This window comes from Vigna umbellata, chromosome 9 (assembly GCF_029865625.1).
Source record: "Vigna umbellata cultivar VRB3 chromosome 9, Vumbellata_1.0, whole genome shotgun sequence".
Lineage (NCBI taxonomy): Eukaryota > Viridiplantae > Streptophyta > Magnoliopsida > Fabales > Fabaceae > Vigna > Vigna umbellata.
In genome coordinates, this window is record NC_142173.1 from 6,795,706 (window position 1) to 6,867,794 (window position 72,089).

General features: G+C 34.6%; 2 protein-coding genes and 2 pseudogenes across 2 annotated transcripts; 1 reads left to right on the forward strand and 3 right to left on the reverse strand.

Moving 5' to 3' along the window:
• The first annotated feature begins 21,713 nt into the window (after positions 1-21,713).
• LOC124827226 (putative pectinesterase/pectinesterase inhibitor 25) lies at positions 21,714-25,758 on the forward strand. Its single transcript, XM_047300238.2, has 3 exons — positions 21,714-22,609; positions 24,446-24,803; positions 24,895-25,758. The coding sequence occupies exons 1-3, from the start codon at positions 21,755-21,757 to the stop codon at positions 25,581-25,583; spliced, it is 1,902 nt and encodes a 633-aa protein (XP_047156194.2). The 5' UTR covers positions 21,714-21,754; the 3' UTR covers positions 25,584-25,758.
• A 208-nt stretch (positions 25,759-25,966) lies between these two features.
• Positions 25,967-30,542, reverse strand: LOC124827227 (putative pectinesterase/pectinesterase inhibitor 24). Its single transcript, XM_047300241.2, has 3 exons — positions 29,945-30,542; positions 28,593-29,096; positions 25,967-26,921 (listed from the first exon to the last, which is right to left on the reverse strand). The coding sequence occupies exons 1-3, from the start codon at positions 30,486-30,488 to the stop codon at positions 26,245-26,247; spliced, it is 1,725 nt and encodes a 574-aa protein (XP_047156197.2). The 5' UTR covers positions 30,489-30,542; the 3' UTR covers positions 25,967-26,244.
• Positions 30,543-43,789: 13,247 nt separating this feature from the next.
• LOC124827223 (cytosolic sulfotransferase 15 pseudogene) lies at positions 43,790-44,740 on the reverse strand (annotated as a pseudogene).
• Positions 44,741-47,210: 2,470 nt separating this feature from the next.
• Positions 47,211-49,064, reverse strand: LOC124827229 (glyoxylase I 4 pseudogene; annotated as a pseudogene).
• Positions 49,065-72,089: the final 23,025 nt, after the last annotated feature.

Consider the following 72,089-nt stretch of genomic DNA (forward strand, 5'->3'; position numbering starts at 1 on the left):
AGATTATAAAAAAGAGAAAGAAAAGAATTATCCTAGGTTTCATAAGATGTAATGCATCAGAGCTGGTATAACAAGTTATGTGAACCAGTTGTAGATCGAGAAACTTAACGCATAATGTAGTTAGTATACAAGCTGTATAAACCAAGAATACTTGACGTGTGTTAGAGGTTTATCAATCACAATCCATCTCCACAATCCTTATTGCTATTACTGTTTTGCGCTTACTAGGCCATGCGCGTGCCTTGTAAATCATATATCACCAGTAAGGGATTTGAAGATCATTAAAAGCTTTGTTTAAATTGAAATTCGTTCATCGCATGAAATTTTAATTAAAATTTTTAACCTCACAATAATGAAGTCACTAGCACTTTCACACACACACACCCCATACGGATGAACATGTTTGATTTAAAATCAAATTGGTGTTATCAGAACTATTAAGCAATTTGTTTTTACCTATATGAACCTTATTCATGGGATCTCCAATTACAAAGGTTGGGTTACCATCACTTGTTTGTTTGTAAGTGGCTTAAGTATCACTCCCCTTGATGTTTCTAAGATCATATTTCCTCGTCAGGGTTTTGTTAGAGGATCTATTAAATTTTGTTCTCACTTCACATAATCAATGGAAATAGTTTCACTCTTTTGGTTCAAGATATCAGATTATATGAGCTTAGAGTAAAGCACTTGAATTCTATTGGCTCTCTACTTTTTCTCTCTTCTATTCTTCGAGCATTTGCGTTAGACACTATGGGCACAGAGAAAAACTTCAGTGTAGATTTTCAATTAGGAGTTCTTCTTTTCTCTTTTCTTCTTTCTCTTCCTTTCAATTCGGAAGCATTAGACATTGTAGACTTGAAGATATAGTAGAAGACTTGATGTGATGATAACTTTTTCTTCACATTTTATCTTGCTTAAGCTTGCTTTCATGATATCTATTGGGTTGAAGAGTATCATACGATGTAAGGTTTGAGGTGAGGTAGAGATGATAAATGATGATCTTTCTAAAGCATACTTTCTCTCTCTTTTTCCTCTCTTATTTTCTTCTTATATTTTTCACCTCTTATATTTTTCTGCTTCAATCAACTAACTTTTTCTTTAGTTGATATTTTATAGACTCTTTTGAAAGATGACCGTTGGACGATGAATTAATTTTAGGAGAACGGGTAGCCTTTAGGTGGGAGGTCAGACTTTAATCTTTTCTACAAAGGTATGATACTTTGTCAGAGTTTAGATAGAAGAGTAGCTTGTATGGTTTGCTAGAGTTGGAGTCTTCAAGTGAATTATTCTCATAATGATCTTCACTTCTCTCAACGTCTTTATCCAACGTGTGCAAATGTTTTGATCAATCATTTGTGTATTCCTCTCTTGCACAAATAACATGGATAACGTATATAAGCAAGATAACACTTTACAATACATGCATTGAATGACATTAAAAATATTTTTGAATGTTTATAGACGTTAATTTATATTGTTTTTTAAAATATCTTGTCATAGTTCTCATCAGTAATTAATGCATTATTGAAGTATAATGTTAAAAAAATATTAGACGATGTATAACATATTGACAGTAGACGATGTAAAGCATTAAACTCTTATGAAAAGCTATTTTAGATTTAGATTTTAGCGCACTTTTCATTAGATGATATTCTTCTCAAGACGCTTTCACTTATAACACTACTTTTATATTTCTCAAGAATAGATGTTTTAATCAAAGAGCTTGATAGAACACATTTTAATGTCTTGCACACATCCCTTAAACAATAGCTTGGTAAACTATTTTTCTATTCAACACTTCATTAATAGAAATCCTTAAGCATATTGACACAAAGGGTTCATATAGCATTTTTTTATTGATCAAACGCTGCTTATAAACAACATGTTGAACGATATAAAAATTCAGTGAAACACTGTTTTGTATGTTCTTATTTTGGAAAGACTTGGACAATTTGTGTAGTTTTTCATATAAAACCTTAAGTTTTCATTTTGATTTAGCAAACACTTAGATGCTTCAAGTTAAGTAGGCACTCCTCTTTCTGAAAAGATATTTCGTTTAGTGCTTATTGTTAAACTCCAAAACTCTAGTTGCTAGAGAGTCTAGTCTCTCTAGATAATCTTGTTTCAATACTATCGACATCTGAGTGATGGTCAAGTATTTTTACTTTCTGCTAGGACTAGTGAGACTAGTTTATGAAAAATGTTTAGCAGAACATTTTCAGTTATTAGAACTATCATATGGATAGAAGTTGGTGTTGTAACTTATAATAGACTAAAAATACATGTCAGCTTTAGGTGTTTGTTAAAGGATTATTAATGTGATAATGTTTGGAATAGATTACTAAATTCTTCATTATAATAGGTGGTGTGTTTGAATAAATTATCCAATTGAGAATCATGATAGCAATTGAACATGTAAACTCAACAAATCTTAACATGCTTGAGCTTGGAAATGAAAGGATAATAAAAAATGAATATATTGTTCACTTTAGTTTATGGGCCTTTCCAAGGTAGTACTATAATTATTTTGTCTTCAAATACATTGATTTATGATAAAACATGTAAAGGCCTTCTTTTATTTCCCAATGTGAAGTTTTATTATACGCTCCTCTTCTTCTTAGCCTTCTTCTTGGTAAATTATAACTAGTTATGAGCTATGTTTCCATTGTCCAGGTCTCAAGTGTAGCTATAAGATGGGAACTTTTATTGTGTTTTGTATTTTTCAAATTCAAGGATTATGATTCATCAACCGCTTGGTGGTGCTCAAGGAGGCCAAACTGACATAGATATTCAGGTACAAACCTCATTTTCCTCCTTTTAATTGGTATTGAAAAAATGTCACATTTACTTCTAATAGTTTTTATACATTTTCTATCATTGAAAACAAAAATATTAGGATATACTAGACTTAGTGCATCTTCAATTAAGTATAAAAGCTCGCCAGGTATCTACTTTACCATTAGTCTAGTTTTATACAATATGTTTTTATAAGTCCAAGTAAAAATAATCCATGTGAAAGAATTTGGTGTAAATTAGCAGTAATATTTTTTGTCTATAATAGTTCCTGAATTACAATATTTTAGAACATGCAATGTTAATCTCATAGACAAATAAAAAGTTGGGTACTTATAAACAAAGTAAGTGAATTTTAATAGACCATACTAGAGCTAGTTTAGTTCATTCACTACGGCATCTACAATTTATATATTTGCTTGATTGCTATTGTACTCTTATATAAAAACCAAAGATTAAAACTCTTACATTTTTTTACAGTTGATTAAATCAATCATGACCATGACTCCTAAGAATAATTATAGGTATAATACCTATTTTGGTCCCAATTTTGGTTGGAAATGTTCGAAATGGTCCCAATTTTTTGTTGTTGTTTAATGTAGTCCTAAAGAATGTAATTTGTATTCAATTTGGTCCTTTTTATAAACGTCGTTTAAATCGTTAACGGTCAGATATCCAGATGTGCAATTATAAAGTGAAATGTCATGTATTGGCTTATGTGAAGTCCTTTGTGGCGTTGTGAGTTGGATTTATTGTTTTTTTAAATTGTATTTCTTTTATTAGGGTTATTCTTTTGAAAAATAAATTAAAGGTATTTAGTTGTAAAGTTTTGGTCATGGTTTGCAAGGGAAATATGTGATTTTGGGAAGAACAGGTTTGGGAGAGAACACCAATGACGTGTTGTTCGAATTGGAAGCATTCATCCTTGGGAAAATCAGGTTTGCGTTCGTAATATTTGCTTTGTGGCATTCGTATCTATCATTTTTTTCAACACTGTAAAAGCTGGAAAATTTTTGGTTTGAGTGTTAGATTTTGGAAAAGTTAGAATGTTTTTAACATTTGTGTAAATTGTTTAGGGCATTGCTGTGTGTAACGTATTATAATTGGTTGTGTGAAGGTCATTGTCGCTTTTTTGTTTTTGGTTTTGGTTTCCCATACCTATTAGCAGTTACTTTTAGCATTTATATAGTGGTCCCATGCCCATAAAATTCATTTTGTGGGCTTGCGTTTGGGATGTCTGAGGAGAGGTTTAATGTTGTGGTCCACCATAGTGGGACCCTAGTAAATGATTTTCCTTTCGAATATGTTGGTGGGGAAATGACATATTGGAGTGTGGACCCTAACAAATGGAGTTAGTTCGAAGTGGTAGATGCTATTAAGGAATTGTGGTATATTAACGTGACTGACATATTTTATTGCGTAGAAAATATTCTGCATAAGTTGGTTGATGATAGAGGTGCAATGAACATGGTAAAAGTTGCTAAGTATTTTGGGGAAGTTCACTTATTTATGGTTCACGGTGTGGATGATGAGCCAGAGGTGGTTGAAAATGAAGTAAGTGAACAAGTTCTTTTGCTCGATCATGGAAGTTTAGACAGTAGAGAAGATAGCCATGTAGGTGGGGATGGGGATGAAGTTGAGGTGCAGGGTTTGAATGAAGTGGAGGTGCAGGGTTTGGATGAAGTAAAGGGTGTCAATGAAGTAGAGGTGTAGGGTTTGGATGATGAAGTGCAAGGGGAAGAGGAGGAAGTGGAGGTGGAGGATGAACAACAGGTGTAGAGGAAGGAAGAAATAGAGGCGGAGGACATGGATGAACAACACGTGCATGCGGAGGAAGAAGTACACGTTGAAGATTTTCCTTCAAGTGTGTCTGATGATGCAGGGGAGGTGCATGGTGATGAAGGACAAGGGTATGAAGGACAATAGGATGTTGATGAAGGAGAAGAGGATGAAGGACTAGTAGATGTTGATGTAAATGTTGATGAAGTACTTTTGAACAATAAGTTAATGAAAATGAAGAAAGTGGAAGTGAGGATGCAGATGATATTACACATAGCCAGCAAAACCCATATGACAGGGGGTTGTTTGATGATGAGTGGGACTCATATTTTTTGGCCACTCCAGAAGAAAGTGGAAGTGAGGATACAGGTGATGAAAGACAAAGTTGTGGTCCATTTGGGACATTTGTTATGCAAAAGAGTATGTTTGAATACAAGTGGGAAGCGAAAACAAAGTTTAGGGATAAAAATTAGTTTATGGATGTTGTTAGAAGTTATGCAATCCATGGTGGGAGGAATTTGAAGTTTATTAAGAATGATAACAAAAGGGTACGAGTGAGATATTTGGGTGCCCAAAAAAGTTGTCCATGGATGGCTTATTGTGGGTATTCGGAAGGATGTAGGACACGATAATTGAGAAAAATTTTGGATAATCATACTTGTAGTAGGCAATTCAACATTAAAATGATGAATTCTAAGTGGTTGAGTCAGACATTAGATAATTCACTACATGAAAATCTGAATTTGAAGATAAATGAAATACGCTCAAAAGCTTTGAGGAAATGGAATACTAATGTCACAATTTCTAAAGCTCGTAGGGCAAAGATAATTGCATCTTGCAAAGTTGAAGGTAGTTATAAAAATCAGTTCACAAGAATATATGACTATGCACATGAATTATTGATATGTAACCCTGGATCAACAGTAAAAGTTAAAGTGGATACTGACAATGGTGAGACAACATTTCAGAGGTTCTACGTTTGTTTGAAAGCTTGCAAGGTTAGCTTCCTCTCTTGTAGGCCATTTATTGGTTTGGACGAATGTTTTTTGAAAGGAAAGTATAAGGGGGAGTTATTAACAGTTATTGGTAGTGATCCTAATGACCAGATGTTACCTCTAGCATATGCAATTGTGGAAGTAGAGAACAAAGATAGTTGGACATGGTTTTTCGAGTTGTTGATAGAAGACCTTAGGGGTGCTGAAGTATGCAATTCATGCACTTTTATGTCTGATCAACAAAAGGTAAATGTATTTCTTATATATTTCTTTTATGGTTTTTGGTCCCCGTTTTTGTTTAAATTGTTCAATTTGGTCTCTTTTTTACAGGGTTTACTGCCAGCTATGTCTGAACTTTTACCTAGGGCAGAGCACAGATTTTGCATGTGACACTTATATGCAAATTTCAGGAAAAATTTTTCTGGAAAAAACTTGAAGAATCTAATGTGGAAGGTTGCTGCAAGTACATACCCCCAAGTTTGGGAAAGAGAAATGTTAAATATAAAGGAAGTGAATGAAGAGGCTTACAAATACCTAATTGCTATCTCGCGAAGGTATTCTTTATTCCTTAACAATACATTGATGACATGTAGAGTGGATATAAACATCATATTTATTCCTTGTAACAGGTATTGGTCAATATCTAGATTTACAGGTCGAGCATTTTGTGATACACTAAACAATAACATGAGTAAGGTTTTAATAGTGTGATTGTTGATGCACGAGGAAAGCCCATTATAACCATGCTTGAAGAAATTAGAGTTTACCTCATGAAAAGATGGGCAACAAACAGAATTAAGATGTGTAATATGGACTTTGATATCTGCCCCAAGATTAGAAAGAGACTTACAAAAGAGTCAAATTTATCCAAAAATTGGATCTCTAGGTATGCATTTTCTTTCTCACTATTAGTTGATGGCACTTGGTCTGTGATTAAAATGGCGGTATTGATATCTTAATTTTTAACTTTTATTCATCTATTACTTCATGGTAGTTGGTCTGCAGAAAAACTCTATGAAGTTAGGCATTTTGCACAGATGACAAACAAGTTTGTAGTTAACCTGGACAGTCAAGATTGTTCGTGCAGGAAATGGCTTATTACTGGGATCCCTTGCTGCCATGCAATAGCAACCATGAAGTTCTTAAATTTAGATTCAGAAGATTATGTACCCATTTCCTTCAAACGGTCCACGTATGATGAAACATATGCCTCCATCATATTTCGAGTCAATGGCCACCTGTTATGGGAAAGAACATCCTACCCAGACGTCCTGCCACCATTAAGGAGAGAATTACATGACAGACTAAAGAAAAAAAGAAGGTTGGAGCAATGGGAGCTAAGGAGAGAAGAGACCCACATGACCAAAGGTGGCCACTGCAAAAAATGTAGTATTTGTCGTCAACTTGGACATAACAGAAATAATTGCCCATTACGTCCTCAACATGAAGCAGACTTACCAGAGGCATCTCAACCACCATCCCAACCACCAATTGAGGAAATGACACAACAATATGAAGAACCTCCACAACCAACACAAGAATCCAGAGAAGAACAAACTCAGAAAAGAAGAAGGGACAAGTTACCAATTAGAAGACCATGTGCTTTATAGTGTTATAATGTTGTTGTACTTTTGTTTTGTTTGAATTGGTCACTTGTGTGCTAAACATTAAATGGCACTGCATTTGTTTTGATGTACTTTACAATTTAAATCCTTACATGTAACCATGACCTTTGTTTATTTTATGCAAAGATATCATTTTTATTGTTTATACAATTGCAAAGATATTGTTTTATGGACACATTAGTCATCATCATAGGGACCATATTCGAAAATAATTAACGAAAATGGGGACTACATTGAACAATTAATTACTAACACAAATTTCATTCCTTCATTCATTACAAAAGACATAGGCACAACCTTAACATCACAACAGTTCAACTCCATTGACCTAAAAACACTACATTCAACCAGATTGGGACCACCTAAAACACATCATCAGTTGAACCAAAATACACATTGAATATAATTATGTTCACTATACTAACAACACCAGCCACTACTACTAATAATTGGATCCTTTTCTTCAAAGCTTTGATTGTGTTTTCCAAATCATAAATCTTCCTCCTTTGCCTCCCAATAATAACATCCCTTTCATCAACATTTTCTTCATTGCACCACTTGAAATAGTTGCAACACATTGCATTACTAGCTCCACTCTGTTATTCATCAACAATAAAAACTTCAAACACAATGTTAATTACTATCACATAAACAACATAGGGGTTATTCAGATTACCTTGTAGTTACGACAACCCCAAAAATATCTTCTCGCATTCTTTGAAGTTCTAACCATTTTTACTACTGCCATCTCACCATAATTGCAAATGGGGATTATCCCTAGCCCCATTGAACCACCACCATGTGAACAATGACAACTTCGATGCCCCAAGCTATTGTAAGAAGAAGAAGAAGATTGGGAAGCAAACATGGCTCATTAACCACCAAGATTGGGAAGAAGATTGGTTAACATCCAACGTCACTTTGGCTTTCAAAGAACAAAAGTAAAAACCCTAATTTGAGAATCCACCCTCATTGCACCTCTATAAAGGGTTTCATAAAATAGAATTTAACAAATAATAAATCCAACTCACAACGCCACAAAGGACTCCACGTAAGCCAATACATGACATTTCACTCTATAATTGCACATCTGGACATCTAGCCGTTAACGATTTAAACGGCGTTTGCAAAAAGGACCAAATTGAACACAAATTATATTCTTTAGGACTACATTAAACAACAACAAAAAATTAGGACCATTTCGAACATTCCCAACCAAAATTAGGACCAAAATAGGTATTATACCAATAAATATATATGAATCCAACTTCTCAAATTATAATGAAGGACCACTCTAAAAAGAATCTTTCATATGGTGGAGGAATATATATATATATATATATATATATATATATATATATATATATATATATATATATATATATATATATATATATATATATAGGTTTAAACTCTCGAATGGTTCTCATATTTGTTGAGGAATACTGAGTGGGTCCTTTTGTTGAAAACAGTGTCAATTGGGTCCTAAATTTTGTAAAATCGTAACAATTAAGCAATTTCCATTAAGTGATCAGAAACGACGTCAAGAGTTGCTGAGCTGTAATTTTGTTTGGAAGATGTGTCATTTTTTATTAATTTCAGTTACTGATGTGTTTTATAATGATAATTTATACTCCATAATGTTTGCATACATATCAATCAAAGAGTGCCAACACGAGCAGATTTATCAAACTTCTTCCTTTGGGCAAACTTGTGAATCCAACCCCCCAAATCCAAAGCACCCAAATTAGCCAACGGGAAGAACACACAGAATAGTTAGATAATTTGGCTTCACCAACACCATCTGCAACCACTCTTCACGGCTCATTCTGCAATGGATGAGAAACCCAAAAATCAACCCCGAAAACGAAATGTGAACTCCAAATCACTACAAGAATGAGGACAGCGTGCTTCCATCACCACTCCTGCGGAGAAACAATCAAACAGAAACTACCCAATCAAAATCAGAAAAGGAGGAGAGAAGGAAGCTTCCTCCTTCGCTGCAAATTAGAACGAAGAGAAGAACAACAACAAGAACGACCACCGCGCCCTTGTGCCCCCGTCTCGTCTCCCCCGCGTTTCCATCGCGCCTTCGCTGCACCGTTAATGATCCCTTCACATTGGTTGTCCGCGTGCAAAGTGAGAGGAAAGAAGCTTGAAGCTTCTGGGTTTCCTCGAGATAAAAGGAAAAGGTAAAAGAAGAAAGGTGCTCTCCCAATCACCTCTCACGCGATGAAGAAAACCATAGGCTGGTTTGGATGCACGAACCTGAAGCAAAGACGAGGAAGAAGAATAGTTCCCTTGTGTGACGACGAAGGACCCTCTGATGTTGTGGTTTGTCTCCGAAGAAGAGGAAACCAAATTTGGATTTGATTATGGTTATTAGGTGAATTAGTTTTTCTGAAAGCTAATTGGGATAATTAGGGTTAAGAGGATTTAATTGCATTACTTAATTAGAATCACGAGACATAATTTAAAATTGTCATTACAAGTCATAATTTAAATTTTTCACGTAATAAAATAATTCAGATCAGCATCACCACATCAACATACTTTGACGTCCTTTCTGACCACTTAACGGAAAAAGCTTAACTGTTACGATTTTACAAAATTTAGGACCAATTGAAATCGTTTTCAACAAGAGGACTCACTTGTTATTCTTCAACAAATATGAGAATCATCCAAAAGTTTAAATATATATATATATATATATATATATATATATATATATATATATATATATATATATATATAATTAGGAACTAGAGATTGAAAGCAATGGAAGTAGGGGTGCTACAACCATATTGACTTGTTTGGCATATAATTGGAATCAAATTATAGGATATCTAAAAAAGAGTAGTGATGGAGGAATGAGTTTAAGGGAAGTAGTTGCATAAGTGAAGCTATTTTACTTGCAACGGAAGGAAGCAAATGCAAAACTACTAGTTTGATGTTAAACTTTCGTCAACACTAGCACATATAACTTTCATCAACACTAGCACATATGTTTTCAATTCGCCTGGTAGTTTACTATCTATGTTGCATTTTTTAATCAATCTTATAATGTTTCTTAAACATTATGCATTTTTTTATATTTACATTGTAAATGTAAATAATTATATCTTAAATCACCAATAAAATTAATTTGTTTAATTTTTGTGTACTTTACAATTTTATATACTTTATATTATAAAAACATATTTCATGAAATTAGAAAATTATAAATGTAAAAGGATAATTATAGATAAAGGAGGTTTAAAACCTCCACAAAACCCTTCACAAAAAAAAATTCTGCAATATAAATATGATACTAGGGGATGCACAGATAGCTTGTGATGACTCTGACGATAGAGATGTTTAAAAAATTTCAACAAATTAATTTGCAGAAAATAAAGACCTCCACAAATAAAATAAAAAAGAAACTTCCACTAAATAACAATTTTTTTTTAAAAGACGTCATAGAGAATAGAAAAAAAAATTGAATTCAATCTTAACTCTTAAATGATAATTATTGAGTGTAGTAAAAACAAACAATAATCTTGATTTTACTCAAGATCAATTTTGAAGATAATTTTGCGAAGGAATGATGGAGCCGAGGCCATGCCCTGCAACCTCCGCCACTTCATTTGCATTATACTATTGACACAAGCAATTTCATAAGCAACTGAAAGTTGGAAAACATGCTATGATTAAAATTTTGGTGAGCTTGCAGCCATGGAACTTAATTATATTAATATGCATGTGTGGTACGAACTACATGCACATGGGTTTACACGCTAAGCTTCTTCCCAGTTTACTAGGTCATCAATTTAACCATGAAAAATACGTTTAGCATATGATTTATAGTTGGCATACGCGTTGAGTGGATTGGAATTTGTGCGATACAAAGTCGTACTATAATCACAAATACTTAAGACTTTGACATCGGAAAAATCCAAAGTCAAATGTTACAGTATGAACCATCTTTTGTAATTTATACATTTGGAATATTATAGTAATGGTCAATTGTTCCCAATCACTTCACTAATGACCACTGGCCTACATATAATTTCAACTACATACTCGTACATTTATTATCTATGTTTAATATTATAATACCAGGTATTTTCATGATTCTAATTATGTGTGTGATAAAATCTTATCAATGATAACACAGTTTTGTGGATGGGGAACTGAGTTCTTCTTCTTCACTTGCATGTTTGGTTCAAGCACCGAAATAGAAATAATATAGTTTTTAAACTTGAGGTTTCTAAGATTAGATCGGGTGAGTATATTAATAAGACGACTTTTTCTTTTTTCATTCTTTACACCTAATGATTATCTAAATTTTCATTTATTCCTTCTTAACTGCTTACACTAGTTGAAAATACATTTTTTTATAGCAATTTTTTATACGGGTTAAAATCCACCATATATAAAAAGTGACACACTGATAATTTTGTAAATATGAGAAACTTTTATACACTGATTATAATGAAAATAGGAATAAAAAGTGATGTGGTGATAATATTGTAATAAAATACAAATAGCTTTATACCAGTTGCATTGAGATAGGTATAAATTTTTTTTATACCTATTAACCTTAGAATATGTATAAATTATTGATGATCTATGAATATCTGATGTATTAATGCTTTTGGAAGATGTCACATCTTATGAGTTTTTGTAATAAGTAAAATAAATTTTTTTGTGCCATATAATCATCAAGTAAGCTTGATCTTTGCTATTAAAAAAATTAAGCTTATTATTTCTTAACCTCATACAAATAGGAAATAATTGATACAAAATGAAGAGTAAGCAACACATCAAAATCCCAATAAGGATAGTTGTTGTGTCTTGATGTAGCTAACTGTATGTTGTTTTTTCCTTCTTTCCCCCTCCCCTAACAAGAAATAAATAAACTATCACTAGTACAATAAACGGAAATGGCATCGGTTAGTTTCGTTTATACGCACCGGTTTTACAACCGGTGCATATGGAGGCGAGGTAAAAAGGATACGTTTAATGCCTCGGTTCTAAACCGGGTCAAAAAAGGATCGATTTTGGCATCGGTTATCTTTTGAACCGAGTCAGTATCATAAAAAATTCAATAAAAATATGTTTTTAGTCCCTAAACTATTGGTCGTTTCTGGTTTTCGTCCCTGTTTCAAAATAAGGTACAATTTGGTCCTCATTCTTTTCGAAACGTTCGTTTTAGTCCTCAAAAACTAAACACTGTTTAAAAATTTGGTCCTCATTTAGCAACAAATGAGGACTAAAACCAAAATTCCGATGACTAAAACGAACGTTTCGAAAAGAATGAGGACCAAATTGTACCTTACTTTGAAAGAGGGACGAAAACTAGAAACGACCAATAGTTTAGGGACTAAAAACATATTTAACCCTAAAAAAAATTTCAGAAAACTGCCAAAGTATCTGGGTCTTTTCCTCAATCCTTTAACACAGCAGCCTTATATGCCAGTGCATTTTCAGAAAACTCAAACTCAAACTCAAACTCCAAAATCGGGTATACAGGGTCTCAAACTCAAACTCAAGCATTTTCAGTTATAATTCCAAAACACAAACTAACTCCAAAATTCAGAATAAGATACATCATAGAGTCCAAAACACAAACCAACTCCAAAATTCAGAATAAGATACATCACAGAGCAGATAAAACCAAAAATCATCGTGAATAAATTGTTCATACTCTTCAAATCACTCATCCTCTACAGAAACTCATTTACATCTTCAACTTTGTGTTAGAAAGAACCCCCTACTCTTCAAACTAGCAACTTTCATCCTCTACAGAAACTCATTTTCATAGATTGAGCCATAGCCGCCAAGCCACCAGGCGGTGTGACATTGTTTCCCGTTGCCCTCACCTCCGCCGCCTGAATCGCGGAAGCGTCACTCTGATCCACCGCTTTGTGGCACTAGGCGGTCCACGAACAACACTAGATCTGAGATCGCGTCCGCTGGTGGAGTGAGATCGCGTCCGGTTGGGTGGCGATTGGTGGTGGGGTTGGGGTTGCGGGGTGGGAGGCGTGATGGGTTGGGGTTGCGAGGTGGGAGGCGTGACGGGTTGGGGTTGCGGGGTGGGAGGCGTGACGGGTTGGGGTTGCGGGGTGGGAGGCGTGACGGGTTGGGGTTGCGGGGTGGGAGGCAGCCATGGCTTTCGGAGGCGTTGAAGGAGATGTGGCGACGGCGGAGCAACGGAGTGGTGGCGACGGAGAGGCGGAGCGGCGGAGTGGTGGCAAAGCAACAGAGAGAAGAAGAAGAGGAACTGTGAGAAGGAGATTTGAGCGAGAGAGAAGAAGAGGAAGAGTGAGAAGGGTACCGTGAAAGGAGATCTGAGCGGCGGAGCGGCAGAGTGGTGGCTTTGAGATTTGAGCGTGAGTGAGAGAGAAGAAGAGGAAGAGTGAAGGAGATCGCGTGAGCGAGAGAGAAGAGGAAGACTGATGGAGATCTGAGCGTGAGCGAGAGAGAAGAAGAGGAAGAGTGAGGGTGATATGTACGAGTATACTGCCTCGGTTAATATTTACCTGAGGTAAGAGAGGCATACTGACTCGGTTTTAACATAACCGGTGCCTAAAGTTTCGAAAAATAATTAAAATTTAAAAATATATACGGGTTATATGCCTCGGTTGGCGCGTAACAGATGTTGAAAATCGTTTTGGCTTCGGTTCTACTGATACCCGAGGCATATAAGTTGTCTAAAACTACAAAAATGCCACCGCGCTTTTGTACGCTTCGGTTTCAGTAAAACCGAGGCATATAGAGTGCGTTAAAAAGCTTCTTTTTTACTAGTGTATTTTGTTAAACTAACAAAATACCAAATAACCAATGTTGTGTCTTAGTGCAATGCGCAATTCACTACTTTTTTAGATGTATTTTTTCCTATGAACTCACTAGTGCAGAAAGGGCTTTAGACGTCTGTTCTTTTGGCTTTTTGACGTCCGACCTGTACCCGACGTCTATGTAGACGTCCAAGGGATACAACCGACGTTTGTGTAGACATCGGATGAAGCCACCCCCCGACGTCCATATGCCTGAAACGGTTTGTTTAGGGGTTAGGGGTTGGACGTCGGTTTGTGCACTGCTAAACGTCTACAGATGTTCGTTAGTGCACTAACTGACGTCTACTGGGTGTTTTTTTAAAAAAAAAATTTGTTTTTGCAATAAAACCACACCTGAAAAGCAGAAAATTGTCCCAGAATAATAATATATATATGTATATATATATATATATATATATATATATATATATATATATATATATATATATGCATTTCATATAAAGAAAGTTCTACTTAATGTCAAAAATAATCCAATACCAAAACTATCAAGATATAAAATTAAATTAAACCTAAGCAATGTTCAACAACAAATAAAAGTGTTCCTAGCTCCATCTTTGCAGAAGATAAGTTGTCCACTCTTGCCTTATCTGCCTAATTGTGTCCTCTGGTATAGGAGATGTACTCTTGAAGCACTACAAAATTGAAGAAAGATTCATTATGGTTTCATATATGTTTAAAGATGAATTTGATTTGTAATGTATTCAAGGTATGCATCATTACCTCATTCTAGTCATCTGTAATGACAGCTCGAATGATGGTCTTAATCCAACACATGACATAGAAGCCACATTCCCATGAATCTAGCTGCTGGTTACACTAAAATGACAAAGTAAATAGTCAAGAATTTAGATCATTCAATAACATAGAAAATGAATTAGAACTATAAATGACTTACAACCTTTGGATACAACATTTGAACTAGTTGACTTCGAGATTTACCAATAACTCTGTATAAATTGAAAACACAAAGTAAAATTAATATAACTATATTTATCATAAACGTTTAAGGTGAACATCAAATTCAAAGTCATTTTTGGAGAAACACTTACCCTTGAAGCATGGTTCTCAAGTCATTTTTCATCTTCTTTGTGCAACGAACAAAACCATATAATTTTACATTGTTTGGGAATGATGACCATCAGCTGCTAGTGCGACCTATCACGAAGGACAAATAGTTATTTAACTAATTAAGGAAACTTTAATAATGAACTTTTACATATAACAACACGTACCCATCAATGTATGACACAAGGTATACGTCTCTTTTTGACTCATCCATCCATGTTTGCAAATAATGTTGTCTGTTTTCAAGTGTGTTACCAGAAGGTTAAATGGTCTGAGGTTCAACAAATTCGTACATGGAAGACCGACCTTGGTCTACAATGACTGTGTCCATGTACCTAAAAAAACAAAGTTAAGTTGTTAGAAACTAGGAATCTAAATAAAAGTAATATGGAAGACAAAATTAACTATCTTACATGCACCACAGTTGAATGATGGAAATATTCAACATCCTGTCTCCCCTCCAATCACCTCCAATGCATCAGGCAATGTGATATATACTGGCACATGGGGGGGGGGGGGGGGGAGACCAAATACTCTCAAATCCCAGTATAGTTCTAATGGTGATTTGTTCAACCTTGGTAATCTTGTCATTAGCTTTGATAGAGGATCATCTTCCGCTTCAGCCATGTCATCATCTTCATGTATGACTGTATCATGAATCGGCTGCTTCTGAGGACGTGTGAACTGAAGATAAGAATTTCATCAAAGAGTTATCAACAAATATTTTTAAACTTAACATAGAAATACTAATAACAAAGACATTATACCTGTGGAGTAGCGATGTGTGACATGATCAATGCTCTAGGCCAGGCTATAAATGATCCTATGGCCTCCCCCACAAAATAAATTTCTAGAGTGGGTACAAGCACCTAGGGATCCCGAACCTCGTCAATCGTCACACGCACGTGGTGGGGTAATATGGGAACACCATGAATAGTCTGCCCTCCCTCAAGCACTCGTCCGACAGCCACAATGCGTGGGGGATCCCCATCAACCAACAACTCATATTGATCGCTATACTGAGTAGGTTCTACAGCAGAGCATGATCCTCTAGTGCTGACACGAGGTGGTGTGGGAGTTTCAGCGGGCCCCATGTTGCCCTACGTCATGGAATGCAGCTTCTCTTCAAGCGCTCTTTGTATTTCTTTTTGTTCTTGTAGCTGCTCCATGAATCATTGCTTCATTGATCTCATGCTTTGGTTGAGTCTTTCCTCCCACTGAAGATCCATCTGCCTCAGTGTCTCCTGACTCATTGATTGAGTGGTTTTCTATGTAGGGCCAAAGTAGTCACGAAGACCAATCGCCCTAGGAACTCCACGTACACGTCCTGGGTGCTCGGGCTTTTCAATGGTCGTTGTTAGAATGTCGTCCCTACCTTGGCCAACAAATGTTTGTTAAGTGGAGAGTGATTAATAATGATCGAATGTATTTTTATTTTGGTTGCCTTCTAAATTGTATTCCATTTAACCTAGTCCTTCAAGTTTCACAATTTAGTTTTGAAAATCAAATTCATTTTTAAAAATTATTAGCAATAACTTTTTTTATAAAGTTAATAAGGAAAAATTATAAACAAATATTTTTTACCCTTAAACATAATGTATGTTGGGAACTGAAAATCAAGCTGACTTTTGACCCACTTTGCTGAATTGTTGTGATGGAATCCAGACTATTAAAACATAGTTTAACTCTTAGCATCTGCTTCACGTTATCAACTGTTACAACTTGTAATATATAATATAATCTTGTGGTACGAAGTTTCTGAGTATTAGAAAATCAACTTCTTACAATTTGTCAAATTGCTTAGAAAACTGATTATAAAAGGTAAAGTAGACTACCAAATAACTACATGCATGTTAAAAAAATGTAAAAAGATAAAGACTCTCGTGAACATAATGTTATATATGTTGCAATGTCAACTTCTTATCTTATTTTTAAATTATAAAAGTAAAATTTAAACATTCTTTGACTTTTTTTTTTCTTACTTATTTTATAATTTTATCTTGTGACAGATGTTATTAATAAACTTTAAGATTTAAGTTTTTCCTCATTGGATCACTTCTAAACTCTTTTTTTAATCTTTTCTTTAACAATATAATCTTTCACCTTCTAACATCCCAGCACTATCTTTCTCGAACTCAATTTAATTATTCTAAAATGCAAAGGTAATTCTGGCTAAGTAGTTTCTTTCTGTTCACTCTATCAGATGAATCTTTGTTGGTGGTTAGTGTTGTATACAGAAGAAGGAGCTTTTGTTCTAACATTCTAGTTTTATTATGCAGGCATAGGCATCGTTTAACATTTTGGTTCTCACTAACTTTGGTTCGTAGGTTGTCCTTGTGTTGTACATATGGTTTACCTATATATCCTGAATTTTTGTTATATATATATATATATATATATATATATATATATATATATATATATATATAAACTTTTACAATTCGTATGTACCTTCTTTAAAGGTTGTTCATATATAAATGACAAAATTAAAAGGAGGAGAATTGGAATTTGAAAATGTTTTCTGAAATTTATTTTGTAACTTGTGAAGAACAAAATCAAACCTCTCTCGTTTCAGCTGGGAGATAAAAAACATATTAAAGTCTTAAATATAAAATCAAATATATATATATATATATATATATATATATATATATATATATATATATATAGCTTTGAAATAACTATGTTAACTCCTCATGCAAAAATGTGTGAAAAGACTCGTTGGTCACAAATAAAGAAGTACTATTTTGAGAAGGAACAAATTTATATAATACACTACAAGACAATAATATAGATAAAGAAAATGTGTGTGGAAGGAAATGATAATTATGTTGAAGAAGATGAACGTGAGTAAAAGAGACAAGTATAAATGAAAAATATGAATGTGAATAACGAAGATGTGTGTGATGAGATTTATGTAAAGAGTGAGAGAAGAAAATTACGAGTGAGGAAATTTATCATCTTTATATCACCATTATTTTCTTAGATCATATATTAATAAATCTTTTCACAATTTTTTTCTTTACTTACATTCTACTCCTTCATATTCACATTTATTTTTTTAATCTACACACATCTCATTCATCCATATTCTTCATTTATATTTATCTTCCTTATCCATGTTCGTGTACCCTTCATTTACTATAAGTCTTTTTCATCTTTTTTCAATTTATATTTTAGTTTTGTTAAACATAAAGGTGATGTAAAGTTATTGTCATTAGTGGGGACAAACCAATCGATACAAATTAAATAATATTATAAATATAATTTATTTAGAATTAGATAAATTTTAAATTAAAAGCACATTAGCATTGGTTTGATCGATACTAAACTACTTTAGTTAAAAAATGAATTTAAAAATTATGAATTAACTTTGACTTAATTGACACTACTTAGAGTTGTACTTCAAAAGTTAATGCTGACGAATTAACGTCCATGGTTTTAGAGTCCCACACATAACGAACACAAATTCAATGCTAATAACTATTTAGCGTATGTCTTTAAAAGCCTATGCTAATATATTAACATTCATGATTTTAGACTCACACACGTATATGACACAAATCTGAGGCTTATTTTAGACTCACACATGATTTTAAATGTTTCTTTTCTTGTAAAGTATTAAGATCAAACTTCAATTTTAAAAATTTCATTAATAGCATAATCATATCAATCTTATTTATCAATGTTGATGAAAATTATAAATTATTAATCCCTTGATGATTATCAAACTCTTAATGAAGAAATCAAATAAATCTATTATTATCATCAATATTATATTAAATCAATCACAATTTCTAAGAATATGATTCATTAGTAACTATCTTCATATCAACATAATAAATAAAAATTCCCAAACAATGTGAAAATATAAGGCTATATATATATATAAATAAATAAATAAAGACAATCAAAGAAATGCAAATTTTCGTTGCATATCAACTATACTAATACCAACATCATAGTGGCAATAGGAAGATTTAAATATATGTTATATAGCTTGGAGTTGGTGTACTATAAAAATTCGACATCGTTTGGATCACCCAACTCGAAAGTATGACATCAGGTCAGTCTCGATATGACAGTAAGAATACCTGTGATTAGATTAAAGTAATGGTTAACATAGTATTAGACAAGTTGATTAATTATGTGGATTGTCCATCAAAATAAAAGTCTATAAATATAACATAAATAACAAAGTGGTAAATAATTATGTTCAATTATTATAGTATTTATTACCATCTAAGGCATTTGACTGATATAAAATGTTAATGTCTTCTACGAACACAATTCATATTGGTTTCACTTTAAAAAGTTGATATAAAAATGTTAATGTATTCTACAAACACACTTCATGTTGGTTTCACTTTAAAAAGTTGGATAGAAGTATTTTAAGGAGTTTTGTTTGGAGATCTAAGATATATTTACCTTGTAAGAACTAATATATATAAAAGAGGAATTATACATGCTTTCATTTGATTAAAAAAAAGAATAATTAATTGTGTTAGTGGCAGTTAAAAGTTTTATGTTAAGTAAAAATGAAATAGTTGAATTACATATAAGAATATATATAAAGACTTTGAACTAAAGATTTTGTTTTGAAAGTGATATTTTATATAGTTTTTTTATTAATTATTAACTGATACCTTATTATAATAGTAAATATTTTTATCTTCTTAAAAATTTCAACATTGTAATAATGGTAGAAAAATACAAGAAGAATACTTAGGTTTCCCTTGCAACCTTAGGAATGGTGGAAAAATTGAACTCTCTCATGTTCTTTCTGTTCGATGACTCCATCTTTTTTTCAATTATTTACTCTTTTTGTACTTACAAAATTCCTTTGTTATCCTTTTCTTTACAAAAACTTAGGGATCAATACCACAAGAAAATCTTGTACAATAAAAAAAATATAATTAAGTTAATTTGAAGAACTTACAAAAATAATTAAAATTACCAACGAATTTTTATCGACAAAAATAAATCCGTTGATAAATTTGAATTATCGACAAATTTTATCGATGGATTTTAGATTTTAAACCAACAAATTTTTTCGTCGGTTTACATATTGAATTTATCGACAGATTTTTTTAGGTAAATTTGTCGATAATACCTATTTCATTTACTAACGAACAAATTTGTCAGAAAAAGAATGACAAATTTTCCGCCCAACCTTCGCTCTCACTACGAATCACACATTATTAATTTTTTTCTACCTCTCTCTCTTTCCTTCCAGACTCTTCTTTCTTCTCCTTCCCCAACTTCAAATCTCACTTCTCCATCAAAGTTCCCTATCTTCTCCATTTCTCCTATCTTCAAATCCCATCTTCTTCATTTGACGTGCCTTCATCTTCGTTGAGCCATGTCGTCGCTGCCGTATCCGTTGTGCCATGTCGCTGCCACCACATCTATTGAGCCATGCCGCCGTCAGTGTCTCCTTTTTTCGCTCTATCTTCTTCTTCCACTGCCATTGTGCCACATACCGTGTCGCTGTGGCACACACCGTCACCACTATGCATCATCGTTGAACCGTGCATCCAAACCCACATATCATTTTCTCTCTTCTTTTTTTTTTTGTTTATGGTCAAGAAATTTGCTAAGTTGGCTTTCTACAAAATTGTATGAAATTGGTAATATTAATTAGATGATAATAAAATTGTAAAACAAAACAAAGTGAGATAATAAATAAAAGCGAGATGATAAATTTTTGTGTAGGTTATAAAATTGTTAGAATTTGTATGACATTTGGTTGTAATGTCCTTATGTTTCTGGATGGGAAAAAAAGGAGGAAAGAAGAAGGGAGGAGAGGAAGATGATAACATGATCACAGTATCTATCGACGGATTTATCGATGAATTTTTTTCTTTAGTAGTTATCGACAAATTTGTTCCTTGGATAATATTATTACTGACGAATTTATCATTAGATTTTTCCCTTCAATAATTACTGACGAAATAAAAAATCTATCGATAAGATTTACTAACGACACTTTTACCGATAGATGTTTGGCCGTCAATAATGCGTTGGTAATTTAAATTTATTGACAAATTTTATATATTATTGACATATTTTAGTCGTCGATGATATCAGTTTTTATTGTAGTATTATTATTATTATTTTATTTTTTCTCTATCTCTTTATCACATTAATTATGTATTTGTAAGAGAATTATTTTTCGACATTACATGTTGTTACTTCTCTTCTCTTTCACATCTCTTTTAGTTTAAAAATTATTTTACTCTCCACATGTTTTTCTCTAAAGAATCTCAAGAGAGGAAAGTTTGACCTCACTTACTAAGTATAAACAACTTTGACAATTCAAAGTCATACACTATTCAAAAACACTTAACATAATCTATTCAAAAACATCAATCATCACAAGCTCCCTTCACTGCAATGCATATTACAATTTTATTCAAAGCCACGTTCCGACCGTCTACCATGCATTAATTTTCGCCCCTTTTGCATGCTCAAACCGACACCCCCACCCGCTCATCCTCTTCTCATTCTCTTCCTTAATTATTGTTCTTCACACCCGTTTTTGCTTCCTAGTAACTTCATCTGCATCACCCTATAAAATTCCCCATTGTTCCAACACCAACACACCATCCAATTACCACATCGTATCCTCAAAGAACCAAAACCTTAACCCTTCAAAATGTTTTCCCCACCAATGTCCCTTCTCTTCCTCTTTTTCCTCTCCCTCTTTCTTCCCTTACTCTTAGCTCAAACTCCTTCACCATCTCCAACACATGCTACTCATGCTCCTTCTCCATCACCATCCAAACGTGCTCCTTCTCCATCTCCAACGCATGCTTCTTCTCCATCACCTTCTCCATCACCATCTCCAACTCATGCTCCTTCTCCATCATCATCAACACTTGCTACTTCTCCTTCTCCTTCTCCATCACCCTCTCTAACAAGTGCTCCACCACCACCTCTTCCACCAACTTCACCCTCTTCAGCATGCAAGGCCACATTATATCCAAAACTGTGCCGTTCCCTTTTCTCATCCATTCGATCCTCACCTTCTGATCCTTACAACTTAGGAAAATTCTCCATCAAACAAAGCCTCAAGCAAGCCAAAAAACTGGCCAAAGTCTTCGCGGATTTCCTCAAAAAGCACCAATCTTCATCTCTCAGCAGCGCAGAAATTGCAGCCCTAGAAGACTGCAGTGAGCTGAGCCAGCTGAGTGTTGGCTACCTGGAGTCAGTTTCAGAAGAGCTGAAATCTGCAGACTCGTCCAACACAGAGTTAGTTGAAAAGATCGAAACATATCTCAGTGCTGTGGCCACTAACCATTACACTTGCTATGATGGGTTGGTGGTGATCAAGAGCAACATTGTCAACACTCTTGCTGTGCCTCTCAACAATGTCACACAACTCTATAGTGTCTCTCTTGGGTTGGTCACGCAAGCTCTGAAGAAGAATCTGAAGAAGCATAAGATTCGCAAACATGGTCTTCCCACCCAGAATCACAAGGTCAGACAGCCACTGAAAAAGCTCATTAAGGTAACTATTTTCTATCTGGATCCTTAATTTCAGTTTTTGTTGGTTTATATGCTTCTTTCGAATTTTCAATCATTCATGTAGCCATTTTATTTTTTCCAAACTTAATTTTTTAATGCTGTGATTTTAAATTGAGAATCAGTCTTTCAACTTTTAAACACATGCAAATAAATATTTCTTTATTCAAAATTTAATATTTATTAACATTTTCATTGCCAAAAAAATATTCAAAAGGACTAAAGTTGTGATATTTTTTCGACATTTAAAGGCGAATTTTTCAATTAAAAAATATAGACACCAAAATTTAATTTAACGAAAATAATTCATAAATTAAAACCACTTTTTTTTTTTTAATTTTAATTTTACTGTGGTTTAGGTTGGTTGTGCCTAAAAGTTATACGGTTCAATTTGGATAAATAATTTAATTAAACACTTACTTTATAAAAAGATTATGATAAGAGAATTTGTTTATAAAATTGATTGTGAAACAATTAATAGTTAAAAAAAATTGCATCACAACAAATTAAAATAGAGCTCTTTCAGTCACCTAGACTTTTATAATTTTTTTATATTAACTATATAAGTTTAAGGTAAACATTTTTAATATAAATATAACATATATTGAAATTCATTTGAATTTGGATCATTTGCATACAATTCTATCCCATAATTCCTTACATACATTTGCTCAAGTACAAAGATTTTAATAAACTAAAACATTAAAAACGGTATGCCCGGCTCCTTCTTGGCTCACACAAAAAGGGTCAAACCCGAAATAAAAATGAGACAAAAATTGTAACTTGACTTACTTTTTTTAATGTTTTTAATTGTTTTAATTTTTTTAAATACTTTTTGAGTTTTTGTTTTTAATTTTTTTTATATATACTTATAAATAAATATTTAAAATATATTTAATTATATAAATATTTTCTAAACCTTTAATTAATTAATTAATATCTTTAATTAGATAAATTAAAATGATTATTGTATTTATATGTTAAATTACTTTATTATAATTAATAATTAGAACTTAATTTATAAATCTTATACATATTTATATCTTTTTAAAAATATAACATAATTTAATTATTTTATTTTAATTTTAGTTTAAAAAGTAAAATAAAAATTAAAAAACAAAACAGATCAATAGGTCGGAGACAAACTAGCTCATTTTTGGCCCATCAATTTGATAGACTAGGCAACCAGACTAAAACAGACTAAAGGATTAAAAATTGTAATCCGACCAATCGCATTTAAAAAATTGGCCCACGAATCACACTTCATGTTGAGCCAATTCCTCTACCTATAGGATTGATTATGCTATTTCAACATCATATTTTCAGAATATTTTTAGAACAAGATTAAATACAAAATAAGATGAAGCTATGATGGAAAATAATATTACAAAATATTTTATTTCACAATTCACAATAAAAACAAATAAAGTCAACGAGATCCAAGGATTGGTGAGTTCAGGTCAACTCAGGTTGGTTTTAAAGTATAAACTATGAGTAATAACATGGTGATTTGCCACGTGGGTTCTTTGCATGTTTTACGAATAAAAAACAAAACCATGCGCGTGTAAGTCTTAAGTACCACCAAACTAGCATCTTTCCATGCACCACATGCCATTTTATATACCTTTGTAGTATTAATTGTGTAGTGTTGAAGTCTTTGGTTGTTTCTTATTGGTGGAAAGTGTTTGATATAATTGTATATTTTGTTTCTTTAGCTTTGATATTGTTTCATTTTAAATCTCTCAAATAAGTCTTTCTATTGAATATACGAAAAGCTAAATTGTTAACTGAAAGGCTAAAATTGAAACGTTACTTTGCTCAGCTTCTTCACACAAAGTTCGGTTGCGAAGCATCATCCAATTGCAGCACTAGAAGTGAAAGGATTCTTAAAGAAAGTGAGAGCAAGGGAATTCTGCTTAATGAGTTTGTGATTGTGAACCTTAATGGCAAAGACAACTTCACCTCCATTGGAGAGGCTATTGCTGCTGCACCAGATAACTTAAGGCCAGAAGATGGCTATTTCCTTATCTATGCAAAAGAAGGATCCTATGAGGAATATATCACTGTTCCCTTTCCCAAGAAGAATATCTTGCTTATTGGTGATGGCATCAACAAGACTTGCATCACAGGAAACCATAGTGTTGTTGATGGTTGGACCACTTTCAATTCTTCAACCTTTGGTAAGTAAATTATAATATTTTGGAAACTCATGGTGTTCTCTTCTAAGGGTCATAGAGAACTCATTTTTTACTTTTTGTATGTTCAATGCAGCTGTTTCTGGAGAAAGATTCGTTGCTGTGGATGTTACATTCAGAAACACTGCAGGCCCTGAGAAGCACCAAGCAGTGGCAGTGAGGAACAATGCAGACCTCTCCACATTCTACCGTTGCAGTTTTGAAGGATATCAAGACACTCTCTATGTCCACTCTCTCAGGCAATTCTACAGGGAATGTGACATTTATGGCACTGTGGATTTCATTTTTGGAAATGCTGCTGTGGTGTTCCAGAGCTGCAACATCTATGCCAGAAAACCATTGCCAAAGCAGAAGAATGTTGTCACAGCACAAGGAAGAACTGACCCCAATCAAAACACAGGAATTTCACTCCAGAATTGCAGGATTGAGGCTGCACCTGGCTTGGCTGCAGACTTGAACTCAATTGAAAATTACTTGGGCAGGCCATGGAAACTGTACTCAAGGACAGTATACTTGCAGTCATATATTGGAGAACTAATTCAATCCGTTGGATGGTTAGAATGGAATGGAACAAATGGATTAGACACCCTCTTTTATGGTGAGTTCAATAACTTTGGACCTGGTTCTGATACAAGCAAGAGGGTACAATGGAATGGTTACAATATACTGAGCCCTACACAAGCTTGGAACTTTACTGTGTACAATTTTACCTTGGGACAAACATGGCTTCCAGATACTGATATACCCTACTCTGAAGGGCTTTAGATTAGGTAACTGAATTCAATTGTATGGAGTAACAATAAATTCGATTCACCATTGGTTAATTAGAATGTCATGTAACTGTATCATCATTTTTATGTCTTGAAAGAGCTTACAAAAGGAGTGAGGGTCATCTGTTGAATGTTTGGATGAAATTGAAATTTTTTTATCTTGAGATGAAGTTACAATTGTTTATTAATCAGAGGAGTTTGAATTTTTGCTTTGTCATATTAGGTTAGTTAATAATGTGACATGAATACCATTAACATGGGACAGCAAAGTGATAGACCCTTTTGCTTCATTTTATTTTTTATAAACCGTCAAGTCAAAGATTGTTTTTCCAAATCAAGCAAATATCATATAAAAATGTTTGTAAAGTTGATATACTTGAATGTACGACACAGTATGGGCAAGTGGTTGCAAGCACGTTCAAGGAAAAGAGGGCTAAAACAAAGAAAAATGAAGAGATTGTTGTAAATATAATATCAAATGAGTACTCGTAAGAGGTGTAATGCCTCTAGTAGGTCCCAAGATCTTCAAAAGAAGCCTCAAATTGAGTTAATCTGTATATAGAATCAAATCAATGATAAAAAGAAAAAAAATGGGAAATTTGAAGATATTACAGATAGAATTTGCATCATATGTTGTATTATGTGTATCAAAGTGATCACAGAGAAGATTTAAAGGTGGCACCCGAAGCTGGAATCCATTTGTCCCCTGAAATAAAAGTTTTGACAGTAAACTTGCTAGCTTGTTTAGATGTAATGGTTTTCAAACCCTTCCACTTGACCCTATTTTTAGTTGAAGCTCCAGGTCCAAGATTCTGAAATTCTGCATAAAATATTGTATCTGGTGCTGAGTTTCCTATCCATGGTAACCATCCATTTGGGTTGATGAAACTCCCCAATGAGGACTGCATAAACACTGTGGTTGAGAAGTTCTTCCAGGGTCTTCCAAGGTATGTCTGCACAGAACTTAAGTCCCCAAAGGGTGAAATTCTGCAATTTTGAATTGAAATTCCTGTGTTCATGTTGGGATCAGTTTTGCCCTGTGCTGTTATGGTGTTCTGCTGACCCTGCATAGGAACCCTTGGAAAAATGTTGCAGTTTTGGAGGACAACTGCAGAATTACCGAAAATGAAATCAACTGTGCCATAAATGTTGCATTCCCTGTAGAATTGGCGGTTGGAATGAGCATAGAGACTGTCCTGAAATGCATCAATTTGACACCTATAGTAAACTGCTTGATCAGCAGTGTTCATCAGTGCCACTGCCTGGTGCTTCTGTGGACCAGCTGTGTTGCGAAATCCCATGTCCCTAGCAATGAAATTCTTCCCAAACGCAGCTAAATTGCACCAAAGAAAAGAAATAAAGTATGTTACCACATACAAAATGTGTTAAAAATCAATATAGACTACAATCAGAAGGCTTGTCAATTTTTTTTTGTCTATCTTTAACTTTCATTCACTTTTAAACAGTGCCTCTTTAGTCTCTTCTCAGAAACAAAGAGTACATCATGCATTTATAATATTAAAATATAAAACAAAAACTTTATAAATGAGATCATTTTACTTAAAAGAAGTGAACATTAATCTTAATTCAATTTTATTAAACTAATATTTCAGATGAAGTTTGCATATATTTATATATTTGTATATCATAAATCTTATAAATCTGTTTTATTTTTACTTGATGTATAAGATATCCAACAAACCTCTTATAATATCTAAGACATATATATTTGAAGTGTCAATGGTAGTCCAATGAGAGTCAATTCAATAAGCTCAACAAATATAAATTTTTTTATTATAATTGATTTTAGATGGTTTTGATATTATATTAAGAAGTAGATACTAACTTAGGGTTTGTTTTTATGGATTTACTGTGTGGGAGTGATGGTCAGCGAATGCATCTTTTATTTGTTACAACGAATTTGAGCGAATTAAAGGATAATGATTTCAGGATGAGTATTGAAATTACAATCTTCGAGTGAGAAGATCTAAAGAGATTTACTGTAGCGTGCAAGGCAATGACATTTTTACCCTGCAATTCAAATCCTGCACAAAGCAATGCAAAGATGGAACCAATTCCATGTTTTCAATAGGTGAGAGAACCGATTCGAGCATGTTAGAACCGATTCCTAATTTGAGGGAACTAATTCCCTTGATTCATTTTGTATCTGTAACTGATTCTCCTCACCTTTTTTCGTTGTTGGAGGTTTTGGGTAGTGCTTGGCTTGGAGTTGTCTTCGCGGTGGTGGAGTGACTGACATCAATGGCTAGGCAGGTGGTAGACGCCATTTTGTGTGACGGAGTTGCGTGGTGGTGTTTCTAGTATTTGGTGGAGAAGGATTGATTTACATCTTGTTGTTTTTGTTTAAGGGTAAAATGACATTATTTTATAATTTTTTGCTTGAGACATCACTACCTCAAGTCCTAAAATAGCCTATCACAAATGTAGGGCTATGCAAGACCTCCTAAAATGTTTATTTTAAGAAATAAATTATATTTTCTATTAACTTATTAATTTAAACTAAATTTATTTTTCTTTTACTTTATTTTCAATATTGGGACAAAAGAATAATTTTCTATCTAAATTTATTAATATAATTTTTTTAACTCTCATCCACCAAATTAGGTTAACTTTCAAACTTTTTCTTCAAATCTCTTAACTCAAACAATACTTATCTCCTCTCCATCCCTTTAAACCTCTTCAGTCACTCTCACTTAAAGCCAAAGACATCCTAAGTTTAATTCAAACTTAAAATACCAGCTTTCAAACTAAAGTTTATTTATATATTATAAATTTCTTTCCTCTCTAATCTAGGTAGGATCTCCAATCATTTGTATACATAGAATGACATAATTTGAAAGAGGACTGATTTAGGCACTATCCACCAAACATAAAACTTGTCAAAAATAAAAATGAATAGAATTTAATATAGTACTAGTTTAGAAAAACATCCTTTTAGTATCTAAATTAATGTAAAGGTACTCTAATAGAAAGGGTTACATACCAAATGTTGCTGATGAAAATGTTGGGGTGCCATCCACAAAGTTAAGTCTTCCAGATACAATGGTGGCGTTCATACCATCACCAATGATCATGACATTCCATTTGGTCTTCTCCACTCTCACATTTTCATTGTAAATCCCCTTCTTCACATAGATCACAGTTCTCTTGTCACTTTTCTCAGGGACATCTTGAAGAGCAGAAGTGATTGTTTTAAAATTTCCGCTGCCATCTTTGGCTACAACAATATTAGCTTTCTTCTTCAAATCATCAGCTTGTAGCATCTTTCGATCTTTAGAATGAAGCCATTTTGGCTCTTCATCTTTGTGTGGCAAAGTACTCAACAAGCGTCTCAGTTTCACACTGCTTGCAGCCTTTTCAAGCCATGTAACGATGGCAAGACTGTTACTGGTGAACTCTGTTGAATTTTTCAGAATATTGAATACACTGCCCTTAAATGCTTCTTCTGCCTCTCCAATGCCATCAATGCAAGTTTGCTGGTAAGTACCTGTTTTAGTAGTAGCACACGGATGAACAGTGATCTTCAAATATTCAGTACAAGTTTTGTTGAATCAATTTATGAGGAAGAATACATTTTTTATTTTATTATCCTTTGCTAAATTTCAATAACAATTGAAGAAAGAAGATGAGAAGCATCAAGCATTGATCTGATGGAGTTCTTATATAATCATAAAAACTTGAAGCCAGCAAATCAAAATTAGGAGCATGTCTTAAGCGATGTATTAAACCTAATTTAATCTTATAAAACTTACAAACTTGCTTGTAAAGAAAGGTTTGTCTAGGATAATATAAAAAATTGTACTACATACATATATAATATAAAAAGTTATATTATTTTTAATTAATACGAAATCTCTAACATTCTTCGTGTTAAAACATTTACGACTCAACGTGAAACTATATACTAATAATATAAAAGCACTCGATTGATAATGGACAAGAGAGTCAACAAATAATAAATCTCACTCGTTTCAGATATGTCATCATAATGAACTTTACGTCTACTTCAATACAACGTCTTTACTTATCCGACGTATTTTTACATAAAAATAGGAATAGTACAACTTTTAGATCATTCAACGATATAAATATGGTTAATGTTTAGTATAATATGACTAAGTAGATAACCTATAAGTTTTAAAAGACTTATTACGGATTTTAAATCTACAGGAAAAAAAAACATTTTCTCAAATAAATGAAACAGGCAAAAAAGGGTTAAATAAAGGAGTTATGACCATCATAGACAAATAGACAAATTCTAGTGAGTCAAAATAGAAGTTGTACCAATGACTCAAGATGTGAAGCAAATTTAAAGAAGCATCAACGCATATATACCTGCAGCACTCAACCAAGTTCTGAGATCCTCCAAGACATCAACCAAGGAAAACTTCCCACCAGAAGCCAGAGAGCTTTTCAAATGATCAACTGCAAGACCCAGAAGATCCTTGCAGTTCTTAAAATCTTCCATGATACTGTCATCAACATTCAAGCCACTGAACCCTCCTTTCTCAGAGAAATACTGAGCAGCCTTAGAAGCCTCAGCTAAGGCCACCTTAATAGACAACAAGAACAACTCCTCAGGTGGAACCTGACCCGAGTGTGCAAGAGAACCAAGACTGCTGTAGCAGGCGTCCTTGTAGAGTGTCACATCACAAACAGCCTTCACTGAGCTGGAAACAGAAGCAGCATTGTTTTCAGCATCATTTGAGTTCTTGTTGTTGTTATGAGCAACTGTTCCAAACACTGCAGCACACAAAACTCCAATGAGGACTATTGTGGACAAGGCTATGATCGTGATTCTCTTTCGGGTTTTGCGCCGAACTTCGAGCATGGCTTGCTCTGATTCATCAACTTTGCCATAAGATTTGAAGGAAGACATGGTTAATGCTATAGCTAGTTTATGCTGATTTGTGTTATGATGATAATAGTAACAGGTTTGTCAAAGTGTGTGTATATATATATATATATATATATATATATTTCTGTAAATTGTAACATATTCTTTTGGAACAGTATATGACTTGCGTAATATATAAATATAACATGTAGCTTATTTATATGTATAAATATTATTAATATTATATGTATATGTATATAAAAATATATATATACGAGTTGAAGTTGGGTTGAGCTAAACGCGGTTTACGTGCAAGGCACTATCCTTTTAGTTGCATATCGAAGTTGAATGGAGTGGCAGGCATGTTACACAAATATATGTTAATTTTATAATAGAATTTTTGGTTTTTATATTCTTTTGATCTTTATATTCTTAAGTTGTTGACTTTAATTTTTTAATTTTTAAAAGTAAGCGGATTTAGCTTCTCTTATATATTATTTTGTGATGGCTATAATCGGCAGCTAAATCTTTAGTTTTGGTGCGAGGAAAATAATTTTTTTACTTATATATGTAATAGTAGGGTTAGCTTACCTGGTTCGACGGACATTGTAGAGGGAAGTGTTTTACATCACCGGCCTCACATATCTAATAGTTTTGTCAAGCTTGACTTCTATTAAGAGAATGCTAAAAAGTCTCACATCACTTACCTCAAAATTTGGAGTGCAACTTGTATATCTATTGGACAACTTCATTTAAAGTCAACTGATTTTAAGCGATAATGTCATAGACTAAACCTCCCAAAAGACTACCAAGGAGGCTTAGAGTTGTTGTAACTTTTTTTTTGCCGTGTAATTGTATTCTACTGTTAGGCCTTGTATTTTGTTTTCTATAGTTCTTGTAATTAGAGACCCAGGAATACAGATCCATATATTTATATATAATTTTCTTTATAGGCTTGCTTCATTGTGTTTAGTACTTATGTTAAATTATATTAATTTAAGAATTGGTTCATGTAATTTGAAATATAATTTTGATTAAAGATTTTAATCGTGATGATTATTAGAATATAATATATTAAAGTTATAGGGATTATTTTAAAGTTATTAAAATTAATCCCTCTCTTCTCACTTCAATAAAGGGCATTTTGATATTTTATTAAAGTTGGTAAAATATAAAAGAGGAAAAATGTTTAACTTACGTTGACACGTTAATTTTCTGAAAAGAGAGAAAAGAAAAGGTTACGTTCTGTGAAAGAAAAGAAAATAGTAACTTTGACAGAGAAAAATATCTTTACTAATTTCTATATCATCAAGAAAGCATCAAAGAGAAGTAAGGGAAGAGAGAACAATTGATAAGAAAGAACTATACAATAGATCCAAGTAAGTTTTCTTCTACTATGTATGTGAGAATTATGAAATTCAATATCTTGTGTGTTTTCATTTAATTGAAATTATAGAAATTGCTTACAAGTGGTATCAGAGATTTTATGATTCTCCATGAATGGTAATTTTCTCAATTTTTTGAAACCCTAATTTCTGAATTATAAAATTTAGAGATTTTAAATTTTAAGATGTTTAACTAGTTTTTATTGGCATGAAAGAAAATTAAATTCACTATAATGTGAATTTGATCCCAGCCGTAGGGTTTTATTTGATCGTGGCATTAAAGCAACTTTACTGTTGCACGATTGTAATGTGAATATGCCAAAATTAAAATCTTGCATGAAAGAAAATTCAATTCCCTTGAATTTAACCCTTGGAAGTTGTGTATAAGACTTTTAGTTTTGATTGTGACCATAAAGCAACTTTATTGTTGCGGCACATGTTCTAACAGTAAAGCAATTTTACTATTGGGCTTATATTGCAGTCATTCACATGGTTACTGTCACTGCATTGAATGAAATCAAATGTGAATTAAAAGTTTGAAGGTTACAAATGTTTTTAATTTGAAAAGTGCATCTACTGATGCGGCATGACATAATGTTTTGTTTTATAAATTATATGTAATATTTAGGTTTAAACCCTTGGTTGATCCTCATTTTTGTATGGTAATCTTAATTGAGTCCTCATTTTTGCAACTGTTTCAATTGGGTCATATTTTTTGTAAAAATGAGCCAATTTTATCTTAATCGTTAAGTGCTCTCAGACAGTGTTAAATTTAGCTGATGTGTTTATATTGATGTGCATTGTTTGATTAGGTGAAATTTTTATTTAAATTAAAAAATTATGACGTGGCAAAAATGAATTGGTTTATATTAAAATAATATGTTAGGGATTGAAAAGGGTCAGAAAAGGAAATAGTGAATTGAAAAGGGAATTAGGGATTTGGACATTAACCACAGAATGTTCTTCATCAAGTCAGGCCATGGTGCCTCCCTGTCGGCCGCCGGTCACAGTCGGAGCTTCGCCGGCGGAAATCTCTCTTTCTCTCTGTCTCTCTTTCTCTCTCCGAAGTTCAGATTCTCTCTTTCGCTCTATGTTGGAATTGGGTCTCTCCCATCGTTGTTGGTGTTTTGAGTGATGGGTATGCCCTGCCGCTGTTCCCACACCTCACACATCACCGAAATCATCATCACCAGTCAAATGATAATGTATAATCCATTAAAACCAAATAGAATTTGCCATAGTCAATTAATCTTAACATCAGATTTTAATGAACCAAGGAATTCATTCGAAATAACATCAATGATATACTTTCATGTCTAAAGTTGAGCAGATTTCTTTCAGAGGCAGTCTTGTTCTGTTATTATTTAAAATGTCATTAATTGACCTTTCGATCACTGACCAAGTTAAAATATTGGAGTAAAACATAATTCTCAAACCAAAATACTGTCACGAAAATTGTAAAAGAAAGGAGTCAATGAGTTATTTTGAAGATTTCCAAAATCCAAATTCAAATATAGTAGATGCAATAGTATATCAGAAAGTAAGACAAGATCAAACCAACAAATGTTAGTGGTGTATCATTCATCGTAGACATATCAGAAGAATGACAGTATCTCTTTCGGTTTCGCGGGCACCACATGAAACATGGCTAATTGCATTAGAAAAAAACATCTCCCATGGAAGTCATAGGCCAATCCTGTACTTTAGAGCAAATTGCTTTTAATTTGAGACACCATTAGAGGTGGCATAAACAAAAAAAGGAAAGGAAAATCCCAAAAATTTCGCTCTGTCTCTCCTTTCGAACCTCTTCCCAGACTGCTACAAAAGGATACAGTTTTGTTGTCCACGCCAAACTCTTTCTCTATTAGGGCTTTCCCCAATCAGCAAACTGTGCATCACCCAAGTGTCGAACTCGTAATCATTGGTGACGTTAGTCTCGAACTTGAAGAAGAGGGAAAGGGTTTCCTGCTTGCGAGTGAATAGGAGGAGTCAGCGTTGGTGACGTTGACGCGGTGACTAGCGACCAGCTTGGCGGTGACCAGTGGCGCTGGTGGCATCCTAGCTCACGCCTCGCCGCGGCCGAGCTCGCACAAGAGGCATTGATGGAGGAACGAGAGAGCTTCTCTCTCACGCGCGAAGAGAAAAAGGAGAAGGGAGGACCTGACGCCATGGTCGGCGATGCCTCCGATGGTGAACAGCGGTACTAGCGACGCCTTGGACCGTGACTCACGACGGTCGATTGGGTGGAGGCTGAGGCGGACGCGCATGAGTGGAGGAGATGAGTGCTTCTGGGGTTCCTTTGGTTCCCTTTTGGTTTCAAGTGGAGGATGCAGAGACAAATTGGTTTGGTAGGAGAGGCGAAAAACCCTAATGGGTTTCAGAGTGGTAGAATGCGCGTCTTCTCTAGGATTCCAATTCCTCTTCTCTAGGATTCCAATTCCTCTTCTCCCACTGACCAAATCCCTAATTCTCTTTCTCTAATCTTATTTCAGTAAAAATGTTTTGAATCTGAAGAATTTTACCCTTGGTTGAGGGAGAAATGGTGTGTGTCTGGAGAGTGAGGGTTTGAGGGTTGAAGTTGGAAGGAAGCAGTTTGGGCGGAGGAGCGGAAGAGGTGAAAGGTGATCAGTGATTGGAGGGAAGAAGAAGCACCACACGTGAATTTGATGATTATAAAACACATCACACATTCAATTTAATGCACAATGCCACACCATCAAAACATAAAATACAGCTCAGCTAAATTTAACGTCGTCTGAGAGTACTTAACGGTTAGGGTAAAATTGACTCATTTGTACAAAAAAATATGACCCAATTGAGACAGTTGCAAAAATAAGGACCCAACAAAGATTACGATACAAAATTGAGGACCAACCGAGGGTTTAAACCTAATTGTTAATTAAATTTGGATGAAGGAAATTCAATTAAGTTGAATTTTGGGTGAGTTATAATTGTAATCAAAATTAAAAGTTTTAGTAATTTTGTTGTTCTTTTAAATTGCTCATGTTATGGTCTTTTGAATCCAAAAACACTGTTAGGAGAATGTAGATGTATTATTTTGAAATTCTATTGGAGTGTGTATTTACCGTGTGTACCATTATGTGGTCAATTTATGAAGAAATATTATGAAAATTATTCATAATATAAAGGATGTTAAATTATGAATATATAGTAATTAGTCATTATTATAAGGATGTTATGGATTACCCAAAAATGAATCATTCTTTATAATTGATGACATTAAAGTGAGACATTTCATATACTTAGTAAGTATGTTTGTATATCCAAAGATAACATACATATAGACTTAAGTATGATTGGTTGTTTATTAAAGTATATTCACTTTAGTTTCGTAATTGTATGGAATTTGTCAGTTTAAGAATCACCCAAAGGTGAACTTAAATGAATGAATTATATGATTACCTATCAGTTTAAGTGTCATCCAAAGGTGAACTTAAATGCATGACTAGTGTAGTTATTTTGTTTGAATCCATTAATTTAATCAAAGCATTAATGTATGAGCTTGTATATTATTTTTAATTTCCATGAGTTTATCAGGTTTGAGCTTGTATATTATTGTTATATATATATATTACATGAAAAATCTCAATTATCATAAATGAGGTGGAAAGACAATTAGATAGAAAAGTAAAAGTGGTGAGATCTAATATTATGGTAAAACTTATGAGAGTGGACAATGTCCAAGTCCATTTGCAAAGTATCTTGAAAGTTGGGGTATATGTGCACAATACACAATGCCCGATACACCACAACAAAATGGTATAACAGAAAGGCGGAATCATAGTCTTATGGATATGGTTAGGAGTATGTTGAGTCATAGTAATATTCCTTTATCTCTGTGGATGTATTCATTGAAGACTGTTGTGTATCTACTTAACAGGGTTCCTAGCAAAGCAGTTTCTAAAACTCTTTATGAACTATGGATTGAAAGGAAACCCAATTTAAGACATCTTCAAGTTTGGGGTTGTCCAGCAGAGGTAAGATTATACAATCCACATGAAAAGAAGTTTGATGCAAGAACCATTAGTGGTTACTTCATCGGTTATCCTGAAAAATAAAAAATGATACATATTTTATTGCCCTAACCACAATACAAGAATAATTGAGTCCGGAAATGCTCGATTCATTGAAAATGGACAATTTAGTGGGAGTGAGGAATCACGAATAGTGGACATTCAATAGCATACTAATAGTGTTTCTACACCTAATGTCTCTTTTGAAGTTGTTGTCCCTCTTGTTGTATCACAATCACACAACAAGCAGAGACGACAAATTAATGTTCCAATCCCACAAAATGAACATATAAATGTTGAGCCAATTGACAATGAGCAAGTCACAAATGAGCAAGTAATAAAGAGCAATTGATAGAGGAACCATAAGAAGCAACATTAAGAAGGTCTATAAGGCAGAAAAGACCTGCTATTTTGAATGATTATGTGGTTTACTCTGTTGAACATGAATGTGACTTAAGCATTGATGAGAATCCAGTCTCTTTCAGACAAGCCATGGAAAGTAATAATTCAAAGAATTGGTTGAATGTTATGAAAGAAGAATTGAAATCAATGGATGACGATAAAGTATGGAATCTAGTTGAATTGCTTAAGGGTTCAAAAAGAGTCAGTTGTAAATGGGTTTAAGACTAAACATGACTCAAAAGGCAATATTGAAAGCTATAAAAGCTTGATTAGTCGCCAAAGGTTTCACTTAAAAGGATGACATTGACTACAAAGAGACCTTATCTCCTGTTTCTAAGAAGGACTCTTTGAGAATTGTTTTGGCTTTGGTGGTTCATTATGATTTAGAGCTTCACCAAATGGATGTAAAGACCACTTTTCTGAATGGTGACTTAGAAGAGAAAGTTTATATGGACCAACCAGAACGTTTCACAATAACAGGAAAAGAAAATTTTGTGTGTAAATTGAAGAAATCAATATATGGATTGAAACAAGCTTCCTGACAATGGTATCTAAAATTTAATGATACCATAACTTCATATGGTTTTGTAGAGAACACCGTTCACTACCAAAAAGAAGGGCATTACCGAAGGCCAGAAGCCCTCGGAAACAGCCAAAAACCGTCGGTAAAAGGTAATTACCGAAGGCTTATCGACGGCCAAAGAGCCCTCGGTAAATCCCTTGTCGCTAACATTTACCGAGGGCTTTTGCCCTTCGGTAATTACCGAGGGCCAAAAGCCTTCGGTAATAACCAAAGGACATTCTGAACCTAGTCCTGTCATGCACCACTGGACTTTCATCAAACAATTTAGTTGCAGGATTTTCCAACAAATTAAATAAAGCAATTAATAGGCTTGCAACAAAAGGTAGCACTCAAAATGAACTTAGGAGAGACTCTAAAGTGGATTTAAAAAGCAAGAAACAATTATAAGTTGCAGATATAGCTAATTTGAACTCAATTTTAAAATAGGCAAAAGTGTTTGATGAAATGCCTAAGAGAGCTACTGTAAAATGTGCATCAGATTTTGAAAATTTAGCTTAGCACTAGTTCACTCGCTTTTTACAATGCAGGCTGTTTGTTAATTTTGAATTGTGCACTTCTTTTTAATCAATTGAACCAAGCTTTTGCTACTAATTTAAGATGAAATTCAGTGCAATAATCACAGCAACACAGATTCAAAAAATTCTGCAACTCATATCAGAAAAGTGTTGAAAACTTGATGGTTTGAATGACAATTTTGCTCAAACGAGTTTGGACACTTAATTTTATGATTTGAGCAACTTTGTTTTACCAAGTAAGACTTGTTTAAGCTGCCATCAGAGGCTAAATACTTACAAATCAGAATTTCACTGTTTGAGTTGCTCTTAACACCAAAATTCAAGCTAATTCACCAACCAAAATTCAATAGATGAATCAAACTGATTTGGAAACTATTAATATGACTCTAGGACAATGATTAAAAGTTGTACAAGACTCTAGGAATGAATTAAAAGATGTCCAGCAGGAAGTTCTAAACTAGACAAATGTACTGCAACTAGAGAAAAGCACTTCTATTATAACTCAAAAAGTGATGGTTTAGAAAGCATAAACCCAAAATCAACCCTTGCTATTCCAAATCAGTTGTGGATACTTTTGCATCAAGGAAAGCACATCAAATAAGCTATGAAGTGCATTTCCACAGCTTGACTGCTTAAACCATATGACTGCACAGTTTTCAACTTATCACCATGCTAGCTTTGCTTTGAATCACTAATTCCAGTTTAATTTCACCTAGTTGATATTTTCCAGCTTGAATATATCTATATCTATATAATTTCTATATTTATATCTATATCTATATAATTATGATCTATGTTGTTTCTGTACCAATTCCCAGCTTAAACAAATCTAATTTCATAATATAAAGTTGCTGGAATTTAATATACAAAAGAATGAGAAGCACTTGTATAACTAAAAAACCATTATTTACTACAAGTTTTTAGTCTATAAACACTAATTTAATATACAAAAGAATGAGTAGCTCTGTTGTTATTGTCGGGGATCTTTAATTGCATGTTGCAGATGCTTTCTATGATGTGAACACTCACCCTTTGGAAGTTTGATTTGTTTTAATGTTTGGATTGTGAAATTGAAAGCTTAATGGTGAATGGCATATGGCATTAATAATGACTGAATATGTTTCAGAATTGGAACCACTGGAATGTGTGTTGTTTTCTAGCTAGATGTTTCTTTTGTAGATATATATACTGTGGCTTTTGGGATGAAGTGGATTTGGACTTGTGATATGCTCCTTTCATGCACTTTGGATTCTTAGACATTATGAAAGACAAGTCAATCTATGGTCAATTAATGTTACAGTATGTGCTCATTTTAACTTGTCCATGATCTTTCAAACTTGTGTCTGGTCTAATCTAGTCTACTGTCTACTATTTTTAGCTTTTAGTGATATTGCAACGTTCTTTTAATTTGTCCAAATATGGAGCAACTTTCTGTCCTTCTAATAGATATTCATACATACTTTAATGCCTATGTGAAAAACCCCTAAAATAGTTATTGGTAACTTATAGTTACTAGAACATAGTCTAGTTCTACTGGTTTTTTAGTTATATATATATGATCATAGAATTTGAGAATTTCTATTTTTCATTTGAAGTCTAATGGTTTTAACCTTTTAATTGTAGTAAAAAATTGAGTATATATTGTATCTAATGAACATTTATAGTCTACAAGCACTTGTATAATCTTTGTAGTAAAAAGTAGATAATAATTTTCCTTATTTATTTACTAAATGTATTTAGTATTTACAATCTAATATAACAACAACAAATTTAAGAGAAAGTTTTACTACAACTATAAGTCTACAATGGAGATGCCAAGACTTAGAATTCAAACCACAATGAACTTACCTAATTTTAAAGGAAGCAATATCTCAGCAGCAACTATTCTGTACATGCTTATATCAACTTGAAATAATCTAGAAAATGGTGTAAACTCCTTCCAAAAGTACATAGGAAAGTGAGTGGGTTTGAAAAATATTCACACTAGTATGGACTTGTACCCTTCATTTTTCAATAGCAACCACTGCATAAAGCATTCTTGTTCCTTCACTCTTTGCTTGTGGCTCCACTCAATCCTCCACACACTTATCATGCTACCTATTTTTCCTATTCACCTTTCATTCCCATAAAATTAAAAAAGGTTTCATAATTTTTCCAACTCATCAAAATCTTCTATAATTAGGAGATATTTTCAAAACTCACACTTCCTATGTTCGGAGCAGAGGAACTTCAGTTGCAGGTAGTCCTCATCGTGGCAACCCAGACTAGCCAGAAACATTTACAAAAACTATCACATTCAATCCAATATAATCATGTTGAATCAAACAATAATACACTAATTCCATACAACAAGAACTCCTAATCTCTATATCAGATTTATTAACTGAACAAAGCATCCAACACATATATCCTTTCCAAAACTCCACAACCCCTCTCATATCAACACAAAACATCAACAACTTAATTTCATTTCCACCGAACATAACATTATCTTCTTTAGTTTACTTTTCAACCCAATTTTTTTTAGTTAACATCCAAACAAGAACTGATCAAAACAGTCCCACTTCTTTTCATTATTCTACGACTATTCAATCAATATTACTATACCCACTCGTTCCGGACTCATACAACAATTCCAGTTCAGAAATGTTAAAACATCACATAGGGAAAAAAATAATATTAACAAACAGGGCAGCCACCAAAAGGTACATAATTTGAAGCAATAACTTACCTCTACGGCAGCAACAACCCTAGGTGTATTAGCACCTCCAATAGCCTCTCTTGCGAAGCCCTTCTCACGCATAGAAAGCCAAATCGTCACGCAGCCCCTGGATTAGCCTCCTTCGCGAACTCGAAGCTGTGTGCACGCCGCAACACCACCCACTGACTCGGAGACACACCTCCTCACACCGCCAAAGGATCGTCATTAACAAACCCTAAGAGAAGCATCGTCCATAATGGAAGGCGTCACGTCAATGCCTTCGTCCTTCAACCACACACGCTTTTGAAGAATGGAGAGGAGCTCGAGAACGGTCAATGGTGATGGCGAAACCGTAATAGACGAGTGGGAAACAATGGCAATGGTGTTTTCGAAGTCTGAACGAGAAAGGTAGACGTGGGTAGAGGGGAGAGGGCGGATCAGTGAACGAGAGAAAGGGGAAGCTTACTTTTGCGAAAAGGGATTTTGGGGGAACAGAGGAGGGAATTTCCAATTCCTGATTTCATTAAGTCTATGTCTATACCGAGGGCCAAAAGCCTTCGGTAACTTCGTGATAAATCCTTCGGTAATACATCTTTACCGATGACCAAAAAGACCGTCGGTATGAATCCTTCAGTAATTAATGCGTTTCTGGTAGTGGTTGACCGGTGTATATATATAAAGATCAGTGGGAGTAAGTTTGTTATATTGGTTTTATAGGTTGACGACATTCTTCTTGTTGCTATTAATATTGGTATGTTACATGATGTAAATAAGTTTCTCTCTAGCAACTTTGAAATGAAATATATGAATGAGGCATCTTATGTGATAGGAATAGAAATATTCCATGATAGATCACAAGGATTGTTAAGTTTGTCTCAAAAAGGCTATATTAACAAAGTATTAGAGAGATTCAGAATGGAAAAATGCTCTCCTGGAGTAGTTCCAATTCTAAACGGGGATAAGTTTAGTCAAATGCAATGTCCCAAGAATGATTTGGAACGAAAGGCCATGGTGTCCATTCCTTATGCGTCATTGGTTGGGAGTTTGATGTATGCTCAAACTTATACTCGGCCAAATATCAGTTTTTCTTTTGGAATGTTAGGCCGATATCAAAGTAATCCCGGAATAGATCACTAGAAAGCTGCAAAGAAAGTTCTTAGGTACTTACAAGGTACCAAAGAATACATGCTCACCTATAAAAGGTCAGATCATCTTGAGGTGATTGGCTACTCGGATTCAGATTATGCTGGATGTGTGGATTCAAGAAAATCCACATTTGGGTATGTTTATCTATTAGCTGGAGGAGCAATTTCTTGGAAAAGTGCAAAACAATCAGTCATTGCTACTTCCACAATGGAGGCTGAATTCGTGGCATGCTTTGAGACCACAGTTTATGCTTTGTGGTTGCGGGACTTTGTATCTAGGCTTGACATTATTGACAGTATTGCTAGGCCAATAAGGATTTATTGTGATAATTTCGCAGCCGTCTTTTTCTCTAAAAATGACAAGTACTCAAAGGGTGATAAACACATGGATTTGAAGTACTTTTCGGTCAAAGAAGAAGTGCAGAAACATAGAGTGTTGATTAAGCATATTGGTACTGATTTGATGATAGCAAATCCGTTAACTAAAGGACTACCGCCCAAAACTTTTATTGGCCATGTTGAAAGTATGGACATTATGGATAAGTCAATATTAACATGATGATGTTATCTATCTATATGGATATGTATAGTTATATGCTTATACTGTCATGACACTTGTGAATTCAATTAAAGTTATGTTTCTCTTTATTCTATTGTTATCCACATTAAGTTATATACATGTATTATTGATTGTGGTAACATCTTATATCTCTTTTAGAGATATGAAAGTTATAAGATTGATTAAAGTTATGTTGAGTTGGTTTGATTATGTGATACATGTGTCGTTCATGACTTTTGTCCGCCATGATCTGATCATTTCAATTCATATAAGGATGATGACTTGATAATTCTAGTGAATGGTGTGCACTTAAAGTTTAGTCTTAGATCTTCAAGTCATCACATGAACCAAGTGGGAAAATGTTAAATTATATTAATTTAATAATTGGTTTATGTAATTTAAAGTATAACTTTGATGTAAAGATTCTAATGTGATGATTATTAGAATATAAGGTATTAAAGTTATAGGGATTATTTCAGAGTTATTAAAATTAATCCCTCTCTTCTCACTTTAATAAAGGACATTTTGGTATTTTATTATAGTTGGTAAAATATCATAAAAGAGGAAAAATCTTTTACTTACGTTGACACGTTAATTTTTTGAAATGAGAGAAAAGAAAAGGTTACATTCTCTGAAAGAAGAGAAACGATGACTTTAACAGAGAAAAACATATTTGCTAATTTCTATATCATCAAGAAAGCATCAAAGAGAAGTAAGGGAAGAGAGAACAATTGACAGAAAAGAGCTATACAATGGATCCTGGTAAGTTTTCTTCTACTATGTATGTGAGAATAGTGAGAATTATGAAATTTAAGATCCTGTGTGTTTTCATTTAATTGAAATTAATAGAAATTGCTTACACCTTAAAGTAGCGAGTCTTGCTTTGGTTATTTGTCTTTCTTTATTGTCACGTCTAATAGATTGAAGTTACTTCATCTATAATCTTTATGGATTTTCTACTCAGAAATGTTACTTTGACATGTCTAGATGGTTAACATTCAAATGACATGTGTGGGTCTCAGTCACATAGTGAGGTAAAAGGTGGGAATGTAGTAAAAAGGAGATTATAGTTAAATGGAAAAGTATCTACCATGAGGTTAGTACCACCATACGAACACAACTTCACAATATGAATGACTGTTAGCTCGACTCTTTCATCATGAATCTCCAACTTCAACTTAATCCTTTTAACACGGATCTACAACTCTCGACCCTTCCACCATAGGTTTGCAGTTCCAACTCGACCCTTCCACCACAGACTACAACTCTAACTCGTTCCTTTCTCTATGGATCTCCAACTTCAGCTTGACCCTTCCAGCATTGATTTCCAGCAACATCAACAAACAAGAAGTCAATAAAGTGCAATTGGAATCAGTTCCATCACGTTAGGAATCAAAGCCATTGTGAATAGTATTTTCACCCAAAATGAACACAACATTAAGGCATCACATTTCAAACATAAATCTCACTCCAACCAAATATTTTGCAACAATTTAGAAAAATTTTCACATATTTCTCAATTAAAAAACATAGTGCACCAATCACCATTTGCCGTCCTATTTGGGTCAACCACCCTTGGTCGACCATTAGCCAACAATTCTAGCCTAACCATCCTTGACCGACTACCCTTAACTGCAAAATGACATAATTACTCTCTTTTTAATTCATGTTGTGAGACCCATATATTTTAAAATAATATTAAAATGGACACATGTACTTTTCTAGATACAAGTAAGATATTATTCATTGAGGGCCAAGCCCTCACGGATTTGTTTTTGGTACTCCTTCAAAAGGCCTCTTACCAATGAAGATATTTTATGTGTATATAAACCCATGTTCATCTCTTATTTTATCTGATGTGGAATTTTGTTTGTACCCAACGTTTAGGACATATCGAGCCTCTTTATTTAAGAAACAATGAAAGAAAAGTGACAATATATTTATCTCACTAAATACAGTGCATACTTATATTATGTGCAGCAACTTATTTACTTAGGAATCTTACAACAATGCATTATTCTAAATTATAAATGACAGACCTGATCCGCCAAAGTTTTCTTCGATAATTTTAGACAGTTTTTCTATCATGGAAGGAGAAAAATAGTTTATCCAATCTCTGGTTTCTCCTTTCCGAAAAAAGTACTTTTTCTCCAGAAATTGGTAAATCACTCCAGATTTATTCACTTCCGAGTTCTTCATCTTCTCAAAGCTGCATAGCTTGATTATGCGTTCGATCACTTCCTGGTTTTCTTCCTCTTGAGTGAAAGGACATCCCAAAAAATCTGCAATTTTTTTCACCTCAAAATTGGCATCCTCTTTAAGATCTTCATACTTCAAGAACAAAACCTTGTTTGGTTTGGCCATGCTCTCCTTCCAATAACCTAGCATATGACTCCACCATGGACCAAACTCAATTATCCCATTGCAGTACATTTCAAAAGCTTCTTCAATTTTCAATGTGGACAAAGGCTCTAGCTTAATTTTATCAAAGTAACTCCATGCTGAAACAAAAAGGTCAAAAGGGTTTCTAGAAATATAAATTATCTTACAGTTAGATTGATCAATGATGGAGTTGGGCAAGGAAGGGAATGGAGTGTGAGTTCCAAACACTCTTGGTTCAGTAGTTGGGCAATGGACATCACCACGATACATAAATTCAACATGAGGAACAAGTTGATGAGGATTTGAAGTAAGCAATGGATGGTTATCATTGGAAGACAAGCATTGGCGATTCACAATGGAAAATGTAATGGCTTTCAACCAAGTAGTGCCTGATTTTGGAAAACTAGCAACAAAAATATCACTGTCTTTTGCTTGAAACTGCTTTTGAAAAATGTTTACCTCTTTTATAAGAATTGAAGGGCACCAAAATTCTTGGAATAGATAGAGATCAGGGATTGCCCAACCCCTCTCTCTGGGGAGGGATGAGAGAATAAGTTCATCTTCTGCATTTGGTCGTTGCCCTTCCATTGCCACTGAAAAGATTGAACAGGGAAAACCTTAGAATTGGAAGTATTGGATGAGAACTTGTTCTCTGAGCGATATCTTCTGTAGCAATATGAGTTGAAGAAATTATAAATCTGTTGAAATCAATGCCAGCATGTACAGGCAGATAGCACAAAACTTTCCTATTATACCGTCATCTGTAGCATGACGGTTGAAGAAATTATACTGATTTTGACAAAAGTCATCAATGGCAGACATGTTATGGGCAAAAATTTGTCCTTTTATGACAATATGTGAACACCAGTCTGTTCATATTATCTTAGCATGTCGCTCAAAATAATTGGCCAAATTAGTAAAAACAACCGTGTTACTCTCACAGATTTCTTTTGGCAAAAAGTAGCTTGTCTTTTATCAATAATTACTAAGTTATGGATCATGTTACTGTGTCTTTGTGATCGAACTTCCTAACATTAATTATTAGTATTGTGTCAATGATAGATGTTTAATCTACAATCTTTCTCACTTTTCCATCCAAATTAATCTTATAACTCTCAAAATTATGACAAACAAAAATCGAATTTCCTGTGTTAATGGATCATGTTACTGTGTTTTGTCTCAAACTAACCATGTTCTCACAATTTGCTATCAAATTAAGTCTGTATGATGTCCTGGTGAAATTGGTGGTTGTTTAATCATGTTATCCAATGCTTATTTGCTTTTTGAAAATAGTTATATAATGACAAATCCCAATCCTGATACCATTGCATTGGCTTTGTGCGGTGTGGCAATGGTTTCTTTATATGCTCCAATTTAACCCCATTTCAATTTTAGTCCCAATGGCATGATATCAATTTGATCTAATACAAAACAAGTGAAGTGTTATCTTGAGTTTTTTAAGTATGTTTTACCATATATTTAGATTTAACAGACTTAAATTTAAGTCTTTTAGTGATCAACAAATTTAAACTTTAAGTTTGTTATTATCTAAATTCATACAAAAGAAAGACAACTAATACAAAAGAAAGACAACTAATTTAAATATGTTGTGACCATAATAAACTTAAACTTGTTCTTTTTTTTTTAAATTTTATTTATTTAATAATAAAACTGAAACTTGAAATACAACCAATTTTAGATAATAGATTATATATTTCAAATTGGTCAATGTAAGTACATAACAAAGAATTCAAAATAAAAAAAATAAAATAAAATGTCTAACTTAAAATCTGTAATCTAAACAAAAGTCTAACTTAAATTTTTAAGTCTAAAAATAACTTAACAAAAACCTAATCAAAAACCAAATTTGACCGTTGGAGGTGATGACTTGCCCATTATTAAGTTATTTTGGCTATGTCCTGTAAGTGACCGATTTTCAAAAACCTAAAATAAATAATGTTATTATACAGTGGAGTATGAACAGTAAAATACCTAAAATAAATAACATTATTATGTAGTGGAGAATCTTAAATTGTAGAATTCATATTTTTCTATAATTCAATAACAATTACATAAAGAAATTTATCATCATTAATTTGATAGAATTTATTCAACCTAACCTAACCCATATTTAGCTTTCATAAATAACAACGTTTGATATTTAGCTTCATCCAACAAAACACATGAATAAATATGACTTATAAAAATGAATTCAACCTAATCTACCGTAACCCACTTTTAATGCATTTAAAATTTATTTTTAATCAAGACTTCTGCATCATGCATCAACTTGAAAGATTATAAGTAATCAATATCAAACAATTTAACAAAGCAAACGAAAGTTACTCTTAAATACTTCATCCCCTTTTCTCCTCTCCTCTTCCCTTCCATTTGTTTTATATTCCTTCTCATACGAACTCCCAAACATTCAATAAATATTAGTTTAACAGGATAAAACGTTTACACAAAAGCCTCAAGTACGTACAGAAAAGTTGCAAAATTGATTATAGCAATAAACAAAAGAAAAAGAAAAACTTTAAGCATTCCCAACCGTCTTTCCTACAGACAAATCCTACAAGTGTAAGCGCTCGATCTCAGCATCGTTACTTCGGCCAAGCTCTGTTTTTTGTGTGACTGCGAGGTTCACTCAACCAATCAGCTCTTCTCGAAGCATGCACGGATGCTACTCTACGATGCATGCGAGGATTCCCCCGCTACCATACTCTGTTCCACCGACACCTCTGTTCTCTACTAGAGCTGCAGCATAGTCATAAACATTCAAAAGTACAACATATTCTTAAATATATAAGACATTAAACATGCAAAGATATAATTAATAGCAAAACAACCACATAGTCAAAAACACTAGTTGTATCTATGTTTATTTACTATGCAATTCAGCAACACAACCTCCAAAACAACAATGTTGTTGCTGCATACGATTACTATACAATGGCTATTTTCTACTAAACAAATTTTGCACCATAGTCATCCACAAAATTTAAGTATTGTTGCTGCTGCTACTACGTAATTACTACATTCTATGGTCACTCACTAATATCGTAAAACAATTTATATTCATTAATAACTAATATTAATACAAAGAAAAACTTTGGTTAGTGGTGTTGCACATGGAACTAATAAAGAATGTGCCATCTTCAGAGTCCTTTTCATGAACTTCACATCCATCTCCTTCAACTTCTTCTCCATTGCTTCCAGATCTTCACACTAACAAAAAGTAACCCCAGATTCATAAAAGATCAAAGTTATAGTTTTTTCAACAACTAACACTTAATCTATACCTGAAAAGATATATGGTTCTCCTGGGAATCTAAGTGTTGAGCATCGGAAGACAATCTCTAATCTTCTTCTTCGGATTGCACCAAGTGGATACTGACTCCATAGTTGAACGACCATGCACCCTCAAAGTCCAAAGCTTGGGGCCTCTCAATCTGAACAAATCCCAGCACCTTTGTGTAGAAATCTATGGATTCCTTCACATTTTTACACAACCTTGAAACGTGGTTTAGAGCCATCAATGGAGGTCGGTTCTCATTTCTTCAATCCTCTGCCTTTCCATTAATCCTCTGCCTTTCTCATTTCTTCATACCCATGAAAATGATGCAAAACTCCTAAACCTTTACATCCACGAAAAATCTGCAGAGCCACCGATTGATGGGGAGCTACAATGCGAGAGAAAAAAACTAAAGGACGACAACAATGAACTTCGAATAACAATGGAAGAGAAAAAAATCTAACTCAACAAATGTTCGACCAACACTAAGAAGGCAAAGAAAAGGTTTCCAAAAATTATTACTTTTCCTACTTTACCCTCACTTACTCTGTATCGTTTTTTCAAACGATGACATGGAACATGTCAAATGAATGTTACTTCCACGTCAAGTTATTACTTCTCTTTTATATTATTTTGAATTCCTTAGTTTTAGGAAAGGAGAGAGAGAACATGATATACTCTCTTTTGGTTCTACATGTTACACGAATAAGTGGAGGGCTGAGTGTTTTTCCTTAACTTGGTTTTTGTACGTTGTAAAGGATCGAGGGCTTGGTTTTAAGTTTAGAAAATGTCTTTTCAACAACTTTTTTTTTTATAACAAAAAACAATGTAATAACTTATGATTGATTCATTTCATCGGACCACTGAAATAACGATAGCGTTGTTAAAAAATTGTTAAAAAAAGTTATTAAAATATCATTATCGTTGAAGTTTTAATTAAATAATTAAATATTTAGATAAAGTAACAACATTAAAACAGAAAGTGATATTAGGATGAAGGTATTCAAGTGAGATTTAAGGTAAAGCCTAGGGGATACCCTGGAGCCGTGAAGGAAAAAGCACTGAAAGCAGGGAAATAATAATTGGAAGTAGCCGTGAGATGGTGGAGGGTAACCCTAACCTCTTTGTTTGTACCTAAAGTGTTGTGAGAGAGATTAGAAACCAACCCTACTCTCAACTCTCTTTGCTAAACCGAGAGAGAATGAACCCTTATCCCTATATCAAGGCGAGATTGTGTGGGTGGATTAGGGAGTCAAAAACCGTGAAGAGTGGCAAGTGTAACGTGAACAAACCCTTGGAAGCCAGGTAAGGGGAGCACCTTAGCATATTGTTGAGATGTTCTGGTCCGAGATATTGTGTTCTTTTATGTTTTGATGATTATATGATATTGATGTTGTCTCTTTACGCTATTGGGGCTGTAGGGAAGCATGCGAATGCTTACTTTTTCGTTTGGTGGTTGTCTCCTCTTTGAACTGTGAATGTCACGTGTATGTGTGCTTAGAATTGTGAAATCCTTTTAATGTCCTATTGTGCTAACCTTAAGATCATGAGTTCACTCTCGCCACTGAAAGCGAGATGGGTGTTGGAGTTGGTAGTTTCAATTCCTCTTCCTTCCATGGAAAAGGGGACGTAATCTCTAGTATATAGGAAGAATCCGGGATGTTTGGTCTTGTTGTATCCTTTGTCTGGTACGTGAAACCATGCACTGGGTACTTGGAGTTAGCGGTCTAGAAAAAGAGAAAGTTGGGATGTGAGGTTAGAAACAGGAGTAGTGGAGGAGACTAGGGAGAATCTACATGAGTTATTGAGTAGAGAAAAAGATGATGGATAAGGTGTAAGTGTAAATAATTCTTTAATTTTCAATTGAATGAAAAACACACAGGATCTTGAATTTTCATGATACTAACTATTCTCTCATACAAAGTAGAAAAGAACTTACACCTGGATCCATTGTATAGTTTTTTTTCTGTCAATGTTCTCCCTTCTCTTACTCCTCTTTAATGCTTTATATAGAAAATTCTGAGGGATGTCACACTTTATTTCTTTTCAGAGAACTTAACCTTTGTTTCTCTTTTTTCAGAAACTTAACCTGTCAACCGTAGTCTAATCTTTTTCCCTCTTTTATGATATTTAATTAACTTTAATAAAATATTCTAATAATGATCACATTAGAATATGTACATCAAAGTTAGACTTTAAATTACATGAACCAATTTTAAATATTAATATAATTTAATAGTACGTGCATGATAGGAGAATGAAAGAACAGGTTGTGGTATTAGGGAGAGAAGGGTGGTATAAGATGCGGGGTGTTGTTGAGATATGGGTGGAAAAAGAGAAGTGCATGGGTGTCTATATTATAAATATAAATGGTGATGTGAAGGTTAAGTTGTAGTATTCTTTTATTTAGAGTGAAGGTTTTATGAGAGGAGTATAAGTTACTCTCGGGTTTTCCTTAGAAAACGAAAATAAGTAGGGAAAGTGGGTTTCGGCTAAGGCAAAAGAGAAAGAGTGAGTAGAGTTGTGATGTAGTTGTAGGGGAATACTGCTTTAGGTTTAGCAGGAAGAGAAGTGTACGCTAGAAAAGAGAGAACTATGGGGTCTACTTGATTGGAGAAAGAGAAAGTTGAAAGTGGTAGGAATGTTATAGAACCGGTGAGGAAGGGTGGTTCTGTTGAAAGAAAGTATAACATGAGAACACAGGGCCAGAGAATGATGTTAGTCTTGGGCTTCTATGAAGGAGAAGATTTTAGATGCTACTGGTATATAAGGAGAGGGTTGGGGTTTAGTTTATAAAGATAAAAGATGAAAAAGGGAGAGAAGGAGAGATTAGTCTACTTGATTATTATATAGGGAAGGAAAGTAAAGAATAATATTGGAAGTGGTAAGGAGATGCGTGTGTGAATCTTAAGTGACGAAGAAGAAATATTGAATGGTTTGTGTTGAGCAGTAGACACGTGAAGAAGGTTGGAGATTGAGTGGTTTGTAAAGTTTTGATCTCGGTTTATCACTGAGAGATTCAACCGATGGGAAGAAGAAAAGAGAAATAGAAGTTGCGGTTTTGAATGTTGATGGTTTTGCAGGGCATGATAGGAGAGAAGAAAATACATGTAAAGAGGAAGGCAATGACGAAAACTGTTTTGGACACATTGGTGTGGCTGCTCCTAAGAATGTTGCAAAACATGTTGTTTTTAGTGGAGATAGTGTGGTAGGTTGTGGTGTGTACGTCAAAAGAGTGAAGAAGGGGGAAGAATTGTTGAGGCATGGGATTAAAACAATGGTGTCAAGGAGCAATCCAATTGAGGCTGTTTATTGAGCAAGAGAGGAACTTCTGCAAGACATAAAAAAAGGCAAGAAATTATCTGAAAAAGGAGAGTACTTGGCTAATGATGAAGAGAAGAAGGAAGAAAGATGTCCACAGGGTAGTAAACTAGATTGAGAACCACTTTTCCCGTGGGTTGAAGGAGTGGAGTTGTCCATAATTGAAGGGAATGACACCCAGGGTCAAACAACAAGGGCTACAAATGTTTCTGAAGTGTATAACATCAAAGGATCAACAAAGGTTCACCCAACAGTCAATAATATGGAAGAAAATGCAGTCCAAGGGTTCAAGACTTGGCAAAAAAAAAAATCCAAGAACCTTTCTTGAAAAAATCTGGCAACAACTCTACTAAGGATAATTGAAGGGAACAGGAGAAGCATGCTATATGAGATTTGGGCAGCAGTAACACAGATTGGGAGTGTGACAATTTTACGTGAGAATTTGAAAGTAGATGGAGGTAACCTTGTAAATCATTCAAATCTGGTTGGATCTTCATTTAATTTTCTTGGAACTGGATTTAGTAATGATATGTGGTTGAAGAAAGTTTTTTGCTTTCAACCATTCTCTAGTTATACTGTTAAATCTAGTTTTGTTGGAAATAAGGGAGCGGCAACTACCGAAAGTGTTGTTGCTACAAGAACTGATGAAGTAAGAGATTTGAATTTGAGGATTTCACAAAATTGGGCTAAAAGAATCGAGGAAGAGTAGAAGTCATTGAAGGAGGATTTCACAAAATTGGGCTAAAAGAATCCACTATTATTTTGCCTTTCACACTTTTTGTGAAAACGAGTTTTTATGCCTTTGTGTGGTGGATAATTAGTCTTTGAGTAATGGTTGTGTATTGTGAGTGTGAGTATAATGGTACCAACGATAAATAATGTTTCATTTTGCTGATATAGGAAATTGTTTATTTTGGTAAGGTTCGTTTATTAAAATATCACTTTTGGTGTGGAGATATGGAGTTTGAATTCAATTATTTATATCATGGTATTTGGGAATTCTGTTTTGCTGAGATAATGTGAATGATTGAGATTAGGTGTGTAACATAATGAGAATTGGGTTTAAACCTTATGATTGGTTGTATAATACATGTTATTGAGAATGTGTATTGATATGTGATGTGGACATGAAACCATGTTACTTCCTTGTATTGTGGTCAGTCATTTATGAGTTTTTCGTACTTCGCTACGTTAAAGATGTTGAGTCTCATGTAGAGACAGAGATTCGAGTGTCATATCCTTTTGAAAGAGGAGGTGAATGTCTTGCCTAAAGGCTTTGGCTCATGTTGAGTATAGTGCATCGGTTCGCGTAGTATCGATGTTTTAACTCATTAGTCCTTAAGAAGTCGGGGAGATAAGTGTGAAGTTGCAATGGAAGACGATTCGAATCGCCCTGTTAGTGAGATTAGGTTATGATGGTCTTATTAGTGAGAACACGGTATGACGACACAGTAGAAGAAAACAACATTTTTTTCATGAGTGTTTGATTACGATGTTAATATTGTGATGATATATGCTTATAATTATATTATTATGTGTATATTGTGGGTTATGATATTTGTGGTTGCTCACCCTTACATTTTGTGGATGTGGTTTCCATCTATAATAATCGTACTTGTATGAGAGTAAATACTATTACAGATCACATCGGTCCGGAGTAGTTGACGAGAGTTGGGATTTAATTTTGGGGATTAATTAATTATTTTTCATTATTTAAAAGTTTTCAAACTTGATACTTTTATGTAAAAGTGATATTCTGAAATTTCCATTTTGAACAAACGAGATTTGTAGTTATGTTTTGCTTCCACATTTTAATCAAATAAAGTTTGATTATCTCAAATGAAGGTTTTATAGAAATGTTTTGAAAAAATTTTAAACTCGTGACATCTCAGAAATTGGGGTGTTACATAGAGTAAAACAAAATAAAAATTATGTGGATCTCTACATTATCAAGATTCTGAATTGCCTAACTAGGTTTTAGTTTATCTTACTTCATTTCGTATAACAATTCATCATTAAATTAACTCTAAACACATGCACATTCATTTCTAAATGCATATCAACCATGCTCAAACACGGAAAGCACACTCACATTATTAAAATTACCAAATTGGTGCATTGATTTATCATAAAACGCATTTCTTTGCATATAAGTTCATTTTCAATTTAAGATACAACATTCATAACAATACAATGTTCCTGAATCTCACACAATTTCAAAGTCTGCAAAGTAATAACGCAATCACAATTTATTCCCTCCATGCATCTTCCCCAATTTCCTTAAAACAAAACTTTATTTCGAAAATGTTTCCTCCTATTTTAACAAAACCCACTAACCTCAAAAAGCCCTTTTATATATTGTACAGAATCAATGCAACATTAGAAAATTCTCAATTTTTCAAGGACAAACGATAACTCAACTTGCCTCATAGGATACTGTTAAAAGGCTTTTAGTCGCTCAAAAGTCAACCAACCTAAATTCCCCACTAATGTAGTATAGGGACAACCTAGGGTCTAATCCGTGGACTTGGTACTTATTAAGTTGTCTTCCTATGTGGCCCATAGAGCTCGCGTCGCTGCTCTGTATCTTTCTTCTCGCTACGATTGATGAACCGTAGGTGCTAGGTTGAGAGAATTTGGGAGAAAATGTTCTTCGGGAGCCCTAGCTCTTTTGCACAAATGATTTGTGAATTATAAGACCCAACATCTTCACAAGCCAAAAACGCACTGTTTCACTAAGCATTAGCCCATGGTCAAAAGCAGCCCAATCTACAATTGCAACATCAACGTTTCAATAATTTGCGCAACCCAAAAGAAAACTCCAGCACAATCTCTCCAAAGGTGTTATGTTTTTTTTCTTTTCATTTCAAGGATGACCCAGTGCTTTTATTTAGTTCAAAACAGCCATTGCTTCTGCCCAATTCAAGCTTCATATGCCCAAACAACACCACACTTAGATTTTTTTGAGAGGGAATGATGGAATACTTTATTTGACATTTTTAGCTTGCATGGTGTATGAGTTACTATAAATACCCAACTCGACCATTATATTTGGGACTTATGAGATTAATGAGAATTGAATTTCTGAAACCCAAAATAAATTCCTCCTTGAAAGTTAAGGCTAACGAATGCTAGGGATCCTTGTTAAGATGTCGACAAGTGTACCGAATCATATCAAGTAATAATAAATGGTAAGACCAAGTATCGTTTCCCAAGAGACTCACGATACTAAACAACTATGTAATTACTTAACTAATTAAGACGAAAAAGATATTTTGTTGGTTTTCAAATGCAAATGCAACAAAAGTAAATATGAATGCAAATTGATCAATTGAGGCTAAACACTAGAATGAATGGATGAAGTTGATAATATGAGATGATAATGTTGTTGGGGTTTAGATTTCACCTAATAACTCTCATGCATATAAGAATTCTTCTTCTTTATTAAATGTCAATGTCACTTTCTAAATTAATTAGAACCCAATGTCTGGGAGAAAGAAGTCTATCCTCAATTACTAGACCACAATGTCTTGCATCCCTCATAATTAATTATGCATTACGAACGGAAGCTTAAGACAACCTAGCGTTCTATCCCTATGTTTAGGCAATAGTTCCCTTGGGAGAAATTCTCCAGATCATGAATTGTAAGATATTTGTCGATACTCAGACAAATCACATATCATGCCGTGAATGAGTTAAACATAACAAGCATTGAGCAAAGAAGAATAACCCTAACAATTAATGAAAGAAGCATATATAAATAAGAATCAATTTAAATATATGAGAGTTTAGAGGTTACATCTTCCCCAACAACAAATGAATTTAGTTCTCCACTATCATGGAGAAACTAGGTGAATAATGGAATGAAAGAGATAGAAACACCCTAGAAACTGAAGAGGAGAGCTCTCACATCCCCAAGTCTGCCTCCAAGGGGCGAAAAGTGTGTTTCTATGCTCAAGCCATCAAGAGATACCAACCCTAGGTCGTTCAAGTCCTTAAATAGATCAAAATTGGATCATGGGCCAATGTCGTTGGCGCTCAGCGCCCTAAGTGGGGGCAAGCAGGTGAAACTGCGAGAAAACTAGCGCTCAGCACCCCTAGAAGGGCGCCAAGGCGGTGTGCAATACATGAAGACTGATACTCAGCGTCCTTGAAAGGGCACCCAAACGTGAATGTGAGACCTCCAATGCTGAGGGCCCTAGAAAAGGGCGTCCAGGCATGGTTGCGAGACAACCAGCGCCTAGGGCCCCAGAAAAGGGCGCCCAAGCGTCCTACGACCTTCTGCAGCCTTCTCTTCTGGTGCTCTTTTTGTCCTTTCTGGGTTCCAACTTCTTGATATTTTAACTCCTCTTCCAATTCATTCCAATTTCATACAAAATCAAGGGAATTTATGAATAAAATCTTCAAGTATAACCTCAACTCTCTTATTCATAAAAATAAGCTAAAAATAAGAGATCCAGTAAGTTTGTAAGTCAAAAATGGTTCATTTATTATCAAAATTGAATCCAAAATAATAGTGAAATCAACCGTTATCAATCCTTCCTGTAGCCATTTTCCAAGAACACTTCCTTACTCTTATTTCTCTCTCTTCCACCAAAGGAATTGAATCACCAATCCACTTCAGCCTTCTCGAGTACGTGCATGTCACTCTTCCTCACCACATCTTGATTGTTTTCTAGAAGCCTCGTCACCGTTTCAACCACATCATTCATCAACCACAACTCATTCTCCAAGCCATACATATCAGCATTCTCACATCCTCTCGAGCTTCTCCTTCTCGTGACTTCCTCATTCGTGAACCACAAATTCATTCATCTCTCAAGACTTCATAAGTGTTAACTCATTGGCAAGTGTACCAAATCGTATCAAGTAATATAAAATGGTAAGACCAAGTATCGTTTCCCAAGAGACTCGTGTTCCTAAACAATCATGTAATATCTTAACTAACTAAGACTAAAGAACGATTCCAATGATTAAAATTAAATTGCAAAAACATGAATGTAAAATTTCTTCAATTGAGACTAAACACAAGAGTGAATGAATGATGTTGATAATATGAGATGATAATGTTGTTGGGGTTTAGATTTCACCGTCCTTAGTGATGAATCAATATTTTTATACTATTCACATAGCTTTTTGTACTACATTTGATTTGGGAATTGTGCTTAATTCTCCAATATTTCCTCAGTTTTGATATTTGGGCTTAATTTCTGTTTGATTTCGTTTGCCATTGGGTTTGCATTTTCTGGATTGGGTTTCATTTTTATGCATTAGATTTTCGTTCCAGAATTGTTTATTCGTTCCAAAACTGTTTGATTCTGCATTTTGGTATTTGAATTCATGTTAATGGAAGTTTAATCGGTTTGGTTTGGTCATTAGCGATGTTGCAGAGTTTTCCTTAAGATTTCTGGGTATTAAATGTAAATCTGTTGCACTTTACCTTGCATTTCATTGAATCTGTTGTGCATTAGAGATTAAAACACGTTTAATGGTCTAATTTGGGTTAATTATCGCTTAGTTAATTAATCTGTTCGATGCAGGATTGATTAGATGTGTGCAATTCATTTGCTTAATTCGAATTTAGGAAAACTCAATTTATCTTCGCTTAGTTGGTTGATTGATGTTGGAATAGGGTGAGAGCAACATTTAATTGATTATTAATCGATGATTGGAAGTGTTGTAATTAAGCTAATGACCAAACTATCTTTGAATTGTGTTGAATTTCGTGTTTGAATTTGGTAGCTTTTAGTTCACAAAACTATCATAAACCACCCCTACCAAGTGTTTGATCTAATTCCTGAACCACATTTGGTCCTTGAGAGATGACCTAGGAGTCACTTCCTAGTCTATACTGCACTTTATTGCATATCAAACTTGATTCGGGTACGACTTCGATCAAATTTTGGTGTCGTTGACGGGGATCGAAGCCGGGTCACCCGCGTGACAAACGAGAATACTTACCACTATACTATAATAAAGTGTCCAAAATTTGATCGAGGCCGTACCCGATATGCAATAAAGTGCAGTATAGACTAGGAAGTGCCTCCTAGGCCGTCTCTCAAGGACCAAAAGTGGTTCAGGAATTAAATCGAACACTTGGTGGGGGGTGTTTATGGACAGTTTTGTGAACTAAAATGCTACCAAATTCAAGCCTGAATTCAAACAACAGTGCAAAACAGGTTGGCAACTAGTTTAATTGCAAATGTTTCAATTCTAGATTAATAATAATTAACTGGTCCTCTCACCCTTAATCCAATAGAATCAATCAATTAAGCGAAGACAAATCCCATTTTCATAAAATGCGAAAAATGTAAAATGAAACCTATGGGAAAGAGTTCTCTTTGTTGTCCAATCCTAAGAGTACGAAAATGAGAGCATAAAAAATGTTTTGGGGGCTGCCCCCCTTTTTGCACAAAATCTTAGGTCAGATTTCACTAATGGGCCACTCCAAAAACGGCCCAAAACTTAAATCTGCCCAAAATTGCCTAAAAACGAAATTACAACCTAAATTAAATAAAAGTGCTGATGTGGCAAGTGAAGGATGACGTGGCAACTCCCTTGATGTCCCAAATCCAAAAATTTCCCTGCAATTAATAATGAAAATAATTAGCCTCAGATAATTCAAAGTAATTAAAATAAGAATTTCTAGTAAAATTAAGCTCAAGTAGAAAAAATGGGGAAATAATGGACATTCAAGCACAATTCCCTAATTAAATCTAGTACAATAAGCTAAGTGAAGTCAAGAAAATATTGACTCATCACTTACTTTCATGCATATAAGAATTCATCTTCATTAAATTGTTAATGTTACTCTCTCAATTACTTAGAACCCAATATCTCGGCGTAAAAAGTCAATCCTTAATTATTAGACCACAATGACTTGCATCCCTAATAATCAATTTTGAATTACGAAAAGAAGCTTAAGACAACCAAACGTTTTATCCCTATGTTTAGGCAATAGTCCCTTTGGGTGAAATTCTCTAGATCCTGGTTCCTAAGTATTTCCCAATAACAAAGAAAGTTATACATCATGCTATGAGTGATCAAAACATAACAAGCTTTGAGTAAAGGAGAAAATCACTAACAATTAATGAAAGAAGCATAAAATAATTCAAAACATATTCAAATACATGAAAGTTTAGAGGTTACATCTTCTCCAACAACAAATGAGTTTAGTTCTCCATTGTCATGGAGAAACTTGGTGTACAATGATGGAAGAATGAGATAAAACCCCTAGAAAGAGAAGATGATAGCTCCCGCATGCCAAATCTACCTCCAAAGGGTCGAAAAGTGTGTTTCTGAGCTTCAACTGTCAAAAGATGTGAACCCTAGGGCATGCAAGTCCTTAAATAGATCCAAAATTGGCCCATAAGCCCAACATGGTGGTACTCAGCGCCCCTACTTAGGGCAACCAGGCGAGCTTCCGAGAGAAGTGGCACTCAGGGCCTTAAAAGGAGCACCCAGGCATCCTATGGTACATGGAGTTTGGTGCTCAGCACCCCTAGAGGGGGCGCCCAGGTGTGCTTACGAGATGAGTGGCGCTTAGTGCCCCAAATGGGGGCAAGCAGGCGGCCTTCCGAGACTTCGCACGCTGAGGGCCCCTAAAGAGGGCAACCAGGCGTGTTTGCATTACAACCAGCGCCCAGGCCCCAAAAAAAGGGCAACCAGGTGCCCTACGCCTTCTTCAGCCTTCTTTCCCGGTGCTTTTGTTATCCCTTCTGGGTTCCAACTCCTTGATACTTTTGCTCCTCTTCCAATAATACCAATAACCTAATTGAGGGAATTAGTGATAAAATTCATTAAGTATAACCTCTATTCACTTATTCACCAAATTCAACTAAAACAAGAGTTTAAGCAAGCTTCAAAGTCAAAAAGGGTTAATTTAATATCAAAATTGCATCCTAGATAACGGTAAATTCAACCGTTATCACAACCGTTATCACAACCCCAAACTTGAAACTTTGCTTGTCCTCAAGCAAACTTTAACGTGGCTTAAACAAAATAGCCTTACTACAATGGCCTAGCATACAAAAAAAACCTTTGTCTTCTAAGACAAGTAAATCACTCATGTCTGGCCATCAAAGAAAGATTAGTCAAGATATAATTAAGTCTTAGCCAATCAAGGTTCAACTATAGTGCTCACATAACAAACAATACACAACAGATGCAAAAGCCTTATGAGTGATCAACAACAAAGAAACATGTTATCCTATAGTGCATGGAACCATTCCTCACCAAAGAAAGTGTTTCACTCAAGCTCAAAGGTGTATAGTGAGGTGTCTCTTTCACTCTGTCATCACAATGTCAAACAAATCATAGCTCACTAAAATTAAAACAAAATAAACAGAGTTTAAACATGCATAAAAATAAAGAAAAAGAAACATCATGATCTAGTATCATCCATTAGTAGATGTTGTCATCTGAATCCAAATCATCATCTGCATGGCTTCGGCTCCGGACGTGCCACCCCCTTCACTAGCTTGGGCCTGGTCCCCAGGCCAAGACATGCGAGTGATGAACTCATTAAGTGAAATGCACTGAAGTCCGGGAGAAGCAACATACAACCTAAAAACACAAACATTCAAAACAAAATCAAATCAAAAAGAAGGAAAAACTGGGTTGCCTCCCAGTAAGTGCTTGTTTAACGTCATTAGCTTGACACCACTATGCTCAAGGGTCAACCAACTCAATGATTATGGCAAGGCGTTCAACCTCACCACCAAAGTAATGCTTGAGGCATTTCCCATTAACCACCCAACTTCTTTGTGGATCGTCACCAGATGGATCCATCAACTCAATTACACCATGAAGTTTGATATCCTTAACTATGAAAGGCCCATACCACTTGGATTTCAATTTCCCAGGGAAGAGCTTGAGGCGAGAGTTGAACAATAACACTTGTTGACCTGGATGAAAGACGTTCTTCACCAACTTCCTATCATGATAGAACTTAACTTTTTCTTTGTAATTCTTAGAAGAATCATAAGCATGCAAGCGCATCTCTTCAAGCTCCAAAAGTTGTCTTCTCCTCTTATCAGCGGTCTCCAAAGGATCAAAATTCAAGAACTTTAAAGCCCATAAGCCCGATGCTCCATCTCCACTAGCAGAGGACATGCTTTCCCATAGATTGACTGGAAAGGAGATAACCATGTAGCCGTCTTCATTGCAGTCCTGTATGCCCAAAGAGCATCATCTAGCTTATGAGGCCAATCCTTCCTTGATGAAACAACTATCTTGTCAAGAATCTTCTTTATCTCCCTATTAGAAACTTCAGCTTGCCCATTTGTCTATTGAAGCCACCTTATTGCTCACTCCATAATGCTTGAGCACTTTTGCAAGCTGAGCATTACAAAAATGAGATCCTCCATCACTAATAAGAACTCTAGGAACTCCAAACCGAGCAAAAATTGTCCTTTTCAAAAATTTAATGACGGTATTAGCATCATTCTTAGGACAGGCAAATGCTTCCACCTATTTACTCACATAATCCACTGCCACCAAGATATACTCATTGTTAAAAGAAGGTGAAAAAGGACCAACAAAGTCTATACCCCAGCAATCAAAGACTTCAACCTCCAGAACGGTCTGCAATGGCATTTCATGTCTTCTTGAGATGCTCCCAGTTCTCTAACACTTATCCTAGTTTCTAGCATGATTATGAGCATCCTTGAACAAGGTAGACCAATAAAATCCAAACTGAAGAACTTTTGTAGCTGTTCTTTCTCCATTAAAGTGCCTCCCATAAGGTGAATTATGACAATGCCAAACAATTCCTACTACTTCTTCATCAGTAACACAATGCCTCAAGAGGTTGTCAGTGCCAATCTTGAACAAGAAGGGGTCATCCCAGATAAACTGTTTTGCATCGTGCAAAAACTTCTTGTTCTATTACCATTTAAAATCTTCTGGGATTACTCCTGCAGCTTTAAAATTAGCCATGTCAGCAAACCATGGCCTCTGCTGAATATGCAAGAGTGTTTCATCTGAAAAAGGATTCCTGGATCTCTTTTTCCTTGCTTGTAACTTCATCATTGATGAGCCGAGATAAATGATCCACAATTAAATTCTCACTAACTTGTCATATATTTCTACATCGAACTCTTGCAACAAAAGTACCCATCTAATCAAGCGCGGTTTAGAATCAGGCTTGGTTAATAAATACTTGATGGCTGCATGATCCGTGTATATGATCACCTTAGACCCAATGGGATAGGGCCTAAATTTCTCTAAGGCGTACACTATGGCAAGGAATTCCTTTTCTGTGGTGGCATAGTTCAATTGGGCCCCATTCAAAACTTTGCTTGCATAGAAAATGGTGTGGAAAACCTTTTCTCTTCTTTGGCCAAGGACAACACCTATGGAATAATCACTAGCATCACACATCAGCTCAAAATCTTGATTCCAATTTGGAGCTACAATCACCAGAGCAAAGATTATCTTAGACTTCAAGATTTCAAAGGCCTTAAGACATTCTTCATTCATCTCAAAAGGTGTGTCTTTGACAAGGAGATTTCTTAAAGGTTTAGCAATCTTGGAGAATTCTTTGGTGAATCTTTTATAAAAATTGGCATGCCCCAAAAAGCTTCTAATTCCTTTCACATTTGTTGGTGGTGGAAGTTTTTCAATGACTTCGACTTTAGCTTTGTCAACCTCAATTCCCTTGGAAGAGACCTTGTGACCCAGAACAATACCTTCAGTTACCATGAAGTGGCATTTTTCCCAGTTGAGAATAAGGTTTGTCTTAATGCATATTTTGAGAACAATATCCAAGTTAGACAAGCATAATTGGAAAGAATCACCAAATATCGAAAAATCATTCATGAAGACTTTAATGCAGTTTTCTATCAAATTTGCAAAGATTGCTTGCATACATCTTTGAAATGTGGCTGAAGGATTGCATAATCCAAATGGCATTTTTCTATAAGCAAAAATACCGAATGGGAAAGTAAATGTCGTCATTTCCTGGTCTTTTGGGTCCACCATAATTTGGTTGTATCCTGAATAACCATCTAGAAAGCAATAAAAAGCTTGACCTACTAATCTCTCCAACATCTGATCCATGAAAGGAAGGTGAAAGTGATCCTTCCTTATGGCCTTATTCAACTTTCTATAGTCAATACACATTCTCCAACAAGTAACCGTCCTAGTAGGTACAAGCTCATTCTTTTCATTATAAATAATTATCATCCCACCTTTCTTTGGCACCACTTGCACTGGGCTTACCCATGTACTATCAGAAATGGGATATATAATACCATTCTCCAGAAGCTTCAGAACTTCTTTTCTAAGTTCCTCCTTCATCACAGGGTTCAATCTTCTCTGTGGTTGAGCAACTGGTTTAAAGTCATCTTCCATGAATATCTTATGCATGCAAAAAGTAGGGCTTATGCCTTTAAGATCAGAAATTGACCATCCAATGGCTCATTTTTTGGCTTTTAATACTGCACCCAACTTTTCTTCTTCCTTGGAGGATAGAGAATTGATGATGATGACAGGTTTGTTTCCACCTTCCTCTAAGAAAACATACTTCAAGTGTGGTGGTAACATCTTCAACTCAAGTTTAGTTTCCTTGACTTTTCATGGGCATTGAAAGCTTCAATTTTCGCCTCTTGAAAGGGAATTTATTTTAGCACATCCAAGTCAGTAAAACACTCATCAATTACTTTATCTTCCTCGTCATTCAAGGCTTCACAAGCCTCAATGAGGGTTTTCTCCAAAGGAGAAGAAACACGTACCAACTTCTCTTGAATCATACATACTTCATCAAGTGTGTCAAAATGAAAACATGCCTTATCATCATTTGGGTGAGACATAGCTTCAAACACATCAAAATTCACCTCTTCATCTTGTACTCTTACCTTTAGTTTGTCATTCTCTACATCAATTAAAACTCTGGCAGTCTTCATAAATGGTCTCCCAAGAATGAGAGGCACATCCGCATCTTCCTCCATCTCCATGATGACAAAATCCACAGGAAATAGAATTTTGCCACCAACATCTTCCCACTCAATGAAGCTATTCTCTAGGAATGAATTAAGCCACATCTTAGCATTGCCTCCTAAAGAGAAAGGGAACAAGCTAAGTCTAATAGGCTCATTTGGCACATCATTAATCTTCACTGTATTGCATATTTCATTGAACGTGGTCAGATGTTCATATGCATTTTCATGTGCCAATCCATTGAATTGATTGTTCTTCACTAGTTGAATGAGAGCAGGCTTCATCTCCATGTTTGTTGCATTTACCTTCGGTCTAGCAATACTATTAAAATCAAGAGGTCCAGTGATTGTTGCATAATCTTCCAGGGTGCATCTACCATTCTGATTGTTTGTCATCTCTTATATTTCCTAGTTAGATACTGATGTGAAAGGCTATTGAAGAGTCTTAGGAGAGGGAAAAAGTTCTCTAGAAACCCTTTTCTACCTTCTTCATCTACTATTTTCCAAACCTGTAAGAAGAGGTTTAGATAATTTTGTGCTCCTAGTGCAAATCTTGTCCTGCATACACTAAAGAACACTACAGTAGAGCACCAGATTAGCCCAAACAAAAATAAAAAATTAACAAAAATTTAAAACAGTAAAATAAAGAGAAAAGTCTAAACAAGTTAAGAATCACACAAAAGTATAGTATGACCACAAGTCCCCGGCAACGACACCAAGTATCAAGTAATATAAAATGGTAACACCAAGTATCATTTCCCAAGAGACTCGTGTTCCTAAACAATCGTGTAATATCTTAACTAATTAAGACTAAAGAATGATTCCAATGATTAAAATTAAATTGCAAAAACTTGAATGTAAAATTTGATCAATTGAGGCTAAACACAAGAGTGAATGGATGATGTTGATAATATGAGATGATAATGTTGTTGGGGTTTAGATTTCACCGTCCTTACTTTCATGCATATAAGAATTCATCTTCTTCATTAAATTGTTAATGTCACTCTCTAAATTACTTAGAACCGGATGTCTCGGCGTAAAAAGTCTATCCTTAATTATTAGGCCACAATGTCTTGCATCCCTAACAATCAATTATGCATTACGAAAAGAAGCTTAAGACAACCAAACATTCTATCCATATGTGTAGGCAATAGTCCCTTTAGGTAAAATTCTCCAGATCCTGGTTCCTAGGTATTTCCCAATAACAAAGAAAGCCATACATCATGTTATGAGTGATCAAAACATAACAAGCATTGAGTAAAGGAGAAAATCACTAACAATTAATGAAAGAAGCATAAAATAATTCAAAATATATTCAAATACATGAAAGTTTAGAGGTTACATCTTCCCCAGCAACAAATGAGTTTAGCTCTCCATTGTCATGGAGAAACTTGGTGTACAATGATGGAAGAATGAGATGAAAACCCTAGAAAGAGAAGAGGATAGCTCTCGCATGCCAAATCTGCCTCCAAAGGGTCAAAAAGTGTGTTTCTGAGCTTCAGCTGTCAAAAGATGTGAACCATAAGGGGTGCAAGTCCTTAAATAGATCCAAAATTGGCCCATAAGCCCAACACGCTGGCGCTCAGCTCCCCTACTTAGGGCAACCAGGTGAGCTTCCGAGAGGAGTGGCGCTTAGGGCCTTGAAAGGAGTAACCAAGCGTCCTGTGGTACGTGGTGTCTGGCGCTCAGTGCCCCTAGAGGGGACGCCCAGGCGTGCTTACGAGATGAGTGGCACTCAGCGCCTCAAATGGGGAAAGCAGGCACTTTTCCGAGACTTCCCATGCTAAAAGCCCCGAAAGAGGTCAACCAAGCATGGTTGTCTAACAACCAGCGCCCAAGGCCCCAAAAAAGGGCAACCAGGCTCCCTGCGCCTTCTTCAACCTTCTTTCCTTGTGCTTTTGTTGTCCCTCCTAGGTTCCAACTCCTTGATAATTTTGCTCCTTTTCCAATCATACCAATAACCTAAAAAATTGAGAGAATTAGTGATAAAATTCATTAAGTATAACCTCTATTCACTTATTCACTATATTCAACTAAAACAAGAGTTTAAGCAAGCTTTAAAGTCAAAAAGGGTTAATTTAGTATCAAAATTGCATCACAGATAATGGTAAATTCAATTGTTATCAATAAGCCAACCACACCATCAGATTCATCTTCTCCTCACTATTTCATCCTTTTCAACTGGCTCATTTGTCAATCTTTATCCTCTACTAGGGTTTCTTCCTCTTTTCACCTTTTCCTTCTTTTTAACCGATTGAATAATCATTTAACACCATTTTCCACCATTTAATTTCATGTTTCCATTGATTAATCAGTCCGTATAGCTTTTGTAAGACCTTATCTTTTTCGAACAGAGTAAAACCTAGGGTTTTAGGATTCTTCGTTCATTTGCAACAAAACCTCTCCATTATTTTCCCTCAATTTTTGTATTCTCTCTAGGTCTTGATTCTTGGTTCACGTTTCCAGCCCTCCTTCCCCTTTGGGGGTTTAGATTTATTTTCTTTTCTCTTTACTTTATGTATTGAATCCCGTTCTAATTGCAATTTTGATTCATGTTTTATGTGATGGCTTCAATTTACTTTTGCAGTTCCATTTTCGTGATTCATTTACGTATTCCATTTCGTTTTGTGTTGCACGTTAGTTGTCCATTTCATTTTCGCCGTTCAATTTCAATTGTGTTTTATCAAATATGTTTCGTTCTTGAAGTTGTTTTACAATTCTGTTTTGTACAATTTTCGTTCCAGATTTAATGTTTTAATGTTGGCTTAAGGGTGCTTGGTTGGTCATTAGTAAAATTGCATTGTTTCCATGAGATTTTTGAGTTGGAATTGTGATTTTGCTTCTCTGATTTGACTCAATATTCAATCTGTTTTGCGCTTGCGATTGGGTATACGCTTAGTTGCCTAATTGGTGTTTAATCTTCGCTTAGTTGGTTGGACTGTATGGTGCAAAATTGATTGAATATTGGCAAAGCGTTTACTTAATTCGCTTTTATGAAAGCATGATTGGTCTTTGCTTAGTTGGTTAATTAATGGTGGATTAGGGGTTAGAGTAGTGTGTAATTGTTTTAAATATGTGTTGGAAGCATTTTAATTGAGTTAGTGAGCAATCGTTTTCATTCACAAAAATCTTCACAAAACCTCCCCGCCAAGTGTTCGATCTAATGACTAAACTAATATTTGGTCCTTGACAGAAACCTAGGAGTCACTTCCTAGTATTATACTGCACTTATTGCATATTAATTTGATTCGGGTACCGCCTCGATCAATATTCCATCACAACGTATCAAGGTATACCAGGACTGTCTAGTCGAAACTAAGAGTTGGTGAAACTCAATTAGTTAAGGTATCAAGGGTTATTCATTGACTAGGCATTCTAGGAGTGGCGAAGAATAATGCATAACAAGGAGTGGGTGAAACTTAACTAGGCAACATATCAAGGGATACCATGATTTGCTAGGGATACCAAGAGTGGTGACGACACTCAGTTGTAATCTTGCTGAAGATTATAGTGGAATTCTCTAAGGTTAGAGGAGACTAGAAGTAGCTTAGTTGGAGTTGATGGTATCGGAGGGGGTATTTTTCGAAGAGTATAGCGCAGCAGAATTAAAACTCAGAGAGCGGAAAGCGTGTTCGATCACAATTAAAAATAATTTGGTCCTTTTAGTAAAAATAATTTTCTTTCAGAAAATTAATCAAACAGTTGATATACGTAAAATAATATGAGTGTAGGGAATAAGAAGATCAACACAGAATTTTTATCCTGGTTTGAATCAAAAGATTCTACGTCCAGTCGTTAATCACTATAAATAGTGATTAACCTTTTTCACTAAAAATGGTTTAACAGATTACAAGATAATGAACAGGAATAAAATGAAAAGAACCACTCTACCAACTTGAAGAGAACCGCTCCAGCAATCGACCAACGATTCACAAGCTTCTCCTTTCACAAGACCAGGCAGAGCACCTTGCTAACTTGAAGAGAGTTTGCTCCGACTATCGACACACGATACGCGAGCCTCTCCTTTCACAAGACCAAGCAAGGGAACAATGAACAAAAAGCTCTCTAAGAACGTTCCTCTGACACACAATGTTCTAAGCTTTCTCAGTTCAAAAAATGTTACCTTCTGATTTCTCCAAATCAAATTATATAGCCAAGTACACTGAGTGCCAAAGGTCAGCTCTCAACTGCCATGAATAATCGATTATTGTAAGTGATAATCGATTATTCAAGTCCGTTACAGGTTTTCAAAAATGTTATAATCGATTATATGAAGTGATAATCGATTATTCAAGTATGACTTGTGATAATCGATTATTGCTTAACCATAATCGATTATACTAGTAAAAATTACAATGTTTAACATTTTCCTACTACATTCAAAATCTTTAAGTTGTAGCATCATCAAAACACATCTTCAGGTTTTACCAATACTCCTTATTGGTAACAATCTCCCCCTTTTTGATGATGATCAAAAACTCTCTTTTTTAAAGCAACTCAGGTTTACCTGCAACATATATAAACTAATGGACAACCACAGTTAGTAGTACCTGTACAATTAAAAACTATTTTTTTTTCTTTAATCCTCCCCTTATATTTCTTCTCCCCCTTTTTGATCATAAGCAAAAAGAATAATGTAATAACCTCCCCCTTAATATGAGCTCCCCCTCAAAAATGGAATATATGCAAAAAATAAAAGCTCATTATATTAAGAACAGAAAGGAATTACATGAAATTCATAAAGATTAAGAAACTAAATACCATAAAGAAAATAACATAACAATCAAACTTAGAGGCCTAAAACCTAGAATTCAGGACTAGGAGAACGTTCAGGAGGTGGGATATTAAGATGACCCTCGATGTTAGATAGGCGAACATCAAGATCAAGAAATTGATCAACCATGTACTCATCAACAGATCGCTGCCACTCATAAATCTCCTCAAAGTGAGTCTTTTGTGCAAGACTCATATCCTCCAATTGTTTAGATAACCTTGCAAAATGTTCTTCCATAGAAGTTGAGGAAGAGGAGGGTATGTTGGATGGTCCAGCATCAGACGGAGCAGCAGCACTTACTGGGTTAGCCATATGAGTGTCCATGTCATCATCTTCATCTACATCAGGATGGTCATCATCTTTGTGAATAAGGACTCTGCCTCTAGTAATGAATCCCATTTGACGAAAGGTAGTATCTCCAATTTCTGATCCCACAGCTTCAATATTTTGAACGAGTTCTCCTTCAACAGGTGCACCTTTGAATTCTAAAATCCTAGAAAGAAGAAGAGCATAGGGAAGTTGATATGAATGGGATTTCTTGGCTTTTACCATTGTGTCAGCAATGAGAGCAGGCTAGTCGATGTGTATGTGATTTAGAATCCCATACAACAGAAGTAAATCCTGCTCAGAGCATTGAGCATGGTTGGTTGCTCTAGGACATAAAATCCAAACAATCAAGTAGTGGATCATCCTTTCTTTAACTTTAAAACCTCCAACCAGTAATTGCCTTCTATTTGTTTGTCGTTCAGGATGACGTAGGAAGGATTGAAAAGTCATCATCCTGTTGAAATCTTCAAGTCCTAAATGGACTTTGACAACATCATCCCAGATGGAAAGTTGAGCAACATTGGTCCATACATCATCATCTAAAATGATGCGTACTCCCTTGACCTTAGTAGATATTATCCCATCTCGATAGTGCAAGTTGAAGTAGAAGACTCTTATAAGATCAGGATAAATGCATCCTTTTTGTTCTAACAGATGCGTTAACCCCTGCTCAGCAAAAGTGTTTGGAAATTGAAAGCCATAGAAGCGGAAAAAGTCAAGACGAATAAACTTTACCGCCATGATCTTCCTTTCTTGCCAAGAATTAACAAAGTCTGCATGTTTCCCTTGATCTGAAATCCATCCATCTATGTTTGCAAGACGTGGTTGAGAAGAAGAGGAGGCTCCAGCTGTTTTGCGACGGTGCCTTCTTGAGTCAGCCATGGAGGAAGAATGGGAAAATGAGATTTTGAGAAGGTGAAGGGAAATGAAGAAGATTTGAGCTCTAGATTTGATTTCAGCAGTATTTGGGTGCAAAGGAGTGTCTAATAATCGAATATGGGGGGCTATTTATAAGAAAAATGGAAAAACTAGCCGTTTATGGTCGTTTATAGCCGTTATGGGATGCTCCAATGGCTCTATTTTTGAAACTGACAGCGCAATAATCGATTATGACTCGTGATAATCGATTATCAGTTCAATAATTACTGCCCATAATTGCATGATAATCGATTATGCATAATGATAATCGATTATGTGTTCAAAATTTTTCAGAATTGAATTTTATGCATGAATAATCGATTATAATTTAGTGATAATCGATTATGAAGCGTTAAGTTTACGAAACATGAAAAAATTTTCATAGATTTTGATTCTAAGAAATGTCTAACACTCCTAACTCTCTTCTAAGCTCAAAAAATCTATCTTTAGGTAGAGCCTTGGTAAAGATATCAGCTAATTGATGTAAGGTATCAACATATTCAATTTGACAATCCCCCTTTTGAATACGATCTCTTAAGAAATGGTGCCTAATTTCTATATGCTTAGTTCTTGAATGCATTATGGGGTTCTTGGTCAAATTTATCGCACTAGTATTGTCACATTTTAGAGGAATTTTGTCAAGGAAGATATCAAAGTCTTCCAATTGTTGTTTTATCCACAAAATTTGAGCACAACAGTTTCCAGTTGCAATATATTCAGCTTCGGTGGTAGACAAAGCTACACATGCTTGTTTCTTTGAGTGCCATGACACTAAAGAACATCCCAAAAAATGAAGGTTCCACTAGTACTTTTTCTATCAATTTTACAGCCACCATAATCTGCATCAGAGTATCCTATTAAACTAGGTGAGGCATCAGAGGGATACCAAAGTCCAAATGAAGTAGTTCCCTTAAGATATTTTAGAATTCTCTTAACTGCAGTCAAATGAGATTCTTTAGGATTGGCTTGGTATCTAGCACATACACAAACACTGCATAATATCTAGTCTACTAGCAGTTAAGTATAGCAAGGATCCTATCATGCCTCTAAACATGGTTTCATTCACTCCTTTTCCAATTTCATCCTTATCTAAATAACATGAAGTACCCATGGGTGTACTAGCTTCCTTGCAGCTATCCATACCAAATTTCCTAAGAATTTCTCTACAGTATTTAGTTTGGGAGATGAATGTTCCACCATTCATTTGTTTTATCTGTAGTCCTAAGAAAAAGTTTAACTCACCCATCATAGACATCTCAAATTCACCTTGCATTATTTTTGCAAACTCTTCACACAAAGAGTCATCAGTTGACCCAAAAATGATATCATCTACATAAACTTGCACGATTAAAATGTGTTTTCCTACTTTCTTAATGAATAAGGTTGAATCAACCTTTCCTCTAGAAAATTCATTTTCAATTAAAAAGGTACTAAGTCTTTCATACCAAGACCTAGGTGCTTGTTTAAGACCATAAAGGGCCTTTTTCAATTTGTAAACATGATCAGGGAATTTAAAATCTTCAAAACCAGGAGGTTGACTAACATACACTTCTTCTTTTATAAAACCATTTAAGAAAGCACTTTTTACATCCATTTGATATAGTTTAAATTTCATCAAAGATTCATATGCAAGTAATAATCTAATTGCTTCTAACCTGGCTACCGGTGCATACGTTTCATCATAATCTATACCTTCCTCTTGACAGTATCCCTTAGCAACTAGCCTTGCTTTATTCTTTGTGATGTTTCCATCCTCATCAAGCTTGTTCCTAAATATCCATTTGATTTCTATGACTTGATAATTATCTTGCTTTGGAATAAGTTCCCAGACTTCATTCCTTTCAAATTGGTTTAGCTCTTCTTGCATAGCAACGCACCACTTATCATCTTGAAGAGCTTCCTTTATGTTCTTGGGTTCTATCAGGATACCATAGAGTCTTCTTTTCCTTTTGAAAAATTAACCTGCAAAACAAAACAATAGAGTTTTGGTCCCCATAATCTCATTTGGGTCCTTTGAGGTTAGAGACAATTTACTTTATAACAGGAATCCAAGCATATTTTCCATTTGGAACATCAAAATGTTTAATTCTACATTTGTTAGAAGTGTGCCCCTTTTTCATACAATAAAAACATGTGACAACATTTGGGTTTCTATAAGACACAGTTCCTTTTTGAACCCATACCCTATGGGTTCTTTTAATTTTGTTCTTACTTTTAAAAACACTTTTGTTTTTATAAACCTTTCTAACAGTTATAGGCATTTCAACATTATTGTTTCCAGTTGCAACTTCAAGAAGATTTTCAAGAATATCGATATTAAGCATATGACTCTTACATGAAAGACATTCAACAGGATGTTCAACATTTGAAGACTCTTTCATTTCCAACTTGCAAATTTTATTTCTCAAACTTACTTCCTCATCTAATGCTTTCTCATATTTAATTTGCAATTGTTTAAATTCTTTTTTCAAAATTTTATGAGCAGCATTCAATTTCTCAGATTCATCAAACAATTCAAGAAAAGCCTTTTGTACATCAAATTCACTAGATTCATAGCTAGAATTACTTACTTGGCTTCCAGCATCATCAAAATTAGCTGTCAAACACAAGTTTACTTCTTCAACAGAATCACTTGAACTAGAGGTGGTTGATGCATTATCCTCCCAAGCAATGCGAACCTTCTTCTTCTTGTAAATTTTCTTTTCTTTTCTTTCTTTACTTCTTTTGTTGCTTGAACAATAAGCTTTCACATGGCCCTTTCACCACATCCATAACATTTGAAGCTTGAAGAGGAACCTTGATAGTCCTTCTTTTCCTTCAAGATTTTGCTTTCAGATGATTTATCGTTGGCCATCAAGCATGGATTTTCTTGCTCATTAGAATCGCTTGAGCTTGAGGAGTTTGATGTAGACCATGAGTTCGAACAAGTCAACTTAGCCACATTCAATACTTCATCATGAGTGACTCTTAAAAATTTCCACATTTCCTGAGCACTTTTAGAAACAGATACTTTGAAAAAATCATCAATGGTTAGTGCAGATAAAATTATATTCCGAGCCTTAATATCAAATTGGGCTCGTCTATTTTCCTCAACAGTCCAGTCAAAATATGATTTTTCTACTTCCACACCATCAACTGTATTTTTAGGAATATAAGGACCATTTTGTACAGCTTCCCAGATACCTCTATCAACAGACCCCATAAAAATCTCCATTCTCACTTTCTAAAAAGCATAGTTATCACCAGTAAACAGTGGAGGTCTGTTAATGGAAGCACCCTCAGCATATACATGGTTTTCATTTTGACCGGCCATTTTCGCAAATAATTTTTTTTTTTTTTGAAAAACTATCAAAGCAAGCTCTG

What these genes read in the sequence shown, in the direction of transcription:
- LOC124827226 (XM_047300238.2), top strand. Translation starts at nt 21,755, where the DNA reads ATGTTTTCCCCACCAATGTCCCTTCTCTTCCTCTTTTTCCTCTCCCTC. An exon ending in CACTGAAAAAGCTCATTAAG is followed by an intron (nt 22,610 to 24,445) that starts GTAACTATTTTC and finishes TACTTTGCTCAG; the next exon opens with CTTCTTCACACAAAGTTCGG. An exon ending in TTTCAATTCTTCAACCTTTG is followed by an intron (nt 24,804 to 24,894) that starts GTAAGTAAATTA and finishes TGTTCAATGCAG; the next exon opens with CTGTTTCTGGAGAAAGATTC.
- LOC124827227 (XM_047300241.2), bottom strand. Translation starts at nt 30,488, where the DNA reads ATGTCTTCCTTCAAATCTTATGGCAAAGTTGATGAATCAGAGCAAGCC. An exon ending in AACTTGGTTGAGTGCTGCAG is followed by an intron (nt 29,097 to 29,944) that starts GTATATATGCGT and finishes CTACTAAAACAG; the next exon opens with GTACTTACCAGCAAACTTGC. An exon ending in ATTTTCATCAGCAACATTTG is followed by an intron (nt 26,922 to 28,592) that starts GTATGTAACCCT and finishes GGTGCAATTTAG; the next exon opens with CTGCGTTTGGGAAGAATTTC.